The following is a 72,089-nucleotide window of genomic DNA, read 5'->3' on the forward strand; positions in this document are numbered from 1 at the left end:
ATAATCTGACAGTTGAAACTTTTCCTATGAGGATTGAAGATCGGAAGGTGAAACAATTGCGTGGCAAGGAGATAGCATTAGTCAGAGTAGCTTGGGGAGGACCGGCCGGTGGAAATGTTACGTGGGAATTGGAGAGCCAGATGAAGGACTCCTACCCGGAACTCTTTGCCTAAGGTATGTTTTCGAGGACGAAAACTTTTCTAGTGGGGGAGAGTTGTAACACCCCATAAAATTCTTTATTTAATTTAATTAATTTTTGGATTAAATATTAGAATTATTTGAGTTAACTGAGAAAAATGGGAATAATGAGACTAATGGGCCAGTGTCGCTTTTAGTAAAGAGGGGGGTGTATTGGTAGGCCCTATTACTAATTAAAATAGTTTTATTTTATTTTCCACAAAATAGAGGAATTGGGGAAAAGAGGGATAGAACTAAGGAGAAGAGAAGAGTCCGAACGTGAAAAGAGAAGAGGAGCGGAGAAGTGCGACACGAGGAAGAGCGAAGAATCAACCTTCAGGTAAGGGGGACTCTTCCGTTTATCTTCTATTATGGGATTATAGGTAGTATGATAGAATTTGATCGTGTTATTCGTATCAATTGGGTTGTGCTTAGGTTATAGAAGTGTTAGGTTTTGGGAGGATTGATGCATAATGATTGTATTGACCATGTATGGTGTTAATTGGATGGTTGAATGTATTATAAATGTGTTATAATATGTGTCTGTTTCACTGTATGCAAATCTGGTTGGAATGGGATTGGTTTGGTAATGAATTGGTGAAGGAAGGGCAAAATCGCAGGCTGTTTTCTGCGATTCGGAATTCTGGAAATCGCCAGTTCACGCCGCGTCCAGGAGTTGGCGCCGCGAACTACTTGGCAGAAAGCCAGGAAGTTGTGTTGTGTTCAGTACGCGCCGCGAACCCTTGTTTGCGCCGCGAAGGCGTAGTTCCTATTTGTTCCGCGCCGCGAACTGTGTGTGGCGCCGCGTGCTGTTGGCGATAGGCCGTTTTGAAAAGTTTAAAAATGTGTAACTTTTAAACCGTAAACCGGATTTTGATGCCGTTTCGAGTACAGTGAAGCTAATCAAATAATTTATATAATCAAATGGTGTTTTGAGTTATGGCTTGAATTATTTTTAAAACACCCGATCTTATTTGTTTGTGGTGGGATATGCTTATAGGTACACTAATGAATGTCTTACCTGTATGATGTTGTGGTTATAACTGGTGTTTATTATACATGTATTGTTGGTATGAAATATGTGTTTTATTGATGATTATGACATTGATCGATTTATGTGGGTGATGAGCATGTTATGGTCGATGCATGCATTCATAATCATTATGTGGCTGGTCCTTGACGATGGTGGATCAGTGGTAGCTAATTCCCATTGTGTGGAATTAGTGAGTGGGTGTTATCGTATCCTTGACGATGGTGGGTCGGTGAGTTGGGTTATCCCAGATTTTGGTACCACATGCATGTAGTTGCATTGCATTAGGCTGTTTTGCTATTATAACATGAATGGAAGATTGTCCAATGTTATAATATGTGTTAATTTGGTTGTTTGCTTACTGATTGTATGGTTTGAATCTGATCATAACTGTGATTGGGTGAATGGCATGTGAAATGATATTTTATTATCTATATCTTATAACATTAGTTAAATGTGAATGAGACTCACCCTTACTTTTGTTATTTTTCAGATTGAGGAGTAGCTCTCGTACTTGGTGAGGATTAGCTCGTCAAGTAGTTCGTTAGAGTCAGTTGGGTCCGTGTCATGCTCTAGTCGTGTAACACTGGGGGCGTCTGTGGACCTCCGTTTTTTAATTCGGGCCATACCTCTGTTCGGGAGAGATACGTGAACTGACTCTTTTTTATCGCTTAATGCTTTCGCATTTTTGAAAATTCACAGAGTCGCCACCGACCTTTTATTTTATCCAATTAAGGAAAGGTTTATAAAAGAAACAGAAAAAAGACCTTTAAGAAATTCTGGGTAAGGGGGTAGGTTATACAAAGGGAAGGTGTTAGCACCCTTTGTATCCATGGTTATCCATGGGCTCTTAAGTTTGCTTAGCTCACTTGTTTTTCGATTACTTTTCAATTGCTTTAGAATGCTCATATGTGGTTTCAAATACCTTTGTAAATTGAATTTTGTAATGATCCGTGTGCGGATGTATACAAAATGCTTGTTTATCTTTCGAAAGATGTTTTGAAAAGAACGTTAACTTTGTAATGATCCGTGTTTGGATGTATACAAAGTATTGTCTTTTTGGAAAGTTTTGTTTTGAAAAACAACAGTGTATGAGAATTTTGTTTGTTTTGATTTGAGCAAGCAAACTAGGAGGTCTACCCTAAGTTGTAAGGTCTTTATCCCATTTCCTTTAAAAATCTATCCTTTCACCGGATATAAACAAAAGGTTCGATTTTGTACTCGAAACAGTAGAATTTTGACTTTTGATTTTGAAAAGAATGAGAAGGGATTACCTTAAGAGGTGCAAGTGTGATTGTGTTTGTATTCAGATATTTTATCTTTGAAGTTAGTGATCTAACGGTTCAATTTTATCTTTGACATACACGCAGTTTATATTTGCTGGAAATTAAAATGCGGAAATGTAAATTGCGGAAAGTAAATCTACGCTATTACATCGATTGTGCAGGAAATGTAAACTAGCCTATTTACATGAATTTGACATCCTATACATTTATCTAGGAATTTAAATTGCAAGAAAAATAAAAGGCATGTTTTTGGATTTTTTATGATTGATTTTAATTATAATTAATGCATGATTAATTAAATTAAAATGAAGAAAAAAGATGAAAATAGATTTAAACCTAGAAATTGAGTTTAAAATATGTACAAAATATTTGTCAATTAATTTTAAAACAAAACAAATTTTTTTGGGATTTTTGAAATTGATTTGAAATTGATTAAGCTAATTAATACATAATTATACAAATAATTATACAAATAACTAAAACTTAAAGAGAAAATTATTCAAAATATGTAGAAAATTAGTTTATAATATATAAACAATATTTAACATGAAGAACAATTTTTTTATGATTTTTTGATTGGTTAGAATAATTAAAAAGCAAATATATAAATATATACTAATTAATTATGCAAAATATTGAAATTTTGAAGAAAAATAAAATATTTTTATTTCAGAAAATAATATATTATTTTAGAAGTCTAAAAATATTTTTTATGCATTTTTTGGATTTTTGAAACTATTTTTAATTAATTTTTACAAAGAAAATTAAAATAAAATAGAAAATAAAAGGATACTGATCAGGTGTGGTTGGATTGAGAGTCTATATCATGGGCTAGCGTGTCTGGTACGCAGGATGAGCTGGCAAGTGGATCAGAAGGTGATTAAATTGAGACACATGGCAAAAGCGTGGACTGCAAAGCACAGGATCAAAAGTTATTTTAAAAAAAAACGCGCGCGTCCTGGCCAATAGGGAGGAGCCACGCATCATCTTCTTCATCAGAACCACCCTTTTACACCTTGCGTTTGCAGGTGGTGTAAAAGCTCCCACCTATTACACCTGCAAAAAATAGCGAATACAAGTAAAACGTGATATAAATCTGGCGCGATGCCATGGTTGAATTCGTCTGGTCCATACGAATTCAATGGGACATGTTTGAACTTGTAATTTTGCCTAATTTGGAAAGCCCTAATTTTGAGATGAAGAACCCTAAAATGGTAGTTTCGTGTATACGTGTTCAAACTTCAATTAAGTTTCCAGAAATGATCTACATATCAAACCAAACTCAAATATACGTCTACATCTTGTTAAGCATGCGTGAATAACCAGATACGAGTTGATTTAGGTTCGAACAAATTATGACCTGTATAGCTCGATTTAGTGAGCTTCAAGGCTTGCGATTGATTGGGATACGTTTATTGATGTTCAAGGATGGTGTTTGAATGCTTAGTTTGAACTGAAACTAGTTAGAAACTAAAATTCGAATTTTGAATTTCTTTCAAAAAGTTCCAAGTGGTTACAAGTGTGTTATGAGCAAGACTTTGTTTCTGAACTTGTCTCTCTATATTACTGAAGTATTGGAGTCTATTTATAAGCATTGAGGTGCTTAAAATCTAAGCTAGAAAGCAATAAGTGCTTTTGCTAGAATCTTGACTTTTTCCACATATGTAGCTTGGCATTTAAGCCACTATGGCTTGATTTTCTTCTCTCCCTCTGCTGTACTTTGCCTTGAGACAGAGTTGAATGAGTCATATTGATGAGTCATGCTTGGAATTCAAGCTATCCATTATCCTTTCATTTTTCCTTTTAATTTAATCTTAAAATAAGAAAAAATCAAGCAAAAATGGATGAAAAATGTTATGGGCTTAGTCTTGGTCGTGGGAGGCCCATAATATTATGGAAATGATGTTTGAACCATGAAAACTTGGCCCCTTTTGGAAAAAATGCATTTTTGAGCAATGTTGGTTTTATGCATTTTCCAAAATTTAGCCAACTTCAACAAGGAGTAAATCCATCAATTTTTGTCATATGAAGGAGATCTTGCACTTTTTGGAAACCTCAAAGAGTCCTCTAACCAATGCCTTTGGTCTCATGTCAAAATGATTTTTGATGCTCCTTGTGTGTCCTTTTGAAAAAAGTGTCTTTTTGTTGACTTTGAAAATGACATGTAATGTCTTTGATCATATTTTTCAAATGGTGAATCCAATGACCATGGGATCAATGGCATTTGAAAGATAATTGAATTTCCTTCAAAATGAGCTTTGGTTTGAATTTTTTGGATGAAGGATGAGAGAGTTATGACCAGTCAAAGTTGAGTTGACTTTTCAGGTCAAAACCCTAATTTTGAATCTTAGGGTTTTGTTGATTTTTGATCTTTCCTTGATGAATTATGATCATCCAATGATCAAATGATGAATCCTTTGACAAAATATGGATTTTGACAAAAAATTCATTTTTGACTGTCTGTTGACTTTTTGGTCAAACGGGTCGTCTGTTGACTGTTTGAGCTGCTGACGGTGCGTCTGAGTGAATTGAAGTTTGAAGTTTTGTATGATGGTACTTTGAGATGTATGGATGTGCATGAAATCCATTTGAGGTCTCAAAAACTTGTTTCTCCTGTAAAAACAAGAAAACCCTAGTCAGGGACTGTTTATGTAGGAGACAGTTAAACGTACCTGATTTTTGTGCAGTGTTGAGTCTCTGCTAACCGCGTGATATTCAGAAGACTTCTAGAACAAAAATCTTGGAATTTTGAATTGTGAAAGATTGATTTGATTGATGGTACAAAACACTGAGAATTGTACTGCTAGCAGTTTGGCTGTCAACTGACTGTTCAGGTATTGATGTAGCAGTTAGAGTGAAAAATCAACAGTCAAAGTTAATTTTCTTTTTTTTGTTGTTTTTGCTTTTGTTTTATGTGAAAAATGAAAGTTTATTTACATGACTTGTTAAAAAACACAGACATAATAAATAACTAATATTTACTGTATGCGAGCAAAATTACCGATAATAACCCTGAAAATCATTTAATGCACAGAAAAATGCATATTTGACTGGCAGAAAACACATAAAATATTATCTGAGTAATTAAGCAATATTATGACAAATAGTACAATATTTAATACTGACAGTACAAATATTACATACTATATTGAACAGTACGACGAATAAACGGTACATTTAAGAAATAAGAAATACGGCAAATTTTAAGAATGACGATTGATAACCCATGCTACAAATAGTAACATGTAGATGATTGGGAGCATAAGCATCCCAGGTCCACAGTGTTCCGGGCTATGTAGACAGAAGAAAGACATGATCACCGTAGCAATGGTGATGACCATAAGAAAACACGTTTCCCACCGCTTTGCCATTTTGTCGGGAAAGAAGAAAGGATGGATTATGAAGTGGAAATTTGAGAGATGAATTAGAATTTGATGTGAGATTTTATGGAAGAAAATGGGAGGTATTTATAGAATGGAAAGGAGGATAGAGACGTTGGGGAATGATGTGATTCCGTACAAAAGGAAAATTTGAGTGGAAGTAAGATTTGAAAGAAAGTGGAGATAGTGTTGGGAAAAAGAGAGATTTGATTTTTGAAAAAGAGATTTGAAAAGATTTTTGAAAATAATGGAATATAGTACAAAAATTAGTGGGAAACAAAAGATAATAATAATCTACTTGTTACCAGTACAGTCTGAGTTTCCTGATTCTGCGCCTGCAAAAAGATTTAACTCTGTACCAATTGTGTCAGTACTATTTATCTGTAAATAAATAAATAGCATGTGTGAAGTAATAAACAGTATTTGGCGTTTGCGTAAGAATAAATTCAACTGCAAGCCAAATTACTGTATAAGAAAAAATTCTAAAAACTAAGTATTTCATATATCAGGATCTTTGTTGAAATAAAAATCCATGATTATATGAGACTTTTAATTTTCAGATTGGAGTTTTCTTGAAAAATAATGCGGGCAAATTTTGGGGTATAACAGCGTCGTTTAGAGTTACTTGTTAAACTCTTTCTATTTTGGGTGGATTTCCTATGTTGGTGTTTTAAGTCTGTGACTTGGCTGTTTGTTATTCAGATGTTAAAGATAATTCCGCTGTGTTAAACATGATGATCTGAATAAATTTGGTTGACGTTCTCTTTTATGGCATGACATGAGTATTATTGTTTAATTATTTGGAAGTTGTAATGCCCTTTTCATGTTTACTCTGATTATTGTTTATTATTTATGCGGGGTATTAGAAGGGTGTTACAGGATATGAGTAAAAGTGATTGTCTCAAACTCAGCCATTAACTCCAGTATGAGGTCTCGATATGGGATTAGCTTTGCATCTCGAGTATCCCATTCTTTATTGACTTGGTGGATTACCAATGCTGAATCCCCGAACACCTCGAGTAGTTTAATCCTTAGATCGATTGCAGCTTCTAACCCCAATATGCATGCTTCGTATTCCGCAATGTTGTTGGTGCAGTCAAAGCATAGTCTTGCAGTGAAGGGTAAGTGCCGATTGTCAGGAGATGTCAAGATTGCCCCTATACCATGTCCTAGTGCATTTGAGGCACCGTCAAACATAAACTTCCATATTGCCCCTGGTTCAGGTCCTTCGTCGGGTCCTGGTATTTCGTAACCCCTTACCACCATAATGTCTTCGTCAGGAAAGTCGAACTTCATGGACTGATATTCTTCGAGGGGTTGGTGAGCAAGATGTTCTGCCAGTACACTCCCTTTTATCGCCTTTTGAGTGATGTATTGTATGTCGTATTCTGACAGTAACATCTGCCATCTTGCGATTCTACCCGTGAGAGCCTATTTTTCGAACACGTATTTCAAAGGATCCATCCTCGATATCAGCCATGTGGAATGGTTCAGCATATATTGCCTTAGACGTTTGGAGGCCCATGCTAGGGCACAACATGTCTTTTCCAATGGTGAATACCGAGATTCGCAATCCGTGAATTTCTTGCTAAGGTAGTAAATAGCGTGTTCTTTTCTGCCAGTTTCGTCCTGTTGCCCCAGTACACACCCCATAGACCTTTCGAGAACAGTGAGGTACATGATCAGTGGTCTCCCTGGTACAGGAGGTAGGAGTATCCGTGGTTCTTGCAAGTAATTCTTTATAGTTTCGAAGGCTACTTGACAATCGTCATTCCACTTGATTGGTTGATCTTTCCTGAGTAGCTTGAATATAGGTTCACACGTGGCTGTTAGGTGTGAAATAAACCTTGAGATGTAATTCAATCGACCCAAGAATCCCCGAACCTCTTTTTCTGTCCTCGGAACAGGCATTTCTTGTATAGCTTTCATCTTGTCGGGATCTACCTCTATACCTCGTTGGCTCACAATGAATCCCAACAGTTTTCCTGACCTTACACCGAATGTGCAATTGTTCGGGTTTAACCTCAGCTTGAACTTCTTTAAACGTTCGAACAACTTCTGTAGGTGTTTGATATGCTCTTCTTCTGTGCAAGACTTGGCAATCATATCGTCTACATACACTTCGACCTCCTTGTGAATCATGTCATGGAACAGTGTGACCATGGCTCTTTGATATGTTGCCCCTGCATTTCGTAATCCAAAAGGCATTACCTTGTAGCAGAAGGTGCCCCAGGATGTCATGAAGGTTGTCTTCTCCATGTCTTCGGGAGCCATTTTTATTTGATTATACCCGGATAACCCATCCATGAAGGAGAAAACCGAAGCTTGTGTTGTATTATCCACCAAGACATCTATATGTGGTAGTGGAAAGTCGTCTTTCGGGCTTGCTTTGTTTAGATCCCTGTAATCCACGCACATGCGTACCTTCCCTTCTTTCTTAGGAACTGGCACTATGTTGGCAATCCATGGTGGATAGTCAACGACAGCAAGAAACCCGCCGTCGAACTGTTTGAGCACCTCTTCTTTGATTTTGTTATCCATATCCGGTCGAACCCTTCTGCGCTTTTGCCTGACAGGTACACATCCCTCTTTGAGTGGTAACCTATGTACAACGATATCAGTATCCAATCCCGGCATGTCACGGTATGTCCAAGCAAATATTTCTGCATTCTCGTGGAGGAGCTTGATTAGCGTCGCTTTCACGTCCTTGTTCAGTGTTGCCCCAATCTTGATGTTCTTGGGTTCTTCGTCTGTACCCAAGTTTATGGTTTCAATGGCTTCCTGAGGAGGGAGCATGTTTTTGGATTCCTTGTCCATTAACCTTGACAACTCTTCCGGAAGTTCATCGTCTTTCTCATCCCCTTCCTCGGACTGATTAGCGAGAGCCTCGAGTTTGTATAGAGTTTCAGCAGTATTATTATCGGTAGTGTTAGAAGGTGATCTGCACACGTTTTATGTTTTGTTTTTAGTATGCAGATATGGATGTGCTTTTTTGTGCAAGAAATTTATTTGTCATTTTGAAAGAAAAGAAATAAATGCGAGAAAAGACAATGTTTTCAATACCAAATGCAAAGACAATTTTATTAATAAACTTCAAATTTTGAAAGTAAATGGGGCCCTTACAAACCAACTCTATGCTTCGGGCGAGGCATGAGCGTTATTGTTTTTCTTTATTTTGAAAGGGAAATAAAACACAAAAGCAAATTACTTTGAAATATAAACTATCTCCGGTATCTCCAGGCTTGTCCAATTCTGAAGTTGTTCTCCTGGTCTGACCCTTCGGATGAAATCGGACGTTCCCTCCTTAGTATCCTTGTTGGATACCATAGCCACATGTTCATACCCGCCTGTTACGAAAGTCTGCATAATCGGGGGGAATTATTGCTCCTCCTTCACAGTGCTTGTGACCTTTGATGGTTGGTACCCCAGCCTTAGGTGATCCTTCTTCTCTAAGATCTATGGTACTTTGCCCCAACCTTCAACATTCAGGTCTTGTAGATCTCTCCAGGATGTTACCACCCTTCGCACCTTCTCCACATCTAGTGTGACAACAGTTGCAATCTCCAATGCCTGGAATGCAGTTTCCAGTGCCCCTTCTCCAACTTCAATGTACCTGTATGAGTCCAGGTTACTGACAAATATATCCTCTTCCCCATTGATGGTTACTATGGAATTTCCATCCACGAATTTTATTTTCTGGTGGAGAGTGGAGGTGATTGCCCCTGCTGCATGAATCCAAGGACACCCTAGTAGGCAGGTGTAAGCTGGTTCAATCTCCATTACTTGGAAATTGATGCAGAAGGTGTGAGGACCAACTATAACAGGGAGATCCACTTCTCCGAATACCGGACTCTGCGATCCATCAAAAGCTTTAACCACCAGACGACTCAGCCTAACCACAAGACCCTCCAAAGCTATTTTATCCAACGTAGCTTTTGGCATCACGTTTAATGATGAACCTGTGTCGATCAGAACTCTGGCCAGATGAGCCTTTCCACATTATATAGATATATGTAAGACTTTATTGTGCGCCTTTCCCTGTGGAGGTAACTCATGATCACTGAACCCCAGACATGCCCCAGCAGTTAAATTAGCCACCATTCCATCAAACTGGTTGACTGTGATGTCTTTAGTTACATGGGCGGCATTCAGAATCTTCATCAAGGCGTCTCGATGCCTCTCAGAGTGTACTAGTAATGATAAGAGTGATATTTTAGAAGGTGTCTGTTGTAACTGATCCACCACCCTATAATCACTCTTCTTGATTAAGGCCAGAAACTCCTCAGCATCCTTATTAGTAGCTTCTTTACCCTTAGGGTCAGCCTCGTTATTTGGTCTCATAACAGCTTGATCACTAGATTGTGTCAAGTCTTCATTTGGCTTTGGTTGCGCCTGTGCAGCTTTGAATATGTGACCGCTACGAGTCATGCCCCCAGGTCCAACGATGCTTGACACAGCAGGATTGGTACCAGAATTGTACTAATAGTTAAATTTTTAAATATCTATTTTAAATAAATGTGCGATTTAATTTGACTAAATAAATTTGAAATAATAAATTAGTCTAAAGTCTAGTCAAAAGCTGTCAATTTTTGAATTTACTTTAAATATTTATAGGAATAAAACTTATTTAACATTAAATTAAAAGAGTAAAAATATAATATTTTATAAAAAGAAAGCATGTTGTTGAGATTATTGTTTGAAGAATATTTTTGATAAGTTAGAAATAAAAAACAATTTATTTATAAAATAAAATTAATTAATCTTAAATTTAAAAAGTAAATTATATAAAAAAATTATTTAAAAAAAAAAAGAAATAGTACACCTAAAAAAAGAAAGAAATTGTAAGATGGCTGGTGTTATAAAGAAGAAAAAGAAATTAATAAAAAAATATGTTTTTTCTGTATTTTTATTAAAACAGCTTTTGAAAATAAAAAATAAAACTGAAAATCAAAATAACTATAACTTGTTTTAGTTTTTTAGATTTAAAAACTATCAAACAAAAAATTGTTTTTGAAAACAGTTTTTAAAAAGAATGGTTTCAAACCAATTTTTTCTTTTCAATTTTTAAAAACTAAAAAATAGTTTTTAAAAAGTAATTCAAACAGACCTTAGGGGGAAAACGTGTGGGATGGAGAAAAATCGACCGACGTAACGTAATATTCCAAGGAACAATTCTATGCATCTTACACGTACTCACAAAGAGCGCCTCGTTGGCATTTCTGACGAAATTACCGCCCCATAGAAGACACTGACACAAACTCAAAAATAGAACAAACCAAACCTGTAAGAATTTCCACTTCAGCAATTCCATCCATAAAATACCATACTCCAATTTGCGTTAAGAAATAGTCTCTGTAATTATGAAAGCAGAGACGGTTACACTTGTGCTGGTGAATCTAGCTGGAATAATGGAAAAGGCCGACGAGTCATTACTTCCCGGCGTTTACAAAGAAGTCGGGGCGGATCTTCATACTGACCCGACCGGACTCGGTTCACTCACTCTCTTCCGATCCATAGTTCAATCTGGTTGTTATCCAATTGCCGCGTACCTCGCCACGCGCCATAATCGGGCTCATGTTATTGCTCTCGGGGCTTTTCTTTGGGCTATCGCTACTTTCCTTGTAGCCTTTTCCTCTACTTTCTTTCAGGTAATGACTGTGACTCCAGAAACGACTCGTTTTGTGTAGGTCAAGTTGATGGAATTGAAATGTAGAATTGCTTGTTAGAAGGTGATTTATTTTCTGAAATTGTTGTTGTAGGATAGTGAACTTAGTCTATGAAATTAGTATGTTTTAGAAGTGTCGTTAAATTTGAGAGTACCAGACAGAGTAAACATTCTTTTTTTGTTCCTAAATATGTGAGGATATTATTATAATCTCTTTGGCTATGTTTGGATAATAATCTTTTAGCCTATATTTGGATATTGTAAAACAAGCATAGCGGAATGGATCGGAAAAGAGTAAAATGGAATAAAAATGTTATTCTATTGTTTGAGTATTTTATGATGGAATAATCAATTTCGTCATTCCATTAGAATGGAGCGGAATAGAGCGCAATGGAATAAAGATGTATTCCATTGTTTGGATATTTCATGATGGAAAAGATCAATTTTTTCATTCCACCCAAGTCAGAGGATACAAAAAATGATGGAAAATGATGGAATGCATTACATCATGTTCTCCCTTATTCCATTCCTTTTTTTTTAATTAATCCAAATAATGGAATATAAGTTTATACCATCTCACTCCATTTCATCAATCTAAACATAGCTCTAGAATTTGTTTGGATTGATGGAATCGGATGGAGCGAAGCGGTATGGGATGGAATGATATTCTATTGTTTGGATCATTTAAATTTGGATGTAGCAAAGTGGTATGGAATGGAATGAAATGATGTTCCACTATTTGGATCATTTAAAATCGGATGGAGTGGAATGGAGTGGTATAGATTCCACTTTCCCTCCGATTTGGGCGGAATGAACAACTTGCATCATTCCATCCCAAAATTTCCACACAATATAATGTTCCGCTTCATTCCACTCATTTTATGATATTCAAACATAGCCTTAATGTATCGAAATTATTTGCAAAAAGACATTCATTCTAAGTATGTATTTTTCTTAGTAATTTTATGCATCAAACCAAGTAACGCGTGATATAATATAGGACCAAACCAACTATGGAAAGGCATAGTATCTGAAAATCAGAATGACTAGTGTAAGATGCACTTGGGTATTCTGGGCTTGTTTTTATAATTCTGATAGGTTCTGGACTATTGTTACCGCGCTTCATACATTCAAGTACCAAAATAGTTCTTTACTTTTCTCAATATTATGGTTGTAAATTTTCAATTTTAGGAACTATTTTGAAATATTAATAACTTTAGGGATTTAATTGACATCATCTTTCAATTTCATGAAGTATATTGGTAATGCTCTTGTTATGCAACTTATTGAATTCAGTTTGAATTTGGAAATAATTTGCATTTTAGTTATGCTTTTGTAATTTTGATAGATTCAGAGACTATGTGTCAAGCAAAGAGAATTTCTGCACATTCAAGTACTGAAATGGTTGTTTACTCTCTTCAATGTATAGTTGAATATTTCAAATTTAGGAACTACTTTGAAATGTTAATAATTTTAGGGATTAAATTGACAATGTCTTGCAATTTAAGCAACTAAATTGGTGAATCCCTCGGTATACAACTGATTGAATTCAGTATGAATTTTGAAGTCAATTGTATTTTAGGTAGCGTTGTCGCGGGGATTAAATGGGATTGGTCTCGCACTTGTAACTCCTGCAATTCAGTCCCTTGTTGCAGACTCTACTGATGATAACAATCGCGGTATGGCTTTTGGATGGCTTCAACTAACCGGTAATATTGGTTCAATTGTTGGTGGCCTCTTCTCACTTTTGATAGCTCCAATAACAGTCTTTGGTATCCCTGGTTGGAGAGTTTCATTTCATGTTGTTGGATTAATAAGTATTATAGTTGGTACTTTAGTATACATCTTTGCCAAAGATCCACATTTCGAAGATAAAGGCAAACTTACAAATAATAGCAATCCAGTTCAAAAGGAAACATTTTGGTCTGGTGTAAAAGCCTTGGTTCAGGAAGCTAAATCAGTTTCTAGGATTTCGTCTTTCCAGATCATTGTAGCACAAGGTGTCACTGGCTCCTTTCCTTGGTCAGCTTTATCGTTTGCGCCGATGTGGTTAGAATTGACTGGCTTCTCCCATGGGAAAACTGCTTTTCTTATAGCTTTGTTTGTGGTTGCAAGTTCTCTTGGGGGTTTGTTTGGAGGAAAGATGGGGGATATCCTTTCCAGGCATCTTCCGAATTCAGGGAGGATAATTCTAGCGCAGATAAGCTCTGGATCCGCAATTCCACTAGCGGCGATTCTTTTGTTGGGTTTACCAGACGATCCATCTACAACATTGTCACATGGTTTGCTGCTAATCATTATGGGATTTTCTATATCTTGGAATGCTCCTGCTACAAATAAGTATGTATTTCAAACTAATCAGTTTTTTTATCTGTTCGTTTCACTTTTGTGGCTTTGTACAAACAATCATGTTTGTGCAAATGGAAGAAATGAAAGCATACAGCTCTTTGTTATTGTAATAAAGCTTCTTCAAGTTTATATCTTTGTGCATGAATTAATTTGTTAACTGTGTGGACATTAGTCCAATTTTCGCAGAGATAGTTCCAGAGAGATCCCGAACAAGTGTATATGCATTGGACCGATCATTTGAGTCTATACTATCATCTTTTGCTCCCCCAGCAGTGGGGATTTTGGCACAACACGTTTACGGGTATCAGCCCATTCCTGAAGGCTCTAGCGAATCTCAAGATATTTTAACAGACAGAGAGAATGCTGCATCATTGGCGAAATCTCTTTACACGGCAATAGGAATTCCAATGGCTATGTGCTGTTTAATCTACTCATTTCTTTATAAGACCTATCCGAGAGATCGGGAACGAGCTAGGATGGACGCTTTAATAGAATCGGAGATGAAGCATATTGAATCGGATGGCTTAGTCATGGATAAGTCCGAGGAAATGTATATTGGAGATTATGATGGCGATGGTGTTGATCTTGATGATGAAGAACATGTATTGCTCTAGTTTAGATTCTCTAACTTAGGTGAGTAATTAATTCAAAAGTTTTTAGAGAAGTTTCTTTCAGGTTTTCTTAGTGGTTAGAATTTTCCATATATATATTTTGATCAATTTTTGGCATCAACCAAACATGGATAGTTATAGAACCAAGTGTATACACCTTCATAGTATTATCTTTCACATAAGAGGGGAGAGATTCGTTTGTTATACGCAATTCAATTGTGTACACTGTTATACATAGGATGACAATGAATGTAAATTTATATGGTTTGTTTGGTTAATGTGATTGACATTCTGATTTGTTAACTTAATTCTCATGTATGGTTTAATGTCCTTAAATAATGCTGTAGATAGAAGTTTTGATTCTTTTGAAGGTTGATCATAACATTGTTATCTTTTTCATTTTATCTAAAAAACAAATAAGTTTAAGTTTGGGGAGATAAAAAACTCATAATTTCATAGACCTTGAAATAGCCAAGAAGCTGGTTGCAAGCTGAAGAAAATACCCATATTTTTCAATATATCCATGTTTAAAATAAATTAAAAAGCCGTACAATGCACTTTCAATCAGTTGGTTATTGGTGCTCGCATATATAACACTTTAGGCTTTGTTTGCGAATTTGGAGAAAAAGGGAGGGGAGGGCTTTGAAAAATAGGAAAAATTTGGTGAAAAAAATAAAAATATTTTGGGTAGGAGGGTTTTGGAGGGTTTGATTTTATTCAAACACCAAAAACTCCATAAAATGGATAAACTCAAAAATTATATTGAAGGAGAGTTTTGGAAGGCTTACATAAATTTTCCAAATATCTTATAGCCTATAGGTTGTTATACTGTTCTGAAAATTAAATATTTAATAATAATAATGACTCTTTTATTATTTTAAAACAAAATTATTTTTTCAAAAAATGTCAAATATTTTCGTATAATTTTTTAAAATTTCGTTTTCAGAAGGCTTCTCCTTCCCTTCCCTTCCCCTCCCCTCCAAACTCACAAACATATTGACGTTTGCATTATAAATAGATAGGACGCGTTATATGAATTGACATATGCATTTAATGCAAATATATCAATTGGATGTAATTGTACTTTTTTTTTTTAATTGAATGTTCCAATTGGATGTAATTTTGCTTTTTTTAATTTTATTTTTAATATATTATGAAATATAATTGTATATTATTTTGTACTATATTTTAGTAGGAAATTTGGTATAAATTGAGGTGTGATGTGAACTATTTTCTCACATCTCTTCTTAATTTTTTTTTTAAAATTTTGTTCATTTGTTCCAACATAAATATTTATGTGCATTTTTTTTTTGTCGAGAATCAAGTCTTTGATGAAAATTTGTTTTTGGCATAACTGGAGACTAGCTTGAATATTTGGTTACCGGTAGAGATTAAAAATGGTGATGAAAAAGTTAAAAGAATAGACAAACTTGTTTCGTACATGTCCATTACAGAAATACAATGACAAAATCCAACGTTGTTGGTTACCAATTAAGAATGACAATCATGTTAGGGGTATGATGTCTAAAACAGATAATATTATTTTGATTGTTGTATGATCTTAAAAAATTTATAGTGTTAAGTGTTTTTATTTGTTGTTTATGTTGTTGTTTTAGATGCATTGGTCTCCGTTCTATTGTAACCAAAAGTTGTTATCTATATTAAATGGAAAGTTTACAAAAAATATAACAACATAATTAAATATCATTTAGAACTTATTTCAATATTGGGACAATATTTTCGTGTGTGACCGGTAAGACGACATATTCCACTTTCTTTTCATTTTGGTAGTCATATCTATTTCGGTTTTAACACGTGTGCTGGTGGGGGGCCTTTTTTACTTCTTCTCATATTTTTGTTGTAGTAAATAACACAGTCACACCAACTTTTATGTAGTTCGAAGGCTTGAAATTTTACGTAGTCACACCAACCTTTATGTAGTTCAATCCAATAATATTCAATTGACCACTCCTCATTGTGGTCCATTGTCACTGAAAATTTGATTTTTTTTGTACGGTCAAATCTTGTGACTAAATCTGTGTTAGATTTCATAGTTTTCTCCTTCATAACTTTCATGCAGTTTTCGTTAAATAATTGTTCTGATTCTAACACTAAACTTCACTATCTCTGGTAGCAAACAATGATCCCGGCCTATAACAAGTTACTCTCACCAACGCATTTATGAGTAAGATTCCAGTGCCATTAATAGATTTCATAAGTATTAGAGTTTGATCTATCTCATCCTTACAAAACCGGTTAGTAAGGTGGGGAGTGTCACTCTATATAAACTCTTTCAATGCTCTATCTCCAACCAGTGTGGGAGTTTAGGATCTTTCTAACACACCCCCTCACGCCCAACACTCTTTTGGGTTTGGTGTGTGGATATTAACGGTGGGCGGACCATGGTCAGATCGATCGGCTCTAATACCATATTAGAGTTTAACCTAATTCATTCTTACAAAATCGGTTGGTAAGGTGAGGAGTGTCACTCTATATAAACTCTTTCAATGCTCTATCTCCAACCAATGTGGGACTTTAGGATTTTTTTAACACACCCCCTCACGCCCATCATTCTTTTATGCTTGGGACGTGAATATTAACGGTGGGCAGTCCATGGCCTGATCGATAGACTCTGATACCATGTCGAAATTGGGAAAATTTTATATATTTTGTAAAGAATACATAAGAGGTATTTATAGACTATAAATCTATCTAAATAAGGGAAGGGTGATTATTTTCTCTATAAATGTTAATCTAGTCATAATGAGTTGTACAGGATAGCAGCTCATAATGAGTTGTATGATATTCAACATATTCTAATAATAATACTAATATTACAACAAATTATAATGTAAGTGGGGAAATAGTCTCACATTGAATAGGAATGTGGTGACTTGAGAATATATAAGTGGGAGAATCCACCCACATATCATCTTAAGGTTTTAGGTGGATAAGTGGTGTGACTCTCACCAATGTGCATAATTCTCAACTTTGTATCAATGCTCCTAGTAACTCCCCCTAACAAATGGTATTAGAGCCTTTGGTTCAAGAAAGAGATCGACTAACTTGTATCAAAATGCCCAAGAAAATGTGTCTCGTTGTCAATTTTTGGCTTCAAAGGGGGGGAAAGGATATAAATCCAGTAAAATCTTTTATGTCTGGGTCAGTTCTTGTTTCTACTTTGGTTTCACAAAGATGTCAGATAGAATGTTGGATCTCCTTTCTCTTTGTGTCTTATGATCTGAGTTATGAACACAAGTATGTGTTGTGTTTTGAGTTACCCGTAATTGGGGTCTGCTCCCCTGAATTTTCCTCTAGAGACCGAGGGCTCGTGTCTGGAGGCTACTTGAGGCTAATAGCTTATCATTTTTTCTTCATTTTTTTATCCTTATTATTTTAGCATAAACTCATTTTTATCCTTTATAATTTATTTTAATTTTAAATTAAATAATTTTGTATTTAATATTTTGGGTTAATACCTATTTTGCCCCCTTCCATATAGCGGTTATTTGAAAAAACCCCCTGCAAAAAAAAAGTTGCTAAAATTTCCCTAACATTTCAAGATTCTCTCATTTTATACCTTCATCACATCCAGTCAGCAAAAAAGCTGACGTGGCAATTTGTTTTTATTTATTTTTTATTATTATTTTTAATGACGTGGCTGGCTATGTGACATTTTTATTATTTTTTATTTATTTTAATTCCAAGTGGCAATTTTTATTATTATTTTATTGTCAAGTTGTTAAAATGCTAAATATTAAAGCTTAAAAAACATGGTCTCAATAGGAGTTGAACCCAAGACACAACGCTTACAAGAAACACAATGTTACCACTAAGCTGCTGCTTTGTTCTTAGCATTTAGTTGCCTTTGCTAATACTTAATAGATACTGAAAACGTTATTATAAACAAAGAATCATAGTTAATTGCTATTTAAAACGTTATTATAAACCAAAGAATCATAATTAAGAATAGATACTTAATTGCTATTTAAAAATAATGCTCATATAAAGAAAATTTGAATGGGATAATAGTTACAGTATTTTTTTTAAATTACATTATTTTATATAAATAGTATCTATATAAATCATTTATTTAATTCTAAAATAATTTTAATATTCTTAACATTAAATTTTTACAGTATATTGATGTTAAATTATTAATTATTATATAAAACATAAACATATTTTTATATGGTTCAGTCAGTATAAACTAAATTAATTATATTTAATTATATTAATTATATTTAATTATATTAATTAATTTAAAACTAGTTTAATTAATCTAGTTAAATTAAAACTAGTTAAAATTATTTAAATTAAAAATAAATTAATTTAGGTTATAATAATTTAATTTAGTTTATATTTTATAATTTATTTAACTTTAACAGTAAAATAAATATTAATTACTATTTTATTATTTAACTAATATTAATTAATAACGTTAACTATTAACTAATAAATATTAACTAATAATTATTAATTTAAATATTAACTATTAACTAATATATTATTGTATATGTACATTATTTTTAGATAGTAATTTAAATATTAAAGTTATAATCTTTTTTAAAGTTTATAATAACGTTTTAAATATAAATGATATTTAATATTTTTTAAATATGAATGTATTAACATTAATATTTAAACTAATTTATGTAATTAAAAATAAACCAAATTAAAACTAAATTAAAAAAAACTAAATTAATTATATTAATATAGTTAAATTAAAACTAGTAAAACCTATTTAAATTAAAATGCAGTATGCTATTAATACCATTCAAAGTATTTAATGAACAAAATAAACCACTTGGCTTAGTGGTTAGGTGCTTTGATTTTCAAATGGAAGGGACTGGGTTCAACTCCCACTTTCTAAAATTTTGGTTATTTAAACTGTTTTGACATATCAACCAAAGATTAATATAATATAAATTGCATACGTGGCATTATAAATAATAATAAATTAAAATAAAAAGCCACATGCGTCATCCACATCATTAGAATTAAATAAAAAATTAAAAAAATGCCACGTCAGCTTTTTTGCTGACTGAATGTGATGAAGGTAAAAAATGAGAGAATCTTGAAATGTTAGGGAAATTCTTGCAACTTTTTTTTTTGCAGGGGGTTTTTCAAATGACCCCTGTATGGCAGGGGGGAAAATAGGTATTAACCCTAATATTTTTTATGTCATTTTACATTTATAAGTTACTTGAACCGTTAATTATACCGAACACTTCAATTAGCTTATCATTTTCAATCTCAACTATCAGTCATAAGCTATCAGTCATCAGCCATTAGCTATAAGCTATCAGTTAATTTATCAGTCAACCGCTATTTTTACCAAACAGACCCCTAAGGCTTGATAGACTTTTTTAATAGTCCAAGCCTAACATATTAAATTAAATAGGCTTTTAAAAAAGTCGAAGCCCGACCTTTTTATTAAATAGGCTTGAATTGATCTGATTTTAAATAGACTAAGCTCCTCTGTAGGCCGGCCTGACGTATTCCTACTCCTACGCACGACGATTATTTGATTAGTATCTTAAAACATACTAGTAAGAATTCTATATTCATGTCCTTTTCAAAAAACTAAAATTTACAGGCCCTTCAATAATTATTTATAATTTAATCCTTTTCAAAAAACTAAAATTTACAGGCCCTACAAATTAAATATACAATTAAAGACGTTAAAACTCAGTAATTAAACTCATGTGCTAAATAATCGTGACCGTCTATCGTCATGTCCCAATGAAAACCAGCGTAACGGGTAAAGAAGTACCACGTCATCGATCCGCGTACAAGCACACAAGCCAATAGCAGCGCGAGAATCTTCTTCTATATAAATCACTGCAACATTTTGTCATCAACCAAATCCATTTCCAATTCCAAACTCTAAATTTTTCTCCAAATTTTCCAGTATTTCAATGGCGCCAAAGGGAGAGAAGAAGCCCGCGGAGAAGAAACCCGTAGAGGAGAAGAAGTCTACCATAGCAGAGAAAGCTCCGGCTGAGAAGAAGCCAAAGGCCGGAAAGAAGCTACCTAAGGACGGTGGTGCCGCTGCCGGAGACAAGAAAAAGAAGAGAAACAAGAAGAGCGTGGAGACATACAAGATCTACATTTTCAAAGTTCTGAAGCAAGTTCACCCTGACATTGGTATCTCAAGCAAAGCCATGGGTATCATGAACAGTTTCATCAACGACATTTTCGAGAAGCTTGCTGGTGAATCTTCGAGACTTGCAAGATACAACAAGAAGCCAACGATTACTTCAAGGGAAATTCAGACTGCGGTTAGGCTTGTTCTTCCTGGAGAATTGGCCAAACATGCTGTCTCTGAAGGAACTAAAGCTGTGACTAAGTTTACTAGTTCTTAAATGTAGTACCATTTCTAGGGTTGTTTACGAAGAGGTGTAGGATAAAGTTTATTTCTCTTGGTATCAATTAGATCTTAATTAGTTTGTAATGTTCTTTTAAAAATCTAATGATAATCTTGTTTATGAAACAATACATGTCTTTTTTTGTTATCTGGTGCATAGTTTTATTGTGGGTTGTCAATGAGTTTGTGCTTCGCATTTCGTCACATATTAATGACCTTAAAACAAACTATGGATCGGTGCACTTTGCTAAAGCTATATATAAAATTGAAAACAAAGTTGGTGTTTGTATATATAAAAATTCAGCAGAATTGTTTTCATAATTACTATAGGCAGTATACATCCTCTTTGCATATATAAATATTGGGCCAGATGGTTGATTAAAGGCGGTGAAACATAGACCGTCAAAGTTGAATTTGGAACACTTACATATTGAAGGAGATTCATGTTGATACACCAATCCCTACTTTAGAAGCTATTTTTTATGTGTATGTTACTTGTATCCCTACATTAGAAGCTAATTTTTATGTGTATGTTGTGATGATGCTCAAGTTAGAGAGGATAGACTAGAAGTTGTTACCATTTCTAAGAGCATCTCCAATGGTGCAACCCATTTTTGGGTTCTTTATGGGTCCCACTAGCCACATCATCTTAAAATAATTTTTATAATTTTTATTTTAATTGTATAATTCTAAAAAGTTATTATTGGGCCCACAACTTTACCTCATAAACTAATTTGATTGGGTACCACAATTTTTTCATAGTTGTATTGCAATGCAATGGTACTATGATGTGGCATGTCTAGGTGGAGAACTTATTAGAAGGAACTACTATTGGAGATGGTCTAAAGAAGAGGGTCAAATTGCTAAAGAAAAGGGTCAAATTGTTAGAAAAAAGTGCCAGAGGAAAGAATCGTTGAAAGCATGTGATATCACTAATGAAGACTTTTAATTGAAAGATATAGTATTAATCTATGGCCAATTGATGACATTATCAATAAACACTACACCACCAATTTTTATTTTTTTTAGAAAAGAAAAATTATATTAAAATGAATCTAATATGAGGACAAGAGTCAAGATATATAGATATAGAGATCGGATTCAATCAGATACAAAAAGTTCTCACAATTAGCAACTAAGGCAAACTGTCTACAATTACAAATCAAACTCCTACACAGGCCTACAAAATACACATTTCAATACAAGGTTCTTTCAAACAGACCAGCATGAATTTTCTAGTTCCATAAAGACCGGCAACAGACCAGTAGTCTTCGGTTGAAACCGAACCAGCATTGTTCCAATAGCCGCCTCGGTACAATTACGTCTGCTGATTGCAGAACACCACAACGGCCCTGCTAAAATAACAATTGCAACAATGACGAAGACGCCGCAAACCAGACTGAGTCACAAAATTGCAGAGGTGTAAACCAGCTGCAACTATTGAATAGAATTATCAGCTGCTATGATCTCCCAGGCAAGACAGCCCTAACTCCAATCCATACAAAATACTGAACATGACCTTGCAAAAATAGAAGCACCCTGCAATATACCACTAGCCTTCCCAGACAGTAAAACAATGACACCAATACCAGAAAGAAGCGCAAAATAGGAACTAGTCTGCGACGAACTTTCCAAATCATCGCAAGAACACATATCCTCGATTCCAGAAATAAGAATGCAGAACCACAAGACAGAAAAATAGAATACACACATGGGTAAACAGAAAAGTCATAAGCATACCCTCGGGCTCAGGATCCATTGGTTTAAGGAGTAGATAAAGCCATTCGACTTAGCTTTTATCCATATCCAAGCCAGCACTTGAATTTCGTCGACCAAATCATCTTGCAGCCCGCTTGAGTTTCTAAAAATCTTATTGTTACGCCTTTTTCACATAGTTCATATAGATGCAAACCAAATGACAGAGAATCTATTATCCTTTACTTTACTTCGACTCGCCAAACTTGTGAACTGTTCAAAATGTGCTAGAGCAGAATTATGCAAGGCAGATAAAATGTTCAGCTAAGACCATTTACAATTGGGGTGTTGAAAAAATTATTCAATAGTTGAATGTCTACAATGGTTTGTTGAATGAGGTGTTTAATGTGATGTGGATTAATTGGTGTTGAAAAGATTCAACATGTTGAATGAGAAAAAAGTGGGGCCACATGCAACACTTTACACAATTTTATTGGTTGTTGTGATTATTTAGATTTTATTTTCTTTTAATCATTTAAAATTAATTATTTCATAGTAAATAAATTTTTTATTTATTTTTATTTTTATCAAAATTCATTATTTTTTTTTCCTCTATAAATAGAGACTTGGTTCATTTGATTTGGACTCATAAAAAAAATTCACTTTTAATTGATAATAGATATTAATATGTAATCATAAAAATAAAACTTTAAAAGAAAATAATAATATGATGTGGGGTAGGGTGTTGAATTTTATTAAACAAAACCATTGTAGTGAAAAAAAATTGAATATGTGTTGAATTATTAGGTGGAAGAGAGAGAAGATGATGTGGAAGATAAAAAGTGAAAAAGTAGGGTGTTGAATAATGGAACCATTGTACATAGTCTAACAAAGAATTTTTGTTCACCACTAAAATTAAGGAACTTGTTGAAAGGTTAAGACATTGAGAGTTGAATCTAGAGTATTAAATATTATATTTCTTGGATAAATTTGGATTCATCTTTAAAAAAGAGAATTAATAATAAATTACAATGTAAAATTTAATTTTGATTAAGAAATTATAAACTATAAATTTAAAATAAAACTAATTTAAAATTAAAAATCAATTAGTATGATGCTCCAAATTGAAACAAAACAAATGCTAGAAGTTTTGAAGAAAAAGAATAAATTTACTAAAAACGATGCAAACAATTTTTTATTTTTTAGAGATAATCCTTCAAAAATCAAAGTTAATATCCACCATCAAATGAAAATTGCTTTAGCGCCACTCCGAAAGTAAAAATCCACCGTGGCGATCCGCGTGATGCCCATTTTTCACAATAACTTCTTATCCAACGGTTCACATAATCAAGTAGCTCTTTCACACGGATAGCTACCTAATCAACGGCAAAGCATTAATCCTCTCAAATTCTATATAAAATTGTAACAATACATTGTGTAAAGTAAGCATCGAAAATTCTGAAGTTCTAACTAAGAAACCAGATCTTGCAAGTAATCAATCAGCGATGTCAGGAAGAGGTAAAGGAGGAAAGGGTTTGGGAAAGGGTGGAGCAAAGCGTCATCGGAAAGTTCTTAGAGATAACATTCAAGGAATCACCAAACCTGCTATTCGTCGTCTTGCTAGACGTGGTGGTGTGAAGCGTATAAGTGGTTTGATCTATGAAGAAACTCGTGGTGTTCTCAAGATTTTTCTCGAAAATGTTATTCGTGATGCTGTCACTTACACTGAACATGCTCGCCGCAAGACAGTTACTGCCATGGATGTTGTTTATGCGCTCAAGAGGCAAGGAAGGACTCTTTACGGTTTTGGGGGTTAGGTTAATTGTTGTTATTAGTATTTGTTAGAATTAGTACTAGTAATTAGTCATTTGTAATGACTTGTTTAATTAATCTCAGCTTGTTGAATGTTCATATATGTGTAATTGTTGCTTAATTACTGTTTACAGTTGATCTTTGTATCTTCTTAAACTTGCAATATCAAAATCACTTTGGTTGAGTAAAACTAATTTAAGAATTGGATTCTATGTTGAAAATGAAAAACCTTTGAACATTGTAGCTTGGATGATGACTAATAATTAAAGATTTATTACGATGATAGAGCAGTTAGGGCCAAAGCATCTAACTTTGATGAATTGGAACATTTCAGAACTCCATTTATTACTAGTATTACATATTTCTCTACAACACAGCAATACTTACATGATTCGAAGAAGTGCCCATTGTTGTCTTGAGGTGAAGGTACCAAGTATATGTCAACTGTTGATGTGTGCATTAAATAAATAAATGAACAAAAATGGTGTATGTTGATACAATTGTATAGTAAATTGTCAACTCATGTTTGTTTAGGGGAGATTTCAAAGAGAGAACTTACAGGTTTTGATACAATAGTTAAAAGGATGTTTAGGCACTCAAATACTTAGGGTGTGTTTGGTTCGAGGTAAACGGAGGGGAGGGGAGGGGAGGGGAGGGAATGTTTATAATAAAATGTGTTTGGTTCAATTTTTAGGAGGGGAGAGGAGGGGAGGGGAGCAAAATCCCTCCAAATCACACATTTTGCGTTCCCCCGAATCGGGGGGATTCGGAGGGGAGGGGAGGGAAAGTGACTGTTGACATTTAATAAATTAATATATTTACTAAAATACCCTCAATTTTATTTTATTATTTCAAAATTATTATTTTCTTTCGTCTGCTTTTTTTTTCTTTCTCTATTGCTTATATCAATTTATTATAATTATTTTTTACTTTTAAATTATTATTTTTCTTTAATAAAATTTATAATAACTAAAATTTTTAATTTTTTATTATAACTTTTATTTTTATGTTTATTTATATTAATTTTTTTTCTAATTTCGTTATATATTCTATTTTATATATATATATATATATATATATATATATATATATATATATATATATATATATATATATATATATATATATATATATATATATTATAATATTTTAAATCATTCAATTATTTTGTTTATTTTATATATTATATATATCGATAAATTATTTTATGTATTCAAAAGTTGTTATCAACATATAGATAATTTTGCGCCGAAAGTTATAATACATATCAAGTGTATTCAATTTTTTTAATATTATGTGGTAAGTTATAAATTTTTAATCATTAAATATTACGAATATTATTTTCAAAAAATTATTTATGAAATTTTCAACTTTGAATATCGTATTAGTTATATAAAATCATAAGGATAAAAACGTAAACTATTAATAAAACCCCTCCCCTCCCCTCGTGAACCAAACGTATTTTTAATCAAATTCCCTCCCCTCCCCTTGTTTGAACCAAACATATATATAATTAATAAAATTCCCTCCCCTTCCCTCCCCTCCCCTTCCCTTCATTAAAATTCCTCCCCTCCCCTCCCCCTCATTTGAACCAAACAGACCCTTAGTCTTAAGTAGGGTTTAGGCACTCAAATACTTAGTCTTAAGTAGGGTTTAGGGTTCAGTTTGTACAATCAGTTTGTTTGTTAGTTTTTTATATGGTGTAGCAGTGGCTTGCTCTTAGCAGTGTGTATTTTTTGATGCAGCATATGTATTTGGCTTGGTTCTGATGTAATGTACTTTAGCACTTGTGCATTTAATAAATTGTTCCTTTTGCTTTGTTAAAAAAACTTCCGTAGTGACCAATATTAGATTGGAGTGTAAATTTTGCATAATTATAGAGGTTGTGTCTAGGCATGACCTATTTCAACCTTAAAAATTATAAAGGTGGGAGGATAGTTTAAATGCTTTAGTTGAGAGGGATTAGAAAAATGAACTTGTATAATTATGGGTGTGTTTGGATTGACAGTGAAAATAATTAATTCTAATAAAATTGAGTTTGATAAAATTAATAATTTTTTTTTAAGCAAAAAAATGATTATATTTATAATCAAACCAAAAAAGATTACAAAGAACACAAGAGGGGGACAAAGAACCAAAACCTCTTAGGAGCAAATCCTAAATCTAGGTGTACCCGCCTTGTCTAACAAGTAATCGAAAATAATGTCATTATGAACAAAATTAAACCAAGAATGGCTTCTATTGGTTAAGCCTATATTGGTGGGTGGGGTAGCTCAGTTGGCACTTGCTGACTGAGCGGGTGTAGGCTGTTGGTCCAGGGTTCGATCCTTGGCAGCAGCAATGTAGTATTTTCTTTGTAAACAAGTTGGTGGTACTTATAAACCATCAACTTTTTTAAAAAAAAAAAAAGGTTAAGCCTATATTGGCCAGGACATCCACGCAAAAATTGGCCTCTCTACAAATGTGAGTGATCATGAATTCCATGTTAAGAGTATACGCCCAACACGTAAGCCAACGAGATTTGATGATCCAAGGCACTAATTGAGGATTCGAGAAAGCCTTCACTAAAAGCATACAATCGGTCTCGATCCAAAGCTTGTTCCAGTTCAATTCCTTAGCTTTCTCAATGGCAAGGATGGCTGCCATAAACTCTGAAAAAACAGGAGTTCCACCACTTAAGAAGGCGCTGAAACTGAATAAATGATCCGCCTTGTCATCCCTAAAAATGCCACCACAAGCAGTGAGCATTGGAGAACCAGAGGCAACACCATCAATATTGCATTTGACCCAACCAATGGGTGGAGGACACCAAAGAATTTCAGTATATCGAAGCTGCCTACGAGGATGAATCTCGATACCAAAGGCTTTGAGCATGGCAAAACAAGTCATGGAGTCATTAGCCTTTTTGGTAGTGAGATTACCAGTAAGCTTCACACGGGCAGTGATGGTAGAAATGCAGCTTTTCCAATGTATGCTTTTGTTTTCAAATCTGAGTAAATTCCTTGTTTGCCAAATCTGGCTAATAGTGTGAGCAAAGCTAGCTTTAATCATTGCCAGAGCCTGGGGGTTCCAAGAATCCTTTAAAATCTTGATACAATCCTCTAACTTGTTGATAGTGAAAGGAAGCTGAAGATTGCAACTGAGCCAAGTCCAAATTTTAGAAGCAAAAGGACAATTAAAGAAAAGATGTTTGGAGGATTCAGCATCTTCAAGGCAAAGGGAGCATATAGAGGGAGATTAAAGACCACACACAGCAAGATTGTCATCCGTTGGCAACCGATTATGTAAAAGCCTCCAAACAATCATAGAATGAGCTGGACCAGTGTCAATGTCCCAAGGAAACTGAGACCACTCACCTTGAGGAACCAGATTTGTAATGAAGGAATAGGCATGCTTGATGGTGAGGGTGCCATTTTCCACTGATTTCCAGGCAAAGGTGTCCTCACAATCCATGACAGGTATAGAGAAAGGGGAGATAGTTTGCAAAAGATCAGGCATGGCATCGAGAATGTTGCAATGAATGTTCCAGGTATTGTTCTGCCAGCAATCAGCTAACTTTAGAGAGAGATTAGGGTGGTATTGGCTCTGAATATTGTACTTGAATGCTAGAGGCTCTCCAACCCAATTGTCCAACCAAAAATTGATTTTTTTCCCATTGCCAATTGTCCACACACAGTTCTCAAGCGCAATGTCATACACCTTCTTGAGGCCTTTCTAGAGGGAGGACTTGATGGCATAATTTATGAGCTTGTTCTTCTTTTTAACTCTGACAGTTAGAAGAGCAGACCAAGCACGCTTGTTGTTCAGCAACTGCCAGCATAGATGGATATTCGTAGCCTTGTTATAATGCTTCAGGGAGATTAGACCAAGACCACCTTCATTGATTTTCTTACAACACTTTTTCCAGGCAACAGGGATCAGTTTTTGCTTTTCCACATTGCCACTCCAGATAAAATTTCTCATATATCTCTCAATGCATTTGATAACACTAACAGGCCAATTGTAGATGGTAATGCAATGAACCAGTCTGCTTATAATAACAGATTTGACAAGCATAAGTCTTCCTGCCATGGACAAGAGCTTGGCCTTCCAAGAAGCTAGCTTAATTCTGATACTATCTGCAAGATAAGAGAAGTGATGAGCTTTAGGTTTTCCAATAAAAATAGGCACACCGAAGAAAGAGAAGGGAGGATAGCTCCTAGAGAAACCAATGATTGCAGCAAGTCTGCAATGTCTAGATTCAGACATGCCACCAACATAAATAATTGATTTGTCAAGGTTACATATTTGCCCTGAGCACATGGCATATTCCTTGAGAAGATTTGCAATGGCAGTCAAGGATTTAGAATCCCCCCTGCAAAAAACCATAATATCATCAGCAAAAAGCGTATGGGAAGGGACCTTATGAAGCCTATTAGCTTGAATAAGATTCAAAATATTGGACTTAACAAGCTCAGAGATGCCCCTACTTAAAACATCCTCTGCAATGCAAAAGAGCAGAGGAGACAAAGGATCTCCCTGCCTCACTCCATTGGTACAGCTAAAGTAACCAACTTGTTTGCCATTGAATCCAACATACAGGGTAGCAGAATTTAGCAACGTATGAATCCAATCACAAAAATTAGCACTAAAGCCAAAGCAAGAGAGAGTTTTAAGGATAAACTCCCAATTGAGGGAATCAAAAGCCTTGGAAATGTCAATTTTCAAGGCCACATTACCACTGAAATTGAGTTTGGTAGAATTAATTTTATCATAATTGAGTTTAGCAGAATTTGTTTATGTTTAGACACATTTATGTAAAAGTGAGTTGAACAACAAATTTAAGTGTAAAATTATTCAGAATCGATTCTGGAGGCAAGACTACAAAATTTAGCTTCGAGTAGAATCAATTCTGGAGACAGAATCAATTCTACTTTTGATAAAGCAAACATCTCAAAATCATCTGAAATCAATTCTACACATCTAAAATTACTTTTGATCCTTTCAAAAGTCAATCCAAAGCCTATCCAAACACGCTATATATAAATTGTAATGTTTATACTCGTTTCATTTCTTTGAAGCATATCCCTAAACCACTCGAACATAGGGGTAAGCGAGGTGTAACAGATCTAATACAACTATAATTATTGAAACGTAGATGAAGATTTTACAAAGGAGATAGCGAGAATCTTTCTCGAGATGCTTTATTATGGATCAAAACAAAATGAATCTAGAGGATTAATGACTTAACATCTTTTGTCGTAGTTGAACAAGCTAGGACTACAATATTTCGGTAATGTAAAGCAGATTTTATGCAACATCATGATCAACAAATATACATAGGTTCAGAGTAAGCATACAAAAAACCCAACAAAATAGAGTTTACAAAAAGAGGAAGAAGAGATGAACTGATATTTTTCGAGTTGTCAAGATGATTGGTGAGAATCCACCTTCGATTGGACAAGATGCGAGCTCCATTTGTTGTTTTCAAGCTCTTTCTACCAAAAAAAATGGTTGGTGATGGATTAGGATTCAAATATACCTAAAACATACCCTAAAATATTGTTTTTACCCTATTTATACACCTTCAAAACCGCCCATTACGCGCAAAGCCCGCTTTACAACAACTTGAAATCTTATTTTGACAATAACTTGTAAACCGTAACTCCGATTTGCGCCCGGTTCGAAGTGTTGGAAAACTTATTCAACGATCTATTGCTCAAAATCGTTGATGAATTGCTCAAAATCGTGCGTTTGAAGTTGTGTCTTCGATACTTTATTGCCCATGCTCCAAATACGCATAAATACCTACAAAATGAATAGAAAACTATCAAACGGTATACAAATAAATCAAAAACTTAAGTAATACGTAATATGTACAAATATAACGAAAACGTACGCATTCACGCACAAGTTAAGGAAAAAGAGACGATAAGGGTCGCAAAACTATATACAAAATAACTCCAATTCGTCACTTATCAAACTCTCCCCAACTTAAACTTGTTTGTCCTCAAACAAAGGTCAAACACCTAAAGAAACAAAAGCGACATCCAAGAAATCACGCAAAGACAAGTTTTGAAAAACGAAAACAAATGTATGGTTCAAATGAAAAATGCACAAGCAAAGTAAATACTTACCACTAAATTACAACGATAACATGTAAACGAAATATCTCCTAAATACAAAGCACATGTCAAACATTCTAAAACAATACAAAGTTAAAAAATGAATCACACCTAGCACACAATTCACCGGGAGATGAATAACAAAAATAATGGGTGCTTTTACTCTCATCCAACAATCAAGTTAACATGTTAAATTATGCATTCATCAATAAAAAAACTCATATAGAATAGTAAGAAAGCAAGAATCAAGAGGACTTTCAAGGGTTGTAATTTGGCTTGGTCAACAAAGAAGGGTTAATCCTAATGCTAACTAAACTGAATTGCCTAAACCATGGAAGTATTCAATTCACCAAAGATTAAAACACAAAATTTTAATTAAACTTCTTCCAAATTCCAAATTTCACACCAAAGCACATACTAATTTGAGTTATTTTTGTTTTTCTTTGTTAAAACTTTTTTTCTTTCTTTTTCTTTTTCTTTTCATTCTCTTTCTCTTTTTTTTTCTTTTCTTTTTCAACCTCATATCAATCAACTCATTAGTACACAATCATTTTTCTCCCCAAATTGAATTCAACCGTATCATTATGTGAATACTTCCTACTTTCTAAGGCAAAGTAAAAATTCATACAACAACACAAAGTTGAGGGCTCAAGAAAAAATTAACAATCAAAATCCATACAAAAAGTGAATTACAAACTCATAGATAAACATCGACTTCAAACAACATGGATAATGATAAAAAGCTCAAAGGGGTTATGAATGATCACACACTCACAAGGTGAAAAGACTATTTGGCTAGGTAGTTATGCTCAAAATGAAACAAAATGCCTTGATCCTTTTCATGCCTCATATAGTCAACACAAATAAAAGATTAAGCATAATAAAATCCAGTTAAAACAAAGATTGTGGCCTCTAGCATATATGAACAATGGAAAACTACATCACAAAAGGTGGAAACTAAAGTGATTCACAAACGATCAAGTATACAAAAAAAATGAGTGGCATATAAATTGTAAAATGCCTACGTAACATGAATATGCTAAAGTTAAGAAAGTGATAAACACATACCTTGGACGTGTACAAAAATTTAAACAATATCATTACCATGCATTCGCAAATTGAAACGACAAAAAATGGACAAACACCTCATGCGTCTTCAAATAATCGAACCAAAATCAAAGTTTAAACAACAAACAAAACATTAGAAAATACTACTAATACGTACTCTATAAATAGCCGAGGCGAAAGTGGGAAAATGGCCGAGTGAAATAAAATTCCACCGGACAAATTGCAGAACGTGCTTAACCCGCAGACCCGCGCTTAGCGCACTACACCAGAAAATCCGTGCTTAGCATCAACAGACCCGTACTTAGCACACACAGGTCTGTGCAGAATAATCAAATTCAAATTTGATTCTCTTACCAATCCACCACTATCACCTACACATCTCAAATGCAAAAATGGTCCAGAAAGACCGGGTGAAAACGGATTAAACAAGTTGTAAAGTGAAGCTTTGAAAATTTTACGAATAATCTGAGTACAACTTGTTTAATGAATGTTCATCATACTACCTAAGCTAGAATGAAAAAGTAATAACGAAACAAAAAAAAAGATAAAACATGCTTGTTTTACGTCGTAAGCTCGACGCCTTTACTGTGCTTAGCTAGGAACTTCCCCCCTTCATGCCATGGTGATTCCTCACCGCGCAAACCAAAAGCAAGTGTCCTAATCAAACACTTGAATAAACAATAAACATAACAAGTATATACACCACGGGTAAAATGTACAAGTATATAAGTATCTATATACAAGTCTAATTACATCATATAAACACCATGGACAATATGTGAAAAACTCAAAAACAAAGAAACCATCACAATGTGAAACAATAAGAACACTAATCCCAGATAACGACGCCATTTTGCTGAAGCAGTAAAATGACAAGCAAAAGATTTGGAAGTATTACTCCGGGATTTTATCGTCTACACAGGGATTAGTGATTATCGAATTGTCGTTTAACAAGTCTCGTGTTCTTGAGTTTGGGTTTGAATGGGAAAATTAAAAATGTATGAACAAGAAAAAATGCATTCTTTGGAGAGGAGAAACTTATCAGGCATGAATTTAAACAACTCGTCACAAACTTAAACCTATCGATCAGTTGCTCTCAACCTACAATACTCATCATTACCATTACCATTACGTATCTCTCACATCAGCATTCATCTCTGAAGCACCAACAAGACGTATCACAATTGAGGTTATCTCTAACGCAAATTTGCGAGAACATCCGTATTCTTGCGTCGACGATCTCTCGCGTGCAACTCGAACACGAAAGCATTAAGCTCCGATTCCCATAATGATTATTATCTCTAAATTTATCTCTAGAATCTAGAAACTAATAGATATCCATCCCTAATCAAGATTTGTGTGGTATACATCTATAACAATCCAAATCCAAACTTAAAGCAAAAAGATTAAGAAAAACATCAACAATAATTTGTAAAGCATATTTTTTACAACATCATGATCAAAAAATATACATAGGTTCAGAGTAAGCATACAAAAAACCCAATAAAATAGAGTTTACAAAAATAGGAAGAAGAAATAAACCGACACTTATCGAGTTGTCAAGATAATTGGTGAGAATCCACCTCCGATTCGACAAGATGCAAGCTCCATTTGTTGTTTTCAAGCTCTCTCTTCCAAAAAAATGGTTGGTGATGGATTGGGGTTCAAAAATACCAAAAACATACCCTAAAAATATGTTTTTCCCTCTTTATACACTTTCTATACCGCCCAAACTACGCTTAGCGCGCTAAGCCCGCTCAACAGCAACTTGAAATTTTATTTTGACCATAACTTGAGAGTCGTAACTCCGATTTGCGCTCGGTTCAAAGCGTTGGAAAGTTTATTCAATGCTCTATCTAACAATGACTAAATATCTACAAAATTTATGATTTTTATCATATTTTTTTGAGCCTTATTCGTTGATGAATTGCTCAAAATCGCGCGTTTGAAGTTATGTCTTCGACACTTTATTGCTCATGCTCCAATTACACATTAATACCTACAAAATGAATAGAAAACTATCACACGGTACACAAATAAATAAAAAACTCAAGTAATACGTAATATGTATAAATATATCGAAAACGTACGCATTTACACACAAGTTGGGGAAAAACAGACGATAAGTGTCGCAAAACTATATACAAAAATATCTACAATTTGACACCTTTAAATAAACTCTCTTATACATAAGCAGCAAGGACTGTGTTATCTTGGTTCCTGATAATGCATCCCATAGAAACAACACTCTTGAAAGCTTCTGACACCAACACAACATTAAAACCATGGCCACGAGGCTCATAGTCGGGCCTCCTCACTGCCGGCTTCCTGAATTGTAAGTTCAGATTATTCATGTTGAATTCCAAGACTGATTCAAGAGCCTCCTCTGCCACAGTAAGAACCTGAAGAGTTTTGTTTCTGAACATACAATGGTTTCTAGCACTCAAAAATTTCCAAAGATTGGTGCAAAACAATTGAATTTCAAAATAATCATGTCAATTGAGCATGTAGAGCAACCAGTCAATTAGATCCAAATCTTTTGGAATACGTATGGCAATGGTACAAGTGCTTTGATTCATACATACTTCAGATTGACTATAAAAGGTGTTAATATGACTCTTATGTTTATGTTAGGAGCCATAATGATGTCTCTTTTATTTCAATGTTAGCGTATATTGATGATGTGTTGATTGCCTTAATTATTTACATAACGTAAATGAACTAGAAATCATGTTGGGAAAGAACTTTGACATGAAAGACTTTTGTACTATTAAATAGATTATTGGTCTGAATACTCTTTTAATGTCATGTTAACAAACACAAATTATAATTTGTTTCTATCAAATTGAACGTGAAATGATTTAAAGGAGCTTTTTTTTTTTGACAAAAGCAAACTTAACTTCTTTCATTATTCAAAATAGAGAAAATACAAGGAGGAATTTCATCAAATAACATGCGTCGAGTCCAGGAATTGGCCGCCTTAGCTAAAGTGTGAGCAACCATATTCGCTTGACGCTTTACAAACTTCACCTCAAAGTGGGGAAAATTTAGTAATAACAACTTAATAGCGGAGATAATACAATTAAACTCAGAATTGCCACAAGCGGTTGATCTTAAGCTTTGAACAACCACCTGAGAGTCGCTTTCGAATAAAACATGGCCAAGGTGAAGGGTATTAACACCATGGATAGCTTCCTTGAGGGCTAAAGCTTCCGCTTCTAAAGTAGATAAAGTACCACCATCCCAAGCCGCTCCCGCAACAACAAAATCACCATGATCATCACGAATACACCATCCACGGTTTGTTGTACCTAAACAACGGTTAAAACCTGCATCCACATTACACTTAAAGGAGCCACTCGACGGCGGATGCCATTGTAAGAGATTCTCCTCAGATCGTTCAGAGTGCCGAATTTGTTGAGCAGAATACCATTCTTGCCACTTGTGCAAAGCTAACCATCCTAGTTTAGTAGCTTCTTCTTTCTCATTATTCCAAACCCAATCATTTATATTCTTCCATAAATTCTCTATCATTACCGCTACTCTACCAGCAAGATTATTATCTTCCTTGCAGCAAATATCAAAAATAACAGATTTAACATCTTGGAAAGAATGGAGACGGTGAAATATAACATCATACAAACCTGCTGCCCGCCAAGAAGAGATTGCCTCTAAACAACCAAAAAAGACATGCCAATCGTCTTCATATCCGTTATCACAAGACGGACAATTAGTAGCACATGGAACATGATGTTGCCGTAGTCGCACTCTCGTCGGAAGACACTCCTTACAAATCCTCCAAAGGAGATGTTTAACTCTAGCCGGTGCCGATATCTTCCATAGGCTATTCCAGTTACCCTTTACGGACCCCCCATCATACCTTTTCCTCACCTTCCTCCACACACGATATCCCGACCTGATGCTATACACGCCATGTTGTTCTTCCTTCCATACTAATCTGTCCTCCATAACATCCTCTACTAAGGGTACTTGAAGGATATATTTTGTAACTGTAACATCAAATAAAGTACGAATAACCCGCATATTCCATTGTTTAACATTAGGCAGCAACAAATCCTTAACGGTAATATTATACGCACCTTGCACTTGAGGACCAAACAAACAACCCTCATTAGTACCACGGAGCCAAGGTTCCTGCATGACTTTTATCTTGCTCCCATCACCAATACTCCACCTGCAACCCAACATTAGAACCTCCCGAGCCTTCCAAATACCACGCCAAACAAAACTGGGGTTATAACCAAGAGTTGCATCAAAGAAAGTAGTTCTCGGAAAATACCTTGCTTTGAAGACTCTTGACACAAGAGCCTGAGGATTAGACATGATAAACCAACCCTGTTTAGCTACCATAGCCATATTAAATGCTCTAAAATCCCTGAAACCCAAACCACCTCCTCCTTCGAGACTGTCAATTTATCCCATGACATCCAACGAATCCCCTTTCCATTAGAACCACCTCCCCACCAAAAAGAGTTAATCATTTTCTCAATATCATCAACCACACCATCCGGGAGAAGAAAAATACTCATAATATAAGCCGGGATAGCCTGAAGAACAGACTTGATCATAGTCTCTTTACCTGCCCTTGATAAATACCGACCCCTCCACGAATTAATACGCTTCCATATACGGTCCTTGACAAAAGAAAACGTAGCCTAAAATGTGTCTTTCTCAAATGATCTCCAAAATTTTGGACTCATTTATTAATATTTTGATGTTTTCTTTTTATAAATGAATTAGTTAAAAACTCATACATCTGGATCGTCTAGACAAATGCCCAACCTAAATAAATTTATTTTGAATGTTTTACAATTCTAAATTTATATGAACCTTATTGGTTCCACCATTTATAAAGTATTTCAACAAAAATATTTATTGTTTTGCTCCACTGTAGTAGTCATGTTTTTTGTCACGTATTAAAATATTACTCCTATCATATTTGGTTTGGCCTTTAGATGAGGAAACATCAATTCTAAATGTATAAAATTGATTCTAAAATGATTTTGAGGCATTTGACGCTTCTAAAATAAATTTGATTCTGTCTCTGTAATAAAATTCTACATAAAATTAAAATTTATAGTTTCTTAATTTAAATATAATTTTTACACTTAAAATTCATTATCCAATTCACTTTTACACAAATATATCAAAATATAAATCAATTATATTAAACTCAATTTTATCAAAGATTCGATCCAAATCCAAACCCACATTCAAATTCAATAGTTGAATTTTAAAATATTACTTCATGTTATTTTTGGCAATCAGTTTAAATTTGTGCGGTGAATTGGTGATGATCGTGTAATAAAAGTCAATCCCCATGGATTTAGAACTGATGAGCGCCACTCTGAAAATTAAAATCCTGCCAGCCTGGCGATCTGTGTGACACCCAATTTCATTTCTAATCCAACGGTTCATATCATCAAATAGATCTTTCACACGGATAACCATCAAATCCAAGGGCAAATATTTATCATCTCAAATCTAATATAAAAACCCTCGCAACCGATCTCTCACTACACATCGCTAGTTGCCTCCGATAACATCAATTAGCTAACAAAGCATCAAATCAAGCATGTCAGGAAGAGGTAAAGGAGGGAAGGGATTGGGAAAGGGTGGAGCAAAGCGTCATCGGAAAGTTCTTAGAGATAACATTCAAGGAATCACCAAACCTGCTATTCGTCGTCTTGCTAGACGCGGTGGTGTGAAGCGTATAAGTGGATTGATTTATGAAGAAACTCGTGGTGTCCTCAAGATCTTTCTCGAGAATGTTATTCGTGATGCTGTCACTTACACTGAACACGCTCGCCGCAAGACCGTAACCGCCATGGATGTTGTTTATGCGCTTAAGAGGCAAGGCAGGACCCTTTACGGTTTTGGTGGTTAGGGAATTATTAATGTAATAATTAGAATTAGTAATTGGTCATCTGTAATGGCTTGTTGAATTAATCTCGGTTTGTTGAATCTCAATAGTTAAGTAGTAGTTCTTGATTTTGGCTGTGTTTATATAATTGTTGTTCAACTATTGTCACAGCTCATCTTAGTTGATTTCAAATTTGTGTATTTCTTCTAGATTTGTGCAGTTGAATAATTGTTTGAGAACATTAGGTGATGAATGTAATGGTTGATTACAAAATGATAAACTGTTAACTCATCTTTGCATAGGGGCAGCTAGTTCATATTTCAAATGTTTTGTGGGGATGGCCGAAGAGAGAATATTTAGGTTTTGATACAATAGTTAAAAGAATATTTAGAACAAAGTATTTCAATAGTGAACAAACTTACCAACATTGTATAGGAAAAAGAATTGTCTCACAAGTTGACAACTTAGTTTGTATAGTTATGTAGAATGTTTCTCGGCATAACAATTTTCGTTGTTGGTGCTGTTTTGGTTAGGTTGTGTTAGATTAATTATTTGGAGGAGATATCAAGCACTAAGACTCCGGTTTAGTTCAATTGATGGGAGGGAAGGGAGTAATTTTTATCAAAGGAATGAGAGGGATTTCAAAATATAAAAGAGCAAGGGAGAAGAAATATTTTAATTACAAATATGGTTATTCACAATTGGAGGATAAATATTTTAAAATTAACTAGACAAATATCCGTGAGTCCGCGTTGTTATAATATAAATTTATAATTAAATTTTGTTTTATAAATGCAAAAGATTTAAATAGATTTAGTTTTATAAATGCAAAAGATTTAAATAGATATATAATCAAAATAAATGTTAAATTAAATTTTGTTTTATAAATGCAAAAGATTTAAATAGATTTAGTTTTATAAATGCAAAAGATTTAAATAGATATATAATCAAAATAAATGTTAAAGTAGATGAAATGTATTTTGACAATTATATAATTCAAATATTGTCTATACAACAATAATAATTTCAAGTATATTAGTAAAAATAATAAACAATAGAAATAACAATTCCGACATTCATTAGGATGTCTTTGTTATCTCATTTTTCAACACAACATAAATAAGAGGTTTGGTGGGCTTAGGCCCTCCATGTTATCAAAAAATAAATAAATAAGAGGTTTGAAAATGAATCTCAGATGATGATAAATTAATTTGAATTTTGCTCTAGATGAAATTGGTTATTGGTAGGGGTGACAAAATGGGCCTGGCCTGTTGGACATATATGTTTTGCTCGCACTTTTGTGTGGGGCGGGTCAAGGTTTTAGGCCCTCACCCTCTAGTGTAACCACCCTGTCCCGTTTTTTATGCGGACATGTGCATTAACATATATTTTGTATTTTTAGGCTTAAAAAGTGCAGCGCCTACAGACTTAGCCCGCCATACCATCACTTTTTTGTGGGGAGGGCAAAGCTTTTAGGCCCGCACCTCAACTATGACTGTCCCGCCCCGCCTCGTTTTCTTGCGGGCTTTTGTGGGGCGGGCATGCCCATTTGCCTCCCCTAGTCATTGGTGAGTTAAAGACTTGTTTTTCTGGGTGCATCTGATCGAAACATGCGTTGGTATGGAAGTTAAAACATGGGTCTCATCACTAGGTCGACTTGAGATGAAAAGTTGCTCGAATTAAGGGACATAGTGAAGTTTGGAAAACTTTTGAATGTTACTACTATTCTTACGAGTATGTCGAAATAAGACGTAAATGGATAAGATCAGACAATTATTTGGGATGGGAGAGAGATTATCTGTGGCGAAAGTTGCATGAAAATGAAGACGTGTCAGATGTTGCTTAGTTGACCGTTAGTGACAGTTATGTTAGGATTAGTATATAAACACTTCATGTATGTAGGATTAGAGGTCAACAATTTCACACAAATTCTATATACTTAAAGTATCCAATTGTGAGTGAGAAAAGAGTAATCTAAAAATATATGCACTTGTGTTCCATTTATGGATTAAATTTCTTTTATTTTTCATTGTCATTCGCTACATTAAAGTTCCTCTCATAGATCTTTGCATTTTGATTTAATATCAAATGTGTTTCAAACTTACAATTTTTGCACAATTTATCCCGGGATATTTTCGAGTTTAATCCCTTAAGTTAAATCAAACTTGTCTTTGTTTACTTAATTTTCCAATAAACAAATTGGCACGCCCAATGGGGCATCTGTGTAAAAAAAAAACTTTTTAAAATCTGCATATAGGTTCTCCACTTATGAAACTTCTCAAGGTCTTGAATGTGCATGCGATTGAGGAGTGGTAGGATAACCAAAAAGGACGTTAGAAAACCAACTAGGAGATGCGTTATAAGAATGGCTAATCCAAGGAATAACACCAATGGAGAACAACCATCCAATACTACAGGTGGAGGCATAGTCGCTGCGACTTCGACTAAAGCAAATGCCTCCATAACAAGCACGACAACCACACTATCAATTGTCCAATAAAGGGAAGTTATTTCCCCAACAATAACAGCAAGAATCCCTACGGCTCTGAGATCAACAATGCAAGTGATTTTAGGCCTTATGCTTAGTCAGGAACAACCTTATGGCATGCCAACAACAATGATGGCAGGCTTACAAACGAACGCGTCAACATTTGTTGATACAAGACGTTTGCTTATTTGTCGTCTTTCACATTAGGATCGGCCATAAATAACCCTGGTCTAACTACTCAACAATCAACCCCAATTGGGAATGGGATTCGTTTCCCAAGCCATGCCAACTTTCACCATAAAATCTATGGGGACAATGGAACAACAAATGAATGAGAGTAACCATGATATGGTTAACTTGCTAACCCGACAAATGGGTACTATATTCAACTCTTTGATTGAAACTATGAATCATAATTACCAACAATTAGTGAATTAAATTACTTGAATCACTGATTTCTTTGGCGCCCCTCGGGCGCAAGTTCGTCAAATTGTGCAACCCCGGGTGACTAGGCTGACTTAGAAAAAAAAGGGGTAGCCCCATATAGTTGAACAAGGGCCTAGGGACATCAAGCAAAGAAACCCTTAAGCTTTTGTGCTTAACTGAAATCAGGACGCCAACCAAGTGGTCCATCAAGTCCGACAAGAAAACCTGGCAAGATAGAATAATCTTGCAGCCATGGTTGAAAGAATCATAGTCAAAAATAGATTGAATGTCGGTCTGCAAAGGCCGAATTATACATCCCCTCCGTCGGAGTACGTATTATAGATAGAACTCCCAAGAGCTTGGTGTCGCACGCTCGCAAAAAATGAACAGAGTCGCCACCAATATATTTATCCCATAAGGGAAAGGAATATCAGAAAACCTAACAAAGGAAGGAACAGGGTCTTGCGACCAAAGAATCAAGGTACGGAAGTCGGTTACGCGAGGGGAAGGTATTAGCACCCCTCGCGCCCATCGTACTCGATGGTATCCACCTATGTTTGTTTCTATCTAAAGGGTGTATCTATGTCTAAACCTAAATGTGAATGCATGCAAAAGAAATACGGGGAAAAGAAGGAATATTTACAAGTGTGCTCGTTCAAGCCCCGCGACTTGATGCCTACGTATCCTTTTCAGGAATCAGAGCGCCGTAGTTCGGCTCATATGTTTTTGTTTGTTTTTGTGTTTTTTAGTTGGGCGGAGTTAACGCTCGCGCTCTTGCATAAGGGATCGACCTAGGATGCAGTAGAGCGGAGATAATAATGCCCTTAAGAAAGGAGGTGAGAGAGAGATTTTGAGGGTTTCGAGGAAATCCCTTAAGCAAGGGAAACTCGAGTTACTCTTTGGTTTGTGTTTTTTAGAAGTTGGGAACTTACGCCTGAATGGGACCCTTAAGCAAGGGAGATCCAAGCACTCGAACATTCCCTTAAGCAAGGGATGTTTCAAGCTTTCATTCCCTTTTTAAGAATTTTCACTTTGATTATTAGTGTTTTAAGTATTTTCTTTGTATTTTTTATGGGGATTTTATTCAAGTATTTATAGATGTTTTATGTTGTAAAAGAAAAAGAATGAAAAAAGTGGGGGACTAGCCTAATCTCTAAGCCTAGGGTTATTCTTAAAAGTCTAATTCTAATGGAATGGGAAAAGATTCTAAAAGGAGCACTAAAAGATATTAACAAAGTAGGCCAAAATATGGCCAAAATCACATAACAAAATCATACCAAAAACTTGAAAATGATACAAAAAAATAAAAGGAGCAATTCAAACATTAATACAAAATTAGTCTAAAAAACACTATTATTTTTATGAATTTTTTAATGTGGGAAATTCTATCAATTATGTCAAAATTAAACTAAACTAACTACTATTTGCTACTAAGCCCAAACTAGTATTTTTATTACTTAAAAATCTAACCGAAATGGTGATTATTTACTCTTTTATCACTAAGGAAAAATAAGAAAAAACTATATTTAAAAAAAGCTAAATTCTAATAAGGAAAATAATAGAGTCAGGGGGGTTTATTATGAAAATAGAAGTAGCATCATCACTTAGACGCAGGGCCCAAACAGTGAAAAGCCCAAAGGCATTTTTGTTCAATTATGGCAGCAAAAAAATGAGTAATGGGCTCAGAGGAGGGTGCACACAGCAAATCGTGTGAAGGCCCAAGGAATTTGTTTTTGGTTATTCAGCTAACACACAAAATGATGACAATGGGCCTACTAGGGGTGAGATACGAATTTAGTGAAGGCCCAGGGAGTTAGAATCCAGATTTCATTCTGCAAGATATTTTAATTAGAGAAAGAAAAGGGATTCAATTAAAAAATAAAAAATAAAAATTAAAATGAAAGGGGATTAGGTTTTACCTGCATTGTGACTGTTGGTCTTCTCCTTCTCTCAAATGTGCTCACGGCGGAGATGAACTCTCCTCCAATCTCCGACTCGATTTCACTCTCTCCGCCACCGAAATGAACACCTAATCGCGACCTCTCCACTCACGAATAAGTCACAGCGGCGGCCGGAGGCAAGATTCCCCGATTCATCTCGCCGCGAACACCATGACTCAACCCTCTATCCATTCGGATGAACAGCGTGACTCGAGCTTCATCTCTGGAGAGCCTTTTCAATCTCCACCGCAAGCTCTCTCTCACGATCTCCTTCTTCGTTGAGATTTCGTTCCTGTTTTGAAGCGCTATCGTGAGTTAGTGACGATGACCGTTGTTGATACTTGATTTCTGCAGGTGATTAGAGATGATGATGATTGAAGGGAGACGACGCCTGTGCGATTGAAGCGTGAAGATGAAAAGGACTTGGAGATTGATACGTTGATGAAGAAGGTGATGGAGGCTTCGGTTAGAGGCTGCGTTAAGAGCTGAACGATGGCTCTGGGGTGATGAAGATTGAGTGTGAATTGAGAGAGAAAATTCAGAGAATTTGTTACATTTTTCCGGTGAGTTTCTTTTCCGATTCTGTTACGTTCTGAATCTGTTATTTTTCTATGAAATCTTCTTCCCTTTTTGTGTTTCTTTTTCTGTTGATTGAATGGGAGAATGGTGGAGTAGAGAGAAGAGGCGAAGATGGTGAATGTGAAGGAGGGGAAAGGGGTGAAGGAGAGTTGCAGAGTGAATTGGAGAGAGGATGAAGGAGAAGGTGGCCTGTGTGAATGAAGCGTGAAGAATTGTGGAAGGTGAAAAAAATGGTGATTATGGCGTGTAGCTGAGAATTGGAGGGAGAGATTGTTTATATAGGCTGAGCGTGAGAAGAGAGTCCAGTTACAGAGGGAGGGTGATTGAGAGCCGTTGGATTGATTTTCAGTTATGAAATTGAAGGGTGAGATTGAGTTGAAAAGATGAGGTTAGTTGCTTCTGTTTTGGTGGTTATGTGACAGTTAGGAAGTTAGTTATTTTGATTCTGTTTTTGGTTGTTTCAGAGTTAGTTATAGGATCTCTTAGGTGGTTATAGTTGGGAAATTCTGTTATGGATTAGTTTGAGAATTCGTTGGGAGGTTGTTAGGATTCGGTTATAGGTTTGTAGTTTTGTTGGAAGTCAGTTAAGACTGAAGCTCTGTTAGTTTTAGGAACTGTTAGAAATCAAAAGTTGGTTAACCGAACCGGTATGTGGTTGTTAGTAAGAGCTGGCACTGTTAGTTAATGTTAGTTATAAGCTGAGGTGTGAGTTAGTTATAAACTGTTAGGGGTTGGTTATTAATCTTTGCAGAGTTGTGTATGTGCAGCGTTGGTTTTACTTAGAAAATTCTGAACTGATATCCTCTCTCTTTTTGCAGGGCAGATGGTTAAAAGCTTGCTTGATTATCGGGTGGACTTTGGACGGTGAAGCTGTTTGTTATTTGTTGTGGCAGGTATGATGCTGTTTGGATGACTTGAACGTGTTCTCGATCCGACGTACACTTAACCAAAGGTGCAAGATGTTTTTTAACTGAACTGAACACTGTATGTATGATATGATGATGGATTATTATGTTGAGTTTTGTTTTGTAGGCCATGTACAGGATCATGATGAATTGACTTTCGCTTTTGAACTCTTGTATGTTTGCAGGTTACGACTTGGCTTTTGGATGTAGGCTTGCAATGCGCTGTAGAGTCGGTTGGCACATGAATGGTACATATCTGGATATAGCTTTGATGCAATAAAACTGAACCATGTACTAAGTACTGGTAAGAACTGATGTTGTCTTTAAGTGTTGCTCTGTTTTTAGATGTTATGATTGAATGTTGACTTGGTTTGAACCAAACTGGTTTTATGTGTGCATGATATTGAATGAGGATGGTTTGAATTAATTGGCTTATGCAGGGTTGTACCTATTTTAAATGGAAAACTAGGAGGTAGTTAGAATTTGGAATTGTTTAGTAGGAATGAACTTGTATGAATGTATGGAGTTGTTTATTTTTGTTATGAATGAAAATGTGGGGCTGCCTTTGTATTTGTTCTGAATTTTTTGGCTTTTCTGAATTTTAATGCAGGGGCTGGTGGCTTCCGGTTCGGGTGTTCTTGTGTGAGACCCGGTTTCTCTTGATGTGCATCAAGACATCTTTGGATCATACATCCAAAAGGAGGACGCGTTGTATTGCTTGACATGATGATAGATGAAGGTGAAGAAGCTTTAGACACCATAGGCTCACGTGCATTTTTGTGTAATTTCTATGTAATAGTATAGTGATGCTGGTGGTGTAATAGTATAATGATATGTAATATGGTTTGGCCATGAGATGTATCTTGGAATTGTAATGAATCGGTCCTTAGAATATGTATATTTTTGTGGAAATGGATTCTTGCACATGGAAGTGTATAGTGAAGGAATGCGTTTAGAAATGTGGAAATGGATTCTTGCACATGGAATGTAACGGTGACTGAACATGGTTCTTCATGAAAGTGTCATGGCTTCTTCTTTCAAATAAAGTTTGAAATTTGTTCATCCCAAGTGTCTTTAATTAAAACTTTCAGTCTTGTCCCAATTTGCAACTTGAAAACTTGGGTGGACCCAATCAAGAAATCCCAAGATGTCTTAGGATAGACCATGGTCAAAATTTTGACAAATACTTTCCAACTTTGAAAATGGTTCACGTTGTTCCAAGGTTTGACTCTCCGCACTTTGCACTTTAATATTTCGAACGACCTTAAACCCATAATTTGCAACAGAAATGAGACCCTTTAATCAACGAATTGTAACACAATCCACTTAGGTGAATCAAGTCAATAACCTGTGATGGAAACACTTTGAATGGACCAATGTTTGTTGGCATAATTAATTCGTCCAAAGGAATCACTGCTCTCCACCATGATACCATGAAGATCATCACATTATAAAGATCATCACGCATAGGGAAGTAAACCCCCACCTTTGTTCTTGACGAAACCAGATGAAGAAGTAGCCTTTGTAGCTTGATGAGAAAGAAGTCCACGGTGCCCATATTTCAAAACCTTGACCCCACAGTCCCCTACTCAAAGAAGAACCAAAGGAATCAAGCTTGAGTGAAGTAGAAGCTCTAGTTTCCAAGATCCTTGATCCCATGTCGAATTTTATTGATTAATGATGCATGATGTGTTAATGACCTAATGGAGGTATGCAGATGAATGTAATGCTTAAGCCAGTTAGAAGTTAAAGGGGTAGGACAAATTTGGGGTATGACAGCTGCCCCTATTTAATCGTCTTAAACCTGAAGGTGAGATTCGCGTTAGTCTTTCGAACATTCAAGGTAGAAGAAGATTAAATATCAAGACCTGAAATTTGGCCTGAAATGATGGTGTGATTGTTATCCTTATTTTTTATTTTTGATATTTGCTGGGGAAAGAGAATTTTTGTTTTTCTGATGGAAATATTTACAGTGAGTCATTGGATGAATGGCGAGAGCTTGTAACGTAGCCCAAGGTGCCAATACAAGGTTCTCAAAGGAAATGTTTACTACATGGAAGTGGTCGGAGCAGAGGTATGTCTGGCGGGAAGGTAAGATAGACAAGTGTTTTAAAAGAGATACAGACGAGTATCGACATAATGACACATACGAGCATCCAACAGACGAGTATTGAAGGAATGACACATACGAGCATCAAAAGGAGATACAGACGAGTATCAAAAGAATGACACAGACGAGCATCAAAAGAAGATACAGACAAGTACCAAAAGAATGACACATACGAGCATCAAAAGGAGATACAGACGAGTATCGAAAGAATGACACAAACGAGCATCAACAGAAGATACAGACGAGTATCGAAAGAATGACACATACGAGCATCAAAAGGAGATACAGACGAGTATCGAAAGAACGACACAGACGAGCATCAAAAGAAGATACAGACGAGTATCGAAAGAATGACACATACGAGCATCAAAAGGAGATACAGACGAGTATCGAAAGAATGACACATACGAGCATCAAAAGGAGATACAGACCATTTCTTTACAATTACATATGACCTTGTATTCATGGTAAACATAATCAAAGTTGTCGCTGCAACGGGTCTTCACATTTTTCTGTTCTTACTAAAAAAATTTATAAAATACATTATACAGTATTTGTATTCAACATATATATATATATATATATATATATATATATATATATATATATTTATATATATATATAAAATTTATTAATATGTTATCAGACAAATTTGACTTTCATATATCCATATAGTGAATCATGAAAAAAAAACATATAAATTTAATGCATAATGAAATTTGGATACCCAATAACTAAACCACATTATTATTATGGTTACCGGTTTATATTTGGATAACAAAATGGTTACCCAATTTTATATTTTAGCATTTGGATTGGGTTTTAAAAAGTGGAATAATGTGGATACTAATTTGGTTAAGGATAACCGATTTTTTTGCACACCCCTACCTTCATTTATGTCAAGCAAATTACGCTCATACAAGAATAAATCATAAAATATTTATGTGAGATACAACAAAAAAACAATAGTTACATTAATGAAACCCTAAAAAGGCGTGAATGCATGAATCATCCAAATTGAGGAATTAATAATACAACCATTAAAAAAGAAAGATGAATACAAACTTAATGGTCTCGTCCTCCAACATGGATCATTAAACATACATTGGAAAATTAAAAAAATTTAAAATAGGGTGAATTCTTATCTACCCAACTCAAAAAGTTGGGTAAAGTTACCTCCTTTGTAAAATGTTTTGAAAAGTTGGGTAAAGATGGTATCATGTGATTGGTTGGAGGTACACTACCCAACTTTTTGTGAGGGGTAGAGAAGTTGTCCCCTTAAAATAGTATCAACTTTTCGACACTGGAGGACGATCTCACCGTCTGGCATAGACTTGGCTTCTGTTTCTAAAAGAGGCCTCGTCACATAATTATCGACCTCATCCACATGCCCAAATTTCTCATTAGCTCCTTTGCCAACCTTCTCTACTAACTTCTCATCTTTGATGGTCTTGAATAACTAATCTCATCAAGGTTGAGGTCAAGGTATAGGAAAAGTATTTTTGCCTATGCCCTTTTAAAAGACTAGTTAGAAGAAACAAGGGATTCTATGTGTGACTTCTCAAGGCCGATTTCCAACGACTTCACAATAATGGTTTGACCTACAATCTTCTGCTTTAGACTTTTTAGTTGGAGTTATATTGAAGAATATAATGTGTTTTCATGTTTTGTGTAGGCTTACTTCAACATATCTTTTCTCTTCTTGCATTTTTCCTTCTCTTCCCCCAAGCTTTCGGCAGAAAGATGGGCAGTTTCGTACTTTTTGTTAAAAGAGGAAAAAATTTCAATTGTTGAGCTCAACAAAGTTTGTTTCAGCTTAAAACACTCCTTCATTTTTCCGAAATCGTTCATTCTTCAAACGTCGTTTATTCTAACACATTGTTACTCATCATATATATATTTCTAGAGTTTGAACTATCTTCTTCGGATCCATCTTACTTTCCCTTTTAACATCGTTAGGTACGTCAAGGCTGTTGTAGAAAAAATTCATTTCGCCTAAGTCCTTTCCCCATATTGAGATAGATTGTAGATCATTTGGGCTTTTGTAAATGGGATTCCATGGAAAGAGCATGTCATTACCTTTAATGGATGGTTTCCCTTCTAGACTTATAATGGTGGCCTCCTCCAAATTTATTGGACTTTTTCTTAAGTAACCTTTGTGTTTCTTGGATTTAGGTTAAGGCAAGGGCAGTTTAACAATTGAGATATGCATAACTAAGATGAAACAACTTTATGTTGCTACCTTCCTCTTCTTAGGAACATTGGTTATAAATCAACAGGGTCCCTTTTTTGGTTATGATCTCTCACTTTGCATCTCCTGCTTTTGGATTTCTCCAACATCTCCATACTTTGAGATATTGATAAAAGGAGAATAATATACCCACGAAAGGAGTAATTTAAAGAGTTCCACAGAGGATCTCATATCATTTCGCAAAAGTCCATTTGTATAGGTGTAGTTTTTTTTAATAGGCAAAGGAATTCAATAAAATAGAACACAAGGGGTACTCAAACCCGACTACAGAAACCCCGAGAAACACCTTTAAATAGGCGATAATAATGGCACAATATACCAATCATAATAACTACAACAAAAAGGAGAGGAAAATTTATCCAAATTGTTCCATTTCCAAAAGGAGAATTTGATGGAGGAAATGCAATCTTCAAAATTCACTACCTTATCTTTAAATATGACAACATTCCTTAAAAGCCAAACAGACCAAAAAATAGCCAACCAAATGACATACACCACCTCTCTAACAACCTTCTTTTTAACCTTGGCGCAGCTGTTTGGAAAATACACGAGATCAAACACCATCATCTGCTGAGTGCAGCCCAGCCAAGAATAAACTGCATTCGAAATCCTTAAGCTAACACTACATTCAAGAAAGGGATGATTCCTAGTCTCTAGAAAACTTCCACAAGGCACGCAATCTTTCTCCGTTTCCGCGAGTTCGATTCCTCTATCTAATAAATTATCTCTAGTTGGAATCCTATTAAGAATATACCGCCACCCGAACATAAGAATGTTGGACGGAACTCTCACTTTCCATAAATGAGATAACGTCTCCTTCATATTCGAAGAAATCCACCGAATAGGTTCCTTGTCGGCAAAAACTTTGTAACACGAACTGACAGAAAATACCTTATCTCCTTGAAGGATCCAAGTTGTCATCTTCATCTATAAATTTTAATATGTATAAGCCCTAGAAAAAAATGTTACTAGTGAATCATTTTTATACAATTAGTTGATGTTCACCACGTTGATAATAAAAACTTACCATCACAACCTTTAAAGTGAAGTTTCAAGGTTTTTTTTATAAATATTTCTCATTTAAGAAATGGAAAAGTCTTACTTGAATTAAACAATTAAATTGGTAATGTCCTTATGACTCTGGCAATCTTATATCTAACCTTACTAAATCACTTCGCTCTCATAAGTCACGTGCTTAAGGGATTGTGAACTAAAATCACTTATCCCTAATAGGCCTTGTTCTTGAAGACTTATGAACTATCAAATATTACTTAAATCATTTTTTCTTATAAGTCTTGTGCTTGATGATTATGAACTATCAAATATCTGTTAAATCATTTCTCCCTTACAAATCTTGTGCTTGAGAGGTCTGTGTAGCGATATATCCTTAGTGGCCCAAACTTTCCTTAAATCAATGACTCGAGCCATTTTCCTTAGAGTGTGTTGAACCCTTGGATAATGCTTGATCTCACATAGGCAATATAAATCCTACCTAGATTCATATTTACTAGCTAGCCACTGTATGAAGATAGGGTGAGGTCAATGAGCTATGAAATTTAATCAAATCTAGGGACAAAGAGATGACTCACCCATGAATAACATAAAGACTTATCAGTTATTATGCGATTGAAACTAAATAACTAAACACAATGGTGATAGCATGAATAATGTAAATGTTGTAACAGATATAAACGACCATAATATTAAAAACCATGAATATATGATGTACAGTAAAACTCCCAAATTAGGGAGGAATAAATCATTAAAATAAAATAATTATGTAAGAGAAGATTGGTGGCCAGAGTAGGCCTCTCAGTGGTAAAATCAAAGGATGTAACAGATTGAGGTGTTGCTTATCCTACATCGACAAAGTTGCATAAAATGTTTTGTCAAATACATTATTAATCTATTTTCTCTTAGCTTTCAACCAATTTTATATATCAACATTTTCAATGGCCTCTTGGTAGTATTTTGGATATTCTCTATCAATGATCATCGCATACTCGTGTGAAGAATATCTTTGAGAAATTGGATGATCTTTAGTAGATATTCTCAACTCAGACTCAAACTGGTGGCTCAGGTGGAGCCTTTTCTCTAGGTTCATTGTTATAGGGTTCTTGGCCATTAGTTACATTTTCATCATCTACCAGTATATCTCCCCATCAAGAAAATTTCCACTAGGAGGTTTAGGCTTAACATCAGTGTAACTTCTAGGCTTTATCAAAATCTTCAATAGTTTGGTAAAAAAATATCACATCACGACTTCTGATAATTTTCTTGTTAAATGGATCAAACAATATACAACCAAATTCTTCATGACCATAACCTACAAACACACATTATTTAAATATTTTATCAAGCTTGCAACCAAACATTCTCAAGTAGTCATAAGAGACACATTTCCATGTACATACTTTGTATGCAACATCACCATGAAGTTGGACATTAGAAAAAAATTAATAAAATCCATTGTATTTGTCAATGCTTCACCCCCAAAATTCTTTTGATAACTTTGCATGAGAAAGCATATAATTGACTTTGTCTGTAATTGTATGATTCACTCTTTGCAAACTCCATTAAATTGAGGCATCTTAAGTAGATTATTTTCATGTTTGATTCCATTCTCATTACAATACTTTTCAAGTGGACATTTATATTCACCACCATTATCAGTTCTTACGTATTTTAGTTACCTTCATTTTTTCTCTTTCAACATTTGCATGAAAGTGCTTCAAAACACTGAGTACAAGGTCTTTAGGTTTCAAAACAAAAACCCAAACTTTTTTAGAGTGGTTGTCAATAAAATTAACATGATGTCATGCATCATCTTAAGATTTTCATTCCTCATGCGAACATAAATATGAACTAAATCTAGAGTTGTTCTAGCATGGTAATTCGTCCATGGGACCCAAATTGTTACGAGATAAATTATTTTTAATTGGCCCCACAGTGGACAACATATACTCTTGATAAATTAGATGAGATAGTCCCCTGCTAGCGGTGAGCAATGAAAATAACCATGTTGTGTATAGGCGGGTGATTGATGAGTTCTTACCATGTACAGATGTGCTATGATCATAACTACAAGTATTTCGATTATTATTGGATGAAGAGTTTTATCATATAGATTGTATAAATACTGCTATTGCAATCCTTTTGGTTATCTTGCAAGGATACAGAATTTGTAGCATAAAAGTCAAGTTCAGTTAATCGGTGATAAGAATATGGCACAGCTTAGTGAGGGATTTCCTGCTAAACTTCCTATTGTTGTAATTATTAAACATATATGTTCTTGATAAAGGGAAAGAACAGCATACAAAAAGATGAGCCATGAACACAAATTGAACAACAATTATATATAGCCAAAGGTAAGAACTGATACAATACAGCAGAGATTAATTCAACAAGTCATAACAAATGACTAATTACTAATACTAATTATACTAACAATAATAACAACAATTAACCTAACCCCCAAAACCATAAAGGGTCCTTCCTTGCCTCTTGAGCGCATAAACAACATCCATAGCAGTAACTGTCTTACGGCGAGCGTGTTCAGTGTAAGTCACAGCATCACGAATAACATTTTCAAGAAAGATCTTGAGAACACCACGAGTTTCTTCATAGATCAAACCACTTATACGCTTCACACCACCACGCCTAGCAAGACGACGAATAGCAGGTTTGGTAATTCCTTGAATATTATCTCTCAGAACTTTCCGATGACGCTTCGCTCCACCCTTTCCCAAACCCTTTCCACCTTTACCTCTTCCAGACATGCTTAATTGCTTGCAAGATCTTGATGATTTGTTGGTACTTTGAAATTTATGAATCTAATAGCGATGTGTTGTTGTGTTGGAGGAAGTGGCGAGAGAGGGGTTTTATATTGAAATTAAGAAGATGCATATTGTGTGTTATTGGTTTGAGTGGTTATCCGCGTGAAAGTACTATGGGATGATTTCAACCGTTGGATAAGAAATTGATGGTTTAAAATAAGCGTCACGCGGATCGCCAGAGTGGATTTCAAAGTTTCAGAGTCATGGCCTGTGATTTATCTTCTTTTTCTTTTTTAAAATACACCTTAATAGTAATAACAACACCGGTCTATTTATTTCTGATAAAAACTTTTTTCTCGTTTAAGACCTAATCATAAGTTTTTTTGACATTAAAAAAATAAGACAATTTTTTTATAGATCCGTATGGTTTCTACCCAACTTAGTGGCGAAATTTCATAAAGGTTTATATATTTCGAATGTGCATCTTCGAATGTAATTTTTTCTAAAAAAAATATGATTTCAGATGTGTATATTCGAAGAAACCTCTTTTCTTAGAAAAAATGAGCATTCGGAGATGCACATCAGTAGACACTTTTTTTTAAAGAAATAAGGTGACATCGGATGTGCACATTCGAAATAACCATTTTTTTTGAAAAAGGACATTTCGGAGATGCACATCCGAAATATTGTCTGATGTAGAAAACAAATAACAAACCAACAAAGCTTCGATTTATCATAAATAATCGAAATTACAAAGATAGATCAACATGAAATTAAAGTTACATATTGTAAAACAGGGGTAGTTGAGGACGACTCAACATTTTGATAATGTCGGCTCCCGATCTTTGAAGTTTCGCATCCAATTCGATCAGACCCTTCGAAGAATATCGATTAAAAGTTGACCATATAACCGCTAAATATTCGTCGTTAATGACCTCAAATTGGGTGAACTAGACGTTTCGCTCGTCGTCAAGTGAAGGTGAACAATACTCAAGCTTGACAACCTAGCTTTCTATTATTCAAACTTAATACTATTAAAAGGTGGAGGTGTGTTTAGAAAGGATCTCTTATTGGAAGTCATATTCCTCCTGAGACGATTAGTCTTTAAATAAGAGTAGTCTCTAACGCCGTTGTTGGAAATGTGACTCCACACACAAGAGGGGTGAATTGTGTGTTTTAGAAAAATTTGAGTTTGAAAAACTTTTATGATTAATTTTAGAGTTTGAAAACATTTTAAAAGTAAGCAGCAGAAAATAAAATGCGGGAAATAAAAAAGTTAAGGGATTGAGGGTATACACCAGAAGTTAAAGAGGTTCAGTAAAAAATAAAAGACCTAATCCTCTTCCCAAGAAGACATCTCAAACGGACTCACAAAACACAAGTTATAGAAGAAACAAGACGGTCAATCCCCTTCTATTTCTATCTACAATTTTTTTGCATTTCTCTCCCTATTGAACAGATCCAAAATTCACTTATTTTAGTCTTAATCGCCCCAATACACACAGATAAACATAAACATGAACAATATGAATCAAACATCACAAATTCAATATTTTATCACATCAAACATCACAAATTCAACATTTAACTCTTGCATTATCGTAAGGCATCATCATGTTTTATTAATTCATAACTTGTATACCCTCGCCTTATCAAAATATAGTCGAAACTCTATGCTATGCGATAACCTTTATACCCCCGCCTTATCAAAAGCCGTCAACAGAAATTATCAGACCAGCTCGCGCCTTATCAAAAGGCATCAACACTTGAGCACACTAACATATTCGGTCAACAATAACTCATAATTAATAAAACATGAGATCAATATCATATCAACCACCTTAGAAAGGTTTTACACAAACCTTCTACGACCACAAACATCAAAGAGGAAAAGAAAAGGATAGAAGGCAGGAGGGTAAGAAACCCTTATTATCCATCTGCTTAAACACCCATACATGAATAATCCCCCTACCTCGAATTTGCAGCAAAGTTGAAGCTTTAGCTATGAGGTTTTTCTTTCCAAGAGCTTTCCTGATTTTTCTGCCTCTTTCCACTCTCTGCCTCTATTCTCAAAAAACACATATTGTCAATTATCACTCCCTCTATTCCACTTAAGTAGAAACCATATTCTGTTTTATTTTAGTAAATTATAATAATGCCAAACATTCTCACTAACTCTTCCTCTTTACTCCAATTTTATTTATCATCTAAAACTCACAATTCCTATCATTCTCTATTATTTAGATAAATTTAATTTAATAATTATTCTAATAAAATACTACTCTAATTTTTAATAACTCTCAACTTCCCAATAAATCAAATGCTCCTCAATTAATTAACTAAAAACACTCTAAAACTTATAATATAATATTAAAATAATATTAAAATAATATTAATATTATTAAAATTAAAATTGAGGTGTTACACCGCTTACGTGAGATGAGAGGCTTTGATGATGACTGGTGATGTTTGGTAGCAAGTGTATGGTTAGTGGTGTAACACCCTAGTTTCCCCACGCGTAATATAATGAAGTAAGTCAATAATATATTACATTTTCACATTAGGATGTCACACATCTCAAATCACAACTTGTTCTGTAACACTTATAATTTAAATTAAAATATTCAACACCTGTCATTGCATGCTTACCTTCACTTAGGGTATCATCGCAGCAAAATTTATCAAATAAACATGTTTCACAAATCATATAAGTCTGATGAAAATACTTTATTAAAACTAAAATAATACGGCAAAAGTGTCCGCAAATCAACATAAGCATCAAAACGTCGAGAGTATAACATCCAACTCTCTAACTAATGTAAACGGAAATAAAAAGCATCATTCTCCTCACTCAGTGTTATAGATCAGAACAACGTAATACTAATAACACAAAACGAAGAAGAAAAAGAGAAACGGCCTCAATGCCATCCTTCATCTCTAAGTAACTACTCAATTATCTGCTTGTCTGTACTCCGAAGAGGAGCACATGTCACAACAACAGAAGGGTGAGAATTCGCATTAATATATTAAACGGTATAAACTGCAAGGTAGAATATATACAAATACATGTATTTCACAATAATCACCCAAGCACATTGAAATTCTGGTGCAGCAGACCCAAATGTCCTATCGGATGTCGAGACATCCGGTTTGTCATTAAATACACAGGCAAGGTAAAAACAATTTCACGCAATACTGAAAAGTAAAGAACACAAGTGATTGTTAACCCAATTCGGTGACAAACACACCTACTCTGGGGGCTACCAAGCTAGGAAGAAGATTTCATTATCAGTAGTACTATTTTATGTAAACAACATCTGGTTTACATATAAATAACCTTCGGTTTACCTAGCCACTGCCCAATGCAACCTTTATCTTAGAATTCCATCCAAGACAAGAGAACCTCCGCTCACTCCCTAGTGATACCTAACTATTACAACCCTGCAACAACTATTTAAACAACAACTGGAAGACACACTTCCATGAAAATACCTAGCCAAAACTCTTGACTACGAATAATAACTTAGAGTTACTTCAAAGCTTCTTCCAAGAACAATATACCTCTTGCCTACGGGCTTTAAGGTAAACACAACATCTCTTGCTTCACAACTTCGAGACAGACATGGTGTCCTTCCCACAACCCGGGAGGTTCACCTTCACAAACCCTATATTTCTACATCTTGATTCTTACCAAACTAGGTTACAAACCTTTATATTTATATCCTATACCTAACTAGAATTGGGCTTCTAAAAACAACTAATATGTTGTTATAAATAAGCAGTAACTTCTACTACAATCAAGGTCTTCAATAATTTGTTTCCTAAATAATCTCTTTATTTAGAAACTGTATAATCTCCAATCTTTCTAACTTGATTCTTCCGACCTTTAAACCTTCAAATCCGCGCCACTAAGATTGCACAATATTCCTTTTAATATCTTGCATCATATCCCTGATTATTCTGCAACTGTTAAATCATAACAGATTTAGCTGATTCACTCTAGCTCAGGTATGATGTCGTGACATCTCATACGACATGTTATTTCCAGATGTTGAAATAGTTCAACATAACATGTTTAACATTCTGATAGGACTTCTTGTTGAACCTGTTCTTCTTATCAAGTTTCTACATCATATTCTATATTACATTATTGCCGTTATTATTTGTTTTACAAAAATTAAACCAATCCTAAAAATAGAGAACTTACAATCTCCCCCTTTGGCAAATTTTTGGCTGAAACAAATACGAATCTAGAATAGATCTAGAATACCATCTTCAGAAAAATATTTTTCATCAGCATTTTGAATGAGTTCCATTGCAGTAAGGTCTTCAGCGCCTATTACAACACTAATAGTTATAAGAGGGTTCTAAGTTCATTTGATGTACACGAGGAAAAAGATGACCAATACTCCCCCTTAACGCAAGAACCTCTTCTTTGTTACAAAAGGGATGATCTTCCTATGAGGTGGTGGAGAAAGAGGACCATGGAGAATGACAAACATCCTAAGAAGAATACCAAACACCACCCTTTGCAACTCAGAACACAGGTCACAACTATGTTCATAACTCAGATCACAAGTCACAAAAGCATTTCCTACCAGAACACACATTTGAGTTAATCCTTTATCCCCCTTTTTGGCCAAAAATTGACAAAGGAGGCCATCATAGAACCAGAACCAGACACATCTCACCCATACACAAACAAAGCCCATGTTTAAAGAGACAACGAGCACTCACAGGATGATAGAGGTAAGAAGGGACCTCAATAAATAGTTGAACCATTTCTTCGAAGATAACACTCCTTAAATGTTTCAATGTTTTTGGTCAACCAGAAACGCTATTCTAAAGGAAACTCACAACTATTCAATGTACACTCATTCAAACGCATCTTTGAATACCTTTTCTGGATCTTGACTGTTTCCGCTGAAAAGGAAATAGTCCCAATGCATGCACATGGACAGTTACCACACCTCTCTGCACACTTTTGACACGTGTGTGAACACTCAAACCAATATATCCTTCTGATATTCTTCTAGGTAACATGTCTTACATAATGTTCTGACATTCTGTCAGACATTGTCTTCTTTTTCTGACCAACATCAACGAGTTCTCCTAGAGAGCCAAGGTTGTTCATCATGCTCTTCCTTGAAACCATGTGGTACTGGAATTCCAACAAGAAATCAGTAGCTCTGGAGTTACCTATTGCATGTTCTTGAACTTGGTTCTTCTGACTGTGCATACTTCAAAGTGTCTTTGATAGGACATGCTGGCCCCCTAACTGTTACAAGTAACATAAATAGTCCCACTTCAAGGTTCCTTAGCTAAACCAGCTTGACTGATCAGATAGCTCCTTAAACATTTGTAAAGATTCAACTCTAACAGACTTATGAGATATCAAGGCTTTAAACCAGGTAGAAGTCTTTTTGAATAAGATAATCAACCTTCTTTTTCTTAATGACAGCGACACCTCAAGAAAAATTCTAGAGATATTCATTAAGTATAGTTGGAGCACTAAACACCTTTTTTGTAGAGGATGACAAACTAATTAAAGTTATCACCAGCTATTTCAAGGGCATGCATCTGTTCAGGTAGTTGCAATAGACAAGGGTTACTACTATTTGAAAGACAACTTGCTTTACTTTTCTTCAGATCATGATAACACGAAAGTTTCTTCCTTTGATGATATAGTTTAGCACAATTCGAACAGATTCCTCATCATAGGGTACTACCCTTCTTGATATCTTCAACTGAATTTGAATACAAATGGACATTCACAAGAAAACTTTAACAGTTACAAGAATGTTGCTTGTTTTCTCTTTAGTTTGGTCTTTAAATTTGTATCAGTTCATTTCGAGACAAACATCCTGGACATTTCTACATGATCTTCTAGCCATTCTTCTTGGAAACATGGAACCCATATAGATCCTGAGAAATTAACTCAAGAATATTATATAACTGAATGGAATTAACTCCCTTTCAATATTGTCATTAGACTTTTTAGCTCAATTAGGGATTAACTCCTTCTGCTTTCAAGATTACTATCTTTTCTTTAGCCAACTTCAACTGAAATGTTATGTCATTATGAATGATACTTTGCATAAATACAACCGCCAGTAGTTGCACAGGCATTAGCAACCCAACCATCAGCGGTTCCAATCAGAGAGGGATAACCATCAGTAGTTATCGGGTATCATTATTATTACAACCATCAGTAGTTGTAGTTATTAATATAAACATTAAAAGCTATTTTATTTATGAAAACAACACATATGTAGTGGACTTGCAGCAATTGGATAATCATCAGTAGTTATCATTTGATTCCAAGGGTACCAAAAAGGATAATACCTTTTCAAATCGAGTTCATACTTTACAGCTTCAGAGATCCTTCAAAACAACTATATTTTGACAGGTCTTTGACTGAGCATTTACCATCACGAGTTGATGATGTCGAGACATTAGTATTGACACTACAAACTCATCTTCTCTCTTGATGAAACTTCCTCCAGTTAGAGAAATAGAAACATGTATCTTCACAAGAGAATTCATCTTCAGATATACCAGTACCACATTGGAACCCATAACCATAAAGATTATTTTAATTAGATCACTACACTTAAGCTTAAGAGATAACTTATCAAGATATTCACTCCCGCGTGAAGGTTTTAACAGTGATACTCTTTTGCATTATCTCTACCCTCTTCTCTCATCATCAAAAATATTGAGAATGAGGGAATAAGTGTCCTGGACATATTTATCTTCAAAACCTTTTGACGGTCTTCTAACCTCCATCATGTTTGAGAGATCCACCAGTCGTACATATTGAGAGAAACAAATTCTCAATAAATAGATGTCAATACATTGTAGTTGACATCTCAAGAATCTCCATTTCTGGGTTTGGAATTCTTCATCATCAACTGCTATGAACTCCTTGAGCATCAGACATTGTTCTCCTTAATAGCACCATACCATGTGATTAGTGCACACCTACACAATGCTTATTTAACAGAATCTGTTCCATGGCCATAAACAAGATTTCAAAAATCTAGGTCCTTTGATCAGAAGGGTCTCCCAGATAATAGAGAGAATGTCCTTGACATATGAACTTGCCCTTTATATTCAAAGACCTGGCTGAGATAATGTTAGGACTAAATTAATGGTAAATTCATATGTTAATATAAGTAATTTCTTTTCTAAACTAATGCAAATTGTGATAGATCCATAGGTTTTTAGTGAGAATTGAACTGAAAAGGTTTAGTTCATGTGTAAAGCAAATCGAATCACTTGTGGGTATTATTGATGCAGGTTTAGAGCTGAAATGGAGCTTTAGGAAAACAGGAAGAGGAAAGAAAGCTTGACGTCTCAAAGGCAAAGCAAAAAGATGAAGTTTGACAAGGGCGCGCCGCGGAAGCTCTAGCCAGCGCCGCGCCAAAGTTTGTGTTTTTGATCGCGCCGCGCACATCCGTTGCCGCGCCGCGGCCTCGGCGTTAAAAGCCCAAAACTTATAAATAAAAGCCCTAGATTCCAAGCGAGGGCAGATCTTTTGTGAGCGAAATTAGGAGAGCATTCTGAGTTTGCAGCCGAGAACAACAATCGAAGGCCAAATCTTTACCAATCGAAGACATTCTGTTGATGAAGATGAATCCCTCTATTAATTCTTGTGTGTTCTCCATGTCTATGGAGAGCTAAATTCCTCTTGTTGAGTTTAAGGTAGTAGTTAACCTATGAATATACAATACCATTGATATTAAACCAATCCCTGTGGATACGATATATTACCGAAAATATTTACCCACAAATACTTTCAACAGATAACAAATTTCTTTTGGACATTGAAGCTCAACCTCTGCACTTCCTTCTTACTTGAATATTGGACCAAGAAGTAGACAATTTGGTTGACCATCATTCAACCAACTAATCTAATACATGTATTCTGGACAAACATCTTAGATACACAACCCAAATGCCTCCTCTTCCAAATCAGGAGTAGGTTCCAAAAATATGTGATCACCGCACATTTGTTTAACACCCAGAGCATCTGTTATGCAGTAGGAATCCACACACTTGCTGACATAATGTCCCAACACCTGGTAGGACATTTGTTCCCTTCTTATGGAACACAAAACCCGAGCTTGGTTTTGAAGCCGTACTAGCTTACCAAAAAAAACAACCCGGGATCACCTTCAGGATTCACAAAAATACAAGCTCCAGTTACACCAACAACAACAACAAGATTAAGAATTACCTTCCTAATTAGGTCAAATATTAGAAATAACCTTTTAGAAACCAAAATAAATGGATCTAATAATTATTTTTCATTCTGTCAAATACAGGTCAGGCTTCTTGAACAATATATCAACCACACGCTAAAATGCCTTTTTGAGTGGACTTAAGAGATAAAATCCAAGTATCGTTGGCACTTTTACACGATTGGTTGAAGACAATCTCCCACATATCCTATAACCATAGGATACCCCTACTGAAGGGACTAAACCCAAATGCTTTTCCAAGAGAATATTTTACTTGGAACAACCACGGTTACATCAGATACTATGCAGCGGAATACACAGACGCAACCTCCTTACAGCCTTCAGGCACAACATCCACAAACACAACACTCCAGATGCAACAGGCCAACATAGGTTTGAAAACAAATCAAACCATACAACATATTATCACCAAAGCAAACCCCTGAAAAATAACAGATAGGTACAATTCTCACCCTGTCATGAACAGTTCATCCTCCACTTCTAGGGACTGTTCAATTCCAATATGAACTCATTAAGTTCAAAAAATCTTTTCAGTACGAGTCTTCCTTGCCAGACCAGAAAGTGTCCTCCCAGGATCTCATCTAGAGACAGAACATGATGGCTGCTCTGATACTAATTGAAATTCTGGTGCAGCAGACCCAAATGTCCTATCGGATGTAGAGACATTCGGTCTGTCATTAAACACACAGGAAAGGTAAAAACAATTTCACGCAGTACTGAAAAATAAAGAACACAAGTGATTGTTAACCCAGTTCGGTGACAAACACACCTACTCTAGGGGCTACCAAGCCAGGAAGAAGATTTCATTATTAGTAGTACTATTTTATGTTAACAACCTCTGGTTTACAGATAAACAACCTTCGGGTTACCTAGTCACTACCAAATGCAACCTTTATCTTAGAACTTCATCCAAGACAAGAGAACTTCCGCTCACTCCCTAGTGATACCTAACTGTTACAACCCTGTAACAACTATTTAAACAACTGGAAGACGCACTTCCATGACAATACCTAGCCAAGACTCTTGACTACGAACAATAACTTAGAGTTACTTCAAAGCTTCCTCCAAGAACAATATACGTATTACCTATGGGCTTCGAGGTAAACATAACATCTCTTGCTTCACAGCTTCGAGACATACATGGTGTCCTTCCCACAACCCGGGAGGTTCACCTTCATAGACCCTAGATTTCTACATTTTGAATTCTTATCAAACTAGGTTACAAACCCTTATATTTATATCCTATACCCAACTAGATTTGGGCTTCTAAAAACAGCTAATTTGATGTTACAAATAAGCAGTAACTTCTGCTACAATCAAGGTCTTTAATAATTTGTTTCCTAAATAACTCTTTATTTAGAAACTGTATATTTTTCAATCTTTCTGACTTAATTCTTCTGACCTTTAAACCTTCAAATCCGTGCCACTAAGACTGCACAATATTCCTTTTAATATCTTGCCTCATATTATAACACCCCATATTTTCTAATTTTAATTTAATCGGAAATTAAATTATTATTTAGAGTTAATTGGTATTTTGTTGAATTATTTGGAGAATTATGAGATGGGCTATTGGGCCAAGTGTGGTGTTAGTAAAGAGAGGGTGCTATGTTAGTAAGCCTTTTCTAAAATTATAATCTATTTTCATAAAATAAGAAAAAGAAGGAAATTGGAAAATAGAAGAGGAAAACCTAAGAGGAAGAAGGAGAGAGCTCATGGACAAATATCCATTTTCGTATTCATGGTGCAACCTTCACAAAACGAGTCATAAATTTCTGCTCGTAGTTCCAAATCAGGTAATTCTTGAAGATTCGGATTCTCAACGAAATTTCCTTCAATTTGATATATTAATTTGTGTCAGGGGAGTTCTTGATGAGGGAGATAAGCGAGTTTGAAGATTGAAGTTCTTGCTGAATTTGAGGAAAAAGGGCTTACGGGTTTGATGGAGAAGAATGAGAGAAGTCCAGATTCTTGGCTAAGGTAAGGGGGGTCTCTTCCGATTAATCTCTTTTATCGATTCATGAGTAGAAGGATTGATTGTATGTCGTTTGATTCGATTGAGATATGTTAGGTTTTGGAGTAATCTCATAACTTTTATGTGAATTTAATGAATTTGGATGACAATGTTCATGTCTGTTGTTGATTGATGTTTGAAGCATATTAGAATGGTGTTATAACATGTAATTTGGTGTTGTTTTTCGTGTACAATCGTAATGGTTCGATTGGGTGGTGTTTGGGGAGCTTAAGTTGTGGTAAAAATTGATTTTAGGGGTTGCAGGTACGCGGTAATCGGTTACTGGCCTTTGGGTAACCGATTACCACTGTGTGGAATGGTAAATATTGTTGTCTGGGAGGCAGTAATCGGTTACTGAAAGGGGGGTAACCGATTACCCATACTAAAAATAGCATTATGAGTTTCGTGAGATACGGTAACCGGTTACTGGCCTTTGGGTAACCGATTACCGTTGCGTGTTTTTGAAAAATGATTATTTTCTAAAATTCGTAACTTTCAAACCGTATGTCCGTTTTGAACGCCGTTTTGTGCGTCGGAAAGATAATTTGATTTTCTATACAATGTAATTGTTTGGATTATGTTGAGGTGTGAAAACATTATCCATGATTGTTGTTCGGTGTTGAAATATGATAAATATTATTCATATTATTTTGTGTTGATGATTATCATGCGATGGGTGATGGATGCATACATAATCATATTTGTGGCTGTATCTTGGTGTTATTGGATTAGCGGTAGCTAATTCCCATTGTGTGGAATTGGTGAGCGGAGGTAGCCGTATCCTTGATGATGGTGGATCGGTGAGATGGGTTGATCCCATGTATTGGTACCACATGCATGTAGTTGCATTGCATTAGGTTGTATGTATGATTATAACATGAATGGAGGATGTCCAATGTTATAATGTGTTGTAATTGATTTAATTGATGTGTTTAATGTAGCACTGTTGAATACCTGAATATGTTTGATTAGGTGAATAATATGCATGATGTCTTGTTATTTATGGATTTATAACATTGATTAATTATGAATGAGACTCACCCTTACTGTTTACATTTTTCAGATTAAGGAGTAGCGGCTTGTGCTTGGTGAGGATAACTCGTAGAGTTACTTCGTTTAGTTCGGTTGTGTCGGTGTCATGCTCTAGTCTTGTAACACTGGGGGAACGCTAGTTTAGAGTTTATGATGATACTCTATTTTGTTGTTATCAAATTAATTTGTGAGATATTGCATAGATGATGTTATGCTTATCCGTTGATGAGTGTTCCGCTGTGTAGAAACATGATTTTGTTAAATTGATGATTCGTTCCTTTTTTTTTTTGACAAAATCAAACTTAACTCATATCATTAATCAAATGAACTGATGATTCGTTCCTAAGTGAAGCATTATAAATGACTTATGATAAATTGGTTTAAATTGAATTGTGGCATCCTTGTTTTTATGTTTTACTCTGAATTTTTATATAAATGCCGCGGGGTTTAGAAGGGTGTTACACTTATCCCTGATTATTCTGTATCTGTTAAATCATAACAGATTTAGCTGATTCACTTTAGCTTAGGTACGATGTCGTGACATCTTATACGAAATGTTATTTTCGGATGTTGAAATAGTTCAACATAACATGTTTTAACATTCTGATAGGACTTCTTGTTGAACCTGTTCTTCTTAGCAAGTTTCTATATCATATTCTGTATTACATTATTGCTGCTATTATTTATTTTACAAAAATTAAGCCAATCCTAAAAATAGAGAACTTACACACGTTCTCACACCCAATTCAACATCACACGCAATCATGATTAAGCATACAACTCATAATAGAATGTGACTCAACTGTAAAACTCGATGCATATGCGTGTGGTACCAACTCAACAAATGTATCCTCGTTTGAACTAGGTCCCGCACCGAGCTCCAAGCCCTAATGCCGAGCCTGGATAAGTCACAAAATCCCGAAACAAACATGTGAATTCATCTCTTTCACAACAACAACGACATATGATGCATGTCATACAAGTCAATGCAACTTAATAACAACTACAACGTTTAAGGTCCATACCGACCGTAAACAACATGCATTAACAATAACACAATAATCACACACTGAATTATTATTCAACAACCACCAAACAATCAATAACAACAACATAGTTATACTCATACAGTGGCATGTATCCAACCGTACACGTAACAACTCATTGTAACGTCATTGATACATTCACACATATTCATCATTCGACACTTAATTTATTAAATAAATCAAAATTATTTTTAATCATTAATTCACATTAAAACAGAATTTAACACTACCTAAAAGTAGCCAACAGTCAATAAAAATTGAAATAATCGAAAAACTACAGCTTAATACAAGCAAACAATCAATTTATGCAACTTATAGGCGCATAACGGGTTACCCGTCACAGCATGGCGTTCGCCACCAATATCAAAACTCTAAAACTCCACAACTGTTTTAGAGATTCAATTTATCAAGACCACCACGTTGAGATTCAATTAGTTTTTTAACATTTCTTTTTTTCTTCAATTTTTCATAACTAGATTCATATTTTCTATTTGACATATTCTGTAAATAATCAAAATAAAAAATAAACTTTATATTAAAGAAATAAAAATAAACTAAACTCTAAAACAAATATAGAAAAGGATAATCAATGAACAGAACGATAGAACTTGGAATTGGAAACAACAAAGATGATTGAAAGGCTCTGTACGTGGGACGTCGGGATATACATGGTTTATAGGCGTTCAGAATCCAGACGATGTCAAATTCAGAGAGGTTGGGCCGCAAAGACAATGATCAATAGACATTAGGTTTAAAGGGAAGGAGAGGAAGAATTTTTTTTTTATGAATAAAAGATGACCAGATGAAAAAAACGTGAAGAATGGAGTCTGGAGAGTGAGAGACGTTAGTTAGGAAATTGGGATGAGTTAATAGGGATTTACTTTTTTTGGGATAAATAAAACACTTTAAATGGCATTAATTATGATATTGATTAATTTTTTTAAAAAAATGATATTGATTGACTAATAGCCAGTTCAAAAATTGATTGACTAACCGCTCAATGTTTGGAAGAAAGACTAGCAGCTTCAGTTGTTTGATGTTTGGTTGTAAGTTAACTTCAAACTTTAATTTACTTGTATACGGGGGGTTCGTAAGCTGAACATTCTAAAATCTTATAAGTATTACTAGATACCTTCAAGATCAAATCTTGGAGAGATGATTAGACCACTTCATTTAGACCGAACCACCATAAATTCTGGTGTCACCTCTTTTCTATTATCCTTTTATTTTTAGCATATTTTCTTTCCATTGATTTTCCGCTGCTATAATTAAACGTTTTCTTAAAAATGTTTTTAAACTCTGAAATTGAAAACAATTTAGTTTTAAACTATTATTTTTCAAACCCCCACAATTCAACCCCCTCTTATGTGTGGAGTCACATGTCCAATATATTCGAAGAATCTTCATCATCTTCAAAAAGACTACTTGAAGAAGTTATTGAAAGATCAATACAAGATATTTCATTTATAAAAACTATTACAATGAATGAATTACGCTCTAAAGAATAAACCTCCGAAAGATTTTTTGAGGAAGTAACATATAGAAGAATCTTTAAAGAATTAACGTCTAAAAGAATTTTTGAGGGATCAAAATTCGAAAGAATCTTTGAAAAGGAACCAATGGGAGAGACCTTAGGAAATTTATGCAAAGATGTATTCAAAGATATATTTGATAGCTCATATGAAATTCTCAGAAAGTATCCTCTAGAAGAACAAAAAGGAAATATGACGAAGTAGAACACATTTGCTTCAAAGCCACAAATGATGAAGATAATGATAAGGTAGCATCTCTAACTTATAAGGAAATTTTTAATTTAAGTGTCAAGCTTAGTAAAGAGAACGAAAAATTTGAAAGAAAAAACGTAAAGCTTAAAGGTTATGTTGAATTTCTTAATCCAACAAGGTCACAAAAACTTGGGGAGAATAAGTTGATGTTAGAAGTCAATCGTTACAATCCAACAAATGTGAAACATGTATTTCATTAAAAAACGAAGTTAGTAATTTGCACAAAACCTCAAGTAAATTTAGTAAGGGTAAAGAAAATTTGAATTTAATCTTGTCTAGTCAAAGAGCTTCATATAATAAAGCTGAATTAAGGTATCAACCTAATAACCCGTTCATTAGTATTTTCTATGATAAAAAGAAATCTAATTATTATGTGTTTAAGTGCAAGTATTTAATAATCTTTAGAAACTTTTTTTGTTTCTCTAAAATGCAACATTTAAGATGGTCTAAAGAGGATAGTCAAAAGACATTTTAAATCTCATAACTCAAAAGAACGCAAAAGCATTTGGTTACCAAAAACATTTTTTTGTTTGTTTTACAGGTAAAGCTTTGCAACTTTGATGACTTAATTGTAATTAAAAAAAAATATGTGCAAGGCATGAGTTTGAAAGTTCCACCATAAAATGGTTTTGACGATCTTGATGGTTGATGAACTCTTTAAAATTTTTTTACGGTCTCAATTTATCTCGAAGAGATATGAGCCAACTCCATTGTCAAGTAATTTAGAGATGACAAATTTTTATGTTATTTTCGCTCTCTTCAATGATAAAGAATCAAAGTTTCTTAAAAATTTAAGGTAAAACACTGAATGGAGAATAACATTCGAAAAATTTCAATTAATCCTCTAATAAATGATTATTTATGTGATTGGTGAATTTAATTTATTTTTACTAACATTTTTTATTTGAGAAAATAATTTTTTTTAGCAAGCGGAGCAAAACTGATAAAAATGGATGAGATACAAGTTCTTAACTATGATTTAATCGATTAAAAAAAATTAATTTTAACAAATTTTGTAAATCATTCTTTTTTAAAACAAATCCCATTGACTGTCAATGATTTTTCACCCCGAAAATAGTATAATTTATTGTATTATAATTTTTTAAATTTATAAATAATAATTAGCTATTTGAATATATATTAGAATAGAAAGACTTAATCAAATGATGTTATTAGTGGCATCTTATTTTTAGGAGACCAAACTGAGTATACATATAGGAGACAAATAAATGAAATTATATAAGAAAAAGTAAAAAAGAAGTTAGAAGTGGTGTTCACTGTTCCGAGAATTGCATTCCAAATAACCGAATTGACTGCTCGGATTTGTTGGCTATTGATCCGCGCACCCACAAAAATGGTAGTCCGCGGCTCTTGATTCTATACTCCTGCTATTTTCTCGGATGAAAACCTGACAATTTCGTACTCACCACACACCATAACCAAAAACCCTCACTCACTCAAACATTCATATTCACTCACTCACACTTTCTTTTTTTTCATCTCTTCTCTCTCTCTCACTCTCACTCTCCAAATAAAACAAATTTTCATCATCACAACACTCAAATACTGCGCTCACTACCCTCTTCTAACCGACCACTACCACTGTCTCACTTTCTATTCTCTCTCTTGTTTCTTACCTTTTTTTTTTCTTTTTGAATCATCAACACAATATTATTATAATATGAACAATACTACTGATCACTTGTTCAGGATGAATAACAACAACTCTGATCCTCCTGTTACTACTGTTCCATTGCTCCAACAACATCAATCTTCTCGAATGTTGAATGTTTTGCAGCATTCTTCTTCTCCTTCAAATGGGTTTGTTTCATGGGGTACTACTGAGACCATGATCAACAATAATAACAACAACAACAACAGCTGGAATATGAATATGAATATGAATGATCATCGTGATCATGAATATGATCATGATTATCATCGATTGTCTGTTGATCTTTCTGCTATGACACTTTCAGATGAAGATCATCACCGTCATCATCAACCTAACAACATCAACAACAGCAATGTTCCAAGAATCCGAGGTCGTAATGTTGTTGACTCAAACTCAAACCACAACATCAACAACATGCCTGATTTTTATGAAACTCATGCATACAACAATAACAACAACAACACTGTTGAAGATGAAACAGTGACAGCAACTTACCCACGTTATCAAAACAACATGGGTAGTCCAAAATCACTTTTTGGGGTTTCATCACTCTCTGATATCAAGTGGGGTATGCAAAAAGGTAACACCTTTGCTGGAGTTTCTCAAATGGGTTCTTCTCTTGATCTTGGAAACGGAAACACTGTTTCTTATGGTCATTATTATGGACATGGTAGAGGAAGGGTTGTTCCGGTTCAGCTTCAAAACTCATCTTATAATAACCCTTATGAACAACAACAACAACAGCGTATTGTGTATCCTTCACCACCAACAAGATCTTCTTTTGCTGCTATGGAAAACGATTTTCCTTCCAATCCTATTAATCCTATTATGTATGCTAGTCCAAATGTTAACAATGCTCCTTCATCAGCACTTTATTATCCTTCTAATAGCCATTTTCAGCTTCCTCAATCTCCTTATCCTACAAGACCTATTGAGGAACCCTTGGCTTTTAAATGTGATAATAGTTTCATTCTTCAAGAGAGGGACTGGAATTCATTCTTGGGTGGGGCTGGTGCTGGTGCTGCCTCAAAGTATTCATACTCACAGGGGGTAGTGATTCCTCAAACTTCTCATCATTTTCCTGTTAGAACTGAAAACACTCGGGCTGCTATCGTAGCTGACGATGATAATGATGTACAACAGCCTTTGATGAACTTTGGTTATTTGCCTGCTCTACAAAGTTACATGATTCAGACTGCAAAGGATCAGAATGGTGGTCGTCAGCTGCAGAAATTGGTAGAGGAAGGGAGTGTCGATGATAAGGAAATGGTGTTTACTGGTGTTATTGAGAACATTGTTGAGCTTATGATGGATCCTTTTGGGAACTATCTTGTGCAGAAGTTGCTGGAGTTTTGTAGGGAAGATCAGAGGTTGCAGATTGTTCATATGTTGACTAAGGAGCCTGGTCAGCTAGTCAGGACCTCCTTAAACACACATGGGTAATTTAGCATTGTTCTTTTTACCTAATATTTTTGAAATTCTATGATTTTGATACAGTGAACTAATGATGTTATAAATTTTCAGCACAAGAGTGGTTCAGGTGCTGATTTCTACCATCAAATCAAGGAGGCAAATTGCATTAGTGAGGGCTGCAATTCAACCTGCTTTTCTTGAGCTTGTCAAGGATCTCAATGGAAACCATGTCATACAACGTTGTTTGACCTGCTTTAGTGTTCAAGATAACGAGGTATACCACTTTTTCTCTTTTTGTTTATTTTCTAAAACATGTGTTATTTTTAATTTAATGTGCACCATAGTTGGTGATTCTTTTACATCATCTATCTATATGGAAATTCATTATCTTTGGTACCTATTAGGCTCATATTTGAACTGTTTTCATTTTTCACCCTGCACTACTTTATCAGTACCTACTAATGTCATATTTCACTCTTTCATTCTATCAAATATGATCCATTCTGCTTTTGGAATTTGCACATGTATTTTAAAGCATATGTCGTGTGGCATTCACTTGGTAGTTTGAAGAACATATGTATCTGATTGAAATTAATTTGAAAGTTTGTTGATTTTCATTTTTCTGTATGATATATGGCAGTTTATCTTTGATGCTGCAACAAAATTCTGTCTTGATGTTGCTACACATCAACATGGCTGCTGTGTGCTTCAAAGGTGCATTGATTATTCAAAGGGAAAGAGTCAAGAAAGGCTTGTCAAGGAAATCTGCAAACATGGCTTTCATCTTGCTCAAGATCCATATGGGTAAACTCTTCATTACAAACTAATCTTAATGTATTTCAAACAAAAATTGTAAGATGTTTTCAAAAGTAATATTAGAGAGTTAGTTGAAGAGAGATCATATAAATGTCTTAGCTTTCTCTAACAATTTTACAATAATTGTGTCAATAGATAAGTTCAAATAAGCTATAAGCCAAACATAACTTAATAGTGATTTATTGTATATCTCAAATTGATACTTATGCTTATTCATTACTCTGAATTTGTATGCTAGCTCATCAAGATAACACATTCAATCATTGTCTTGCAGAAACTATGTTGTTCAGTACATCATCCAGATGCAGATTCCAAGTGCTATAGCCAAGTTTACTGCTCAGTTCAGGGGAAACTATGTCACCCTCTCCACTCAAAAGTTCAGCAGCCATGTGGTTGAGAAGTGCCTCAAATATATTCCTGAGACTAGAGCCAGAATTGTCCAAGAATTGTTGTCTATTCCCCGCTTCGAGTGTCTTCTCCAAGACCCGTTTGGAAACTATGTCCTTCAATGCGCCCTTGACAATACCAAGGTATAAATTTTACGCGATCGCACATGCACAATTAGTCATTTGTTTTAGTCATTTGTAATTTGTTTTAGTTACTTTTAAATTATCATGTTTGTTTTGAATCTTGATGCAGGGGTCGTTGCTTACATCTTTGGTTGACGCGGTCAGAGCGCACAAGAACTTGCGCACGAGCCCATATTGCAAGAGGACCTTCTCAAAAATCCAGCTGAAGAAGTGATGTCAGTTCTCAAGACATGTTTGTTGTTGTTGTTCCTTATCCGTCCGTATCTCCTAGTTGTTGCATCCAATTAGTTTTCTATGTGTATCTTAGCTAGTAAGTCTAGCATGAAAAAAAAACTTAACTATTAGCCTACTACTAGTATTTGTTGTTGTGTATGTGTCCTCAAAATCCGAGCTTCCATTACAAAAAAACGGAGAAATTGCAGCGATCATACTGGAGAACATTGTGATGTTCATCAGTTGAATACAAGTTTGCAATTTTTCCGTTGAAGCCAGAGTCTGAAAAAATGTGTTTAGTTTTTTTTAGTACTTATGGAGTTGTTACCTTATAGATGTGTTATGTGTGATGCATCCATGATGGTGTTGTTATGAAACTTTGTAGAATGTGTACATTTTCCTGGATGTTGTGTTAGGGAAAACATTTTGTTCCAGAACTGGGATAATGTACTATTTGAATTCAGTTAATAAAATTAGGAGATTTTATGACTTTTTTGTGCAGTATAATGATGCTTGTTGATTTATTTTAAAGTGATTACTCTAAATTCATAGAATTGATAGTAGAAGTTGTGAAGAATAAAATAATGGAATTGAAACATGAGTTTAAAAGTAGCATGACAAATGGATATGTACCAAGAGGCCTTTGTTTGATGGTTAGAGAAAAATGTATATAAAGTTAGAAACAATGATAAATCAATAAAGTAGGAGAAGAGAGCGTTTTGTAGGTATGTTAGTGAATGAAACCCCTTCCGTCTTATGATAAGTAACTTAATTGATTAATTAGTGACTCAATTCATCATTGATTATTTAACACATAAAAAAATATAAATAATATTAGAGAGAGAATTAGTAAAGTATTATTGATCAAGTATTAATAATGATAAAAGTGGTATTTATTAGAGAATAGAAATGAAAAACTAATTAATATTGCATTGAAAACTGAAAATAGTCATTCATTTTAGAACAATTTATTTTACAAATGAGTCAATTATTGTATAATGAAGTATATAAGAATACTCACTTACATAAGAATTACACTCTGAACCATTTCTAATAGATGTGACACCGTGACACCCTGTTCGTTATTTGAATTGGACTTGAGTGTTGGATCAATCTTATTGAATCATTTAACAACTTAAAATAAAAGAGCATTACTTTTCCCACCTTTAGTGGTATTCACACACCCTTGTGAAAAACCAAAAACGCTTGTAAATTTTGGAAATGCACTTTCGGACGCACCATATTCCACACCTATCCATCCCTAAGTGACTCGTACCCTCATTTTTGACAAAATAATATGGAAATGCATCTCGGTAACAACTTACAAAAATATGCTTCTGAGTAGGGTTTTATCAAATACGCGTCAAGCCTTCCATCTTTCTCATTTCCACCA

At 34.8% G+C, this 72,089-nt stretch overlaps 7 protein-coding genes and 1 long non-coding RNA gene across 11 annotated transcripts; 6 read left to right on the forward strand and 2 right to left on the reverse strand.

Moving 5' to 3' along the window:
* The first annotated feature begins 11,095 nt into the window (after positions 1-11,095).
* LOC131620623 (uncharacterized) lies at positions 11,096-14,801 on the forward strand. 3 transcript variants are annotated; one of them, XM_058891754.1, is made up of 3 exons: positions 11,096-11,521; positions 13,121-13,878; positions 14,060-14,801. In XM_058891754.1, exons 1-3 carry the CDS (start codon positions 11,234-11,236, stop codon positions 14,499-14,501), a joined length of 1,488 nt encoding a protein of 495 aa, XP_058747737.1. In that variant the 5' UTR covers positions 11,096-11,233; the 3' UTR covers positions 14,502-14,801. The 3 variants fall into 3 exon arrangements, with proteins under 3 accessions (XP_058747737.1, XP_058747738.1, XP_058747739.1); XM_058891755.1 differs by having other exon boundaries at positions 11,387-11,521; positions 13,106-13,878; XM_058891756.1 differs by having other exon boundaries at positions 11,504-11,521; positions 13,092-13,878.
* A 5,572-nt stretch (positions 14,802-20,373) lies between these two features.
* Positions 20,374-20,997, forward strand: LOC131620624 (probable histone H2B.1). The gene has a single exon (XM_058891757.1). It carries the CDS (start codon positions 20,420-20,422, stop codon positions 20,864-20,866), a length of 447 nt encoding a protein of 148 aa, XP_058747740.1. The 5' UTR covers positions 20,374-20,419; the 3' UTR covers positions 20,867-20,997.
* A 3,020-nt stretch (positions 20,998-24,017) lies between these two features.
* On the forward strand, positions 24,018-24,565 carry LOC131620625 (histone H4). The gene has a single exon (XM_058891758.1). It carries the CDS (start codon positions 24,069-24,071, stop codon positions 24,378-24,380), a length of 312 nt encoding a protein of 103 aa, XP_058747741.1. The 5' UTR covers positions 24,018-24,068; the 3' UTR covers positions 24,381-24,565.
* Positions 24,566-26,648: 2,083 nt separating this feature from the next.
* LOC131619157 (uncharacterized) lies at positions 26,649-27,873 on the reverse strand. Its single transcript, XM_058890287.1, has 3 exons — positions 27,626-27,873; positions 26,952-27,514; positions 26,649-26,749 (listed from the first exon to the last, which is right to left on the reverse strand). The coding sequence occupies exons 1-3, from the start codon at positions 27,871-27,873 to the stop codon at positions 26,649-26,651; spliced, it is 912 nt and encodes a 303-aa protein (XP_058746270.1).
* Positions 27,874-37,100: 9,227 nt separating this feature from the next.
* LOC131620626 (histone H4) lies at positions 37,101-37,593 on the forward strand. Its single transcript, XM_058891759.1, has one exon. The coding sequence runs from the start codon at positions 37,144-37,146 to the stop codon at positions 37,453-37,455; it is 312 nt and encodes a 103-aa protein (XP_058747742.1). The 5' UTR covers positions 37,101-37,143; the 3' UTR covers positions 37,456-37,593.
* A 4,657-nt stretch (positions 37,594-42,250) lies between these two features.
* On the forward strand, positions 42,251-44,757 carry LOC131617271 (uncharacterized). 2 transcript variants are annotated; one of them, XR_009288518.1, is made up of 4 exons: positions 42,251-42,848; positions 43,683-43,848; positions 43,955-44,073; positions 44,380-44,757. It is a non-coding gene; the product is annotated as an uncharacterized LOC131617271 (long non-coding RNA). The 2 variants fall into 2 exon arrangements; XR_009288516.1 differs by having other exon boundaries at positions 43,683-43,816.
* A 6,714-nt stretch (positions 44,758-51,471) lies between these two features.
* Positions 51,472-52,011, reverse strand: LOC131620627 (histone H4). The gene has a single exon (XM_058891760.1). It carries the CDS (start codon positions 51,907-51,909, stop codon positions 51,598-51,600), a length of 312 nt encoding a protein of 103 aa, XP_058747743.1. The 5' UTR covers positions 51,910-52,011; the 3' UTR covers positions 51,472-51,597.
* Positions 52,012-67,949: 15,938 nt separating this feature from the next.
* LOC131619158 (putative pumilio homolog 7, chloroplastic) lies at positions 67,950-71,021 on the forward strand. Its single transcript, XM_058890288.1, has 5 exons — positions 67,950-69,163; positions 69,249-69,411; positions 69,778-69,941; positions 70,228-70,483; positions 70,593-71,021. Exons 1-5 carry the CDS (start codon positions 67,950-67,952, stop codon positions 70,695-70,697), a joined length of 1,902 nt encoding a protein of 633 aa, XP_058746271.1. The 3' UTR covers positions 70,698-71,021.
* The last annotated feature ends 1,068 nt before the right edge of the window (positions 71,022-72,089 follow it).

Source organism: Vicia villosa, linkage group LG7, assembly GCF_029867415.1.
Source record: "Vicia villosa cultivar HV-30 ecotype Madison, WI linkage group LG7, Vvil1.0, whole genome shotgun sequence".
Classification (NCBI taxonomy): domain Eukaryota; kingdom Viridiplantae; phylum Streptophyta; class Magnoliopsida; order Fabales; family Fabaceae; genus Vicia; species Vicia villosa.

Excerpts from the sequence above, each read along its gene's own strand:
- LOC131620623 (XM_058891754.1), top strand. The coding sequence starts at position 11,234 with ATGAAAGCAGAGACGGTTACACTTGTGCTGGTGAATCTAGCTGGAATA. Across the intron at positions 11,522-13,120 it reads TTTCCTCTACTTTCTTTCAG|GTAGCGTTGTCGCGGGGATT; the intron begins GTAATGACTGTG and ends ATTGTATTTTAG. Across the intron at positions 13,879-14,059 it reads AATGCTCCTGCTACAAATAA|TCCAATTTTCGCAGAGATAG; the intron begins GTATGTATTTCA and ends TGTGGACATTAG.
- LOC131620624 (XM_058891757.1), top strand. The coding sequence starts at position 20,420 with ATGGCGCCAAAGGGAGAGAAGAAGCCCGCGGAGAAGAAACCCGTAGAG.
- LOC131620625 (XM_058891758.1), top strand. The coding sequence starts at position 24,069 with ATGTCAGGAAGAGGTAAAGGAGGAAAGGGTTTGGGAAAGGGTGGAGCA.
- LOC131619157 (XM_058890287.1), bottom strand. The coding sequence starts at position 27,873 with ATGCCTGATCTTTTGCAAACTATCTCCCCTTTCTCTATACCTGTCATG. Across the intron at positions 27,515-27,625 it reads ACGGATGACAATCTTGCTGT|TTGCAATCTTCAGCTTCCTT; the intron begins GTGTGGTCTTTA and ends GACTTGGCTCAG. Across the intron at positions 26,750-26,951 it reads GCTTTGGATCGAGACCGATT|TACCACCAACTTGTTTACAA; the intron begins GTATGCTTTTAG and ends ATGGTTTATAAG.
- LOC131620626 (XM_058891759.1), top strand. The coding sequence starts at position 37,144 with ATGTCAGGAAGAGGTAAAGGAGGGAAGGGATTGGGAAAGGGTGGAGCA.
- LOC131620627 (XM_058891760.1), bottom strand. The coding sequence starts at position 51,909 with ATGTCTGGAAGAGGTAAAGGTGGAAAGGGTTTGGGAAAGGGTGGAGCG.
- LOC131619158 (XM_058890288.1), top strand. The coding sequence starts at position 67,950 with ATGAATGATCATCGTGATCATGAATATGATCATGATTATCATCGATTG. Across the intron at positions 69,942-70,227 it reads CTTGCTCAAGATCCATATGG|AAACTATGTTGTTCAGTACA; the intron begins GTAAACTCTTCA and ends ATTGTCTTGCAG. Across the intron at positions 70,484-70,592 it reads GCGCCCTTGACAATACCAAG|GGGTCGTTGCTTACATCTTT; the intron begins GTATAAATTTTA and ends ATCTTGATGCAG.